This window comes from Thamnophis sirtalis, unplaced genomic scaffold, assembly GCF_051295495.1.
Source record: "Thamnophis sirtalis isolate CommonGarterSnake01/CBP01778 unplaced genomic scaffold, rThaSir2_p1.2 scaffold_6, whole genome shotgun sequence".
In the NCBI taxonomy this organism is placed as follows: domain Eukaryota; kingdom Metazoa; phylum Chordata; class Lepidosauria; order Squamata; family Natricidae; genus Thamnophis; species Thamnophis sirtalis.
In genome coordinates, this window is record NW_028261386.1 from 52,846,232 (window position 1) to 52,918,320 (window position 72,089).

Below are 72,089 nucleotides of genomic sequence, written 5' to 3' on the forward strand. Positions count from 1 at the left end.
GTGTTCTGCTTTAAGTATAATATTCTTAAGCTTAAAGCTTTAACTTGAAGAGACAACATTGGGCTCAGTCCATGCTCCATCTATGGATCAAACAAAGAGTCCATTCAAAAGGGGAAATTCTGAGGCCTCCTGTGCAAAGCAGTGAGACTCCACTTCATGATATCTTCCTGACTTGGGGCCTTGAGATGATACTCAGTAAGAAAGATGGCTTTCCTCCAGCTAAGGAAATTTCCTTTGGCAGAAATGTCTTTTGAGTGTACATGCAGAAAAATTGACAAGGGCCAACTTGGTGATAATTGGTGATGCCTTACTACTTAAATCCATCTCTCAAGGATGGCAAGGAGTGAAGGAATATTTTAGAAAAAGCTTCCCCTAACCCTACTTGTGAATGTTTTGATTTGCTTGCTTTAGATTAAAACTATTGCTGAAATGCCTTTTTTTTTTTTTTTTTTTTGCTATATACGTATTTGGATTTACATTTATGCAACAACCCAATAGATCTTACGATGTTAATTTGCAGCTTTGGTTGCGTTCCTACCCTCTCCTGGGAAACTAGCTAAGGAAATGGTGCAAGTATTGCTCCAGCAGGAGCCCACAATCATTCTGCTATCACACATTTCCCACATGTCACAAGAGTTGGATAGCATAACTGCTCTGCCTGAAGTGCAGGAAGGTAGCAGAGATATACTCTGTTGGGATGAGATTCAAATACCCATTTCCCAGTGACACATCTGCAGAAATGGCTTTACTTATCAACACAGGGTTGGCGCAGTGTCACTAACCCGTTTCCCTAAAAATAAACCCAATTGGGCTTTTGAGTGCATACGCTAAAATAATCCCTCCCCTGAAAATAAGCCCTTCCTGAAACTATTGCAACACAGCAGCAGCCATGAGGTGACCAAGCTCGCAGCTTCCTGACCCTCAAAAATAAGATGATCTCCCTGAAAATAATGCCAAGTGCTTATTTCAGGGGTCAAAAGACACAGAACCTCTATCATAGAGAATAGTCAAAAATCAGATCCTCCTGGCTTTGGTAAGAGGACAGTGAATGTGCTGCCACTATACCTGTGATGGCAAACTTATGGCACGCATACCACAGGTGGCACACGGAGCAGTTTGTTGGCACACGAGGCATCGCCCAGCTCAGGTCCACTGTGCATGCGGGTGCACCTCCCGCTAGCCAACTGATTTTTGGGTCTCTGTTGCTCATGTGGGAGATGTGTGCATGTGTGGGGGGTAGAAGGGTCATGTGCATATATGTGGGGGAGTGCTGGGGGAGGTTTGGCGCCCCCCCGGCCCGTTTTTGGTCACAGGAGGCTTCAGGGAGGCCTGCTAGGCCCAAAATGGGGCATTGGGGGTGTGTGTGATTTCGGCACGCAAGGACAAAAAGGTTAGCCATCACTGCACGATACCAATGCATCTTCTTCTCTCCATCTTTGCCGTAAAATGAAGCCATGATTGCTCTGTTCAGTGAGATGATTCCACCTTCATCTGAATTTCTGAGAAATGTTTATTTAAAAAGCTGTGGGAAAGCCAAAGCTTTAAAAAATGTAAATAAATAGGACACCTCTTAAGAATTTGGAAAGCATTTTCAAACTTTATTTACAACTGTCACAGTGACAAAAGTAGTTTGAAAAAAATGCTAGCTTTTTCCCTGAGGCTCAAAAAAGAATTTTACAGAAATATAGAATGTAATATATAACAGGAAAAGTTCCACTGGAGTGCTTTGTTCCTCAGACACATTCAAAAGTGACAGAAATACAAGCAACAATTGTATCTTTTAAAAAAGCAGAAAAATGATATGCAAATATTCAAAGACAAACAACAACCCCACTCTGTCCTTAAAGCATTAAGGATTTTTGTTTTTCTGAGTTTGAGTGGTTAACATTTGACAACTTCAAACTGGGACAAAAATGGAGAACCAAAAAGTGACTTTTGAAGGGGAAAAAAATAGGGCAATTCAGGTTGGGTGCAAGTGTGAAAGCTCATTGTACTGAACACCAAGACAAGAACAGATTCAGGGATACAAAAAACATCTGGATCCATCCATTTTAAAGCAACCTTGACAAGGCAAGGGTGCAAGACAAATTTCAGTGATGCTCAAACACCCACCAATACAGGTAGTATATGTGTTACAGGTTCTTGGCTGAAAAACACACACACAAGAACACCCAACTACATCCCTACAATCTCACATCCACATGTAACAATGATTCACAGCTGTTAAGTTATTGCCATTATGTGGAAAACACATGCGAGACGAGACTGAAAAAAGTAACCCTGCTGATTTCAACAAGCAACTCTAATCCATTACCAGCAATTTTACTACTCATGAGGTATCAAAAATAAGTGTACGTGTGTGTGTATGCGTGTGTCTTTTATATATAGCACATACATAGAGTTCCAACGAAGTAGGAAAGGAATGGAAAAGATCATGGGAAACGAAGGATTATTTTGACTATCTTGTTAAGGCTATAATGTTTATACATTACGAAGTTTTAGTTTCTGCAAAATTAATATGGAATCATTGGCTTTTAGTATCTGAAAGTCGTACTTGAAATTTCAACTTTGCAGAACTTCCTGCCAAGAAGCAAGATACTCTTTTTCTTTTTAATGAGGCTGCCAATTTAACTTATCCAACTATTTGTTTGCCTTCTCGGAGGAGAGATATGGGGCATGAGGAAAGAGATTATAATGGGGAATTTAGAACCTGTGAACAAGATAAGTCAATAAAAAAAAATCCTTGGTTCAAAAAAAGTGTTATCTTCTTCACAATACTGAGATACTGTAATACCTTTTGTTTTTGAAGATAAGCCCTGCTTTCACCCTCCTGCTTTTAAAGGGGATACCAATTATCTTAAGGTCTTCCTAGTTAACAGCCTTGGTTGGCCCTGTACTATTATCATGAGCTCTTGATCCAGCATTAACACATGACTAAATTTATAAATCAGTCCTGATGAAAAAGCCGTATTTCACAGCAGCATTGCTGACGGAGAAAGTTAAACAGCAGCTTCAGTAGCAGGAAAGAAAATACACTTTTTGTTTTCCATGTCAAAATCTCCTGAAGCATTTTTTCATTTTTTCTTTTTTCTGAAGAAGCATTTCTTCCACAATCCCACCTCCCAAACAAAACAAAATGTGACTGTTTACAGCCTAAACAAGATAACTGCAGAACAAGTAGTAAAGGCCATTTCTACAGTCAACAGCACAATGGCCATACAAAGCTATTCACTGCGATGTTAAAATGCATGCCTAAAGAGGTGCCAAGAAAGGAAAAGACATTAAAAAAATATAGTTTATGTGCAACAGGTGAGCAAGCCAATGCTGGAGCCTGCAGCCTAACAAAGATGGTGTGACTTTAAGAGGACACTAGGCTGCAGAAGGCCAACCTAGTCATTGACCCATGGCTCCTCTCTGGAGTTCTGCAGGAAGACTGCCTAATGGGTCATAGGAGCATTTCATTGGCTTGTCTTCCAGCCTCTAAACACATGCACACATAAAACCAGAAAAAACACTATGAGAAGGCAAGGTTTTGAGAGATGAACACTATTCTCATGCATTTGTAGCCAGCGGCAGTCCCTTACAGAACTCAGCTGCATTTATACTTGCAGCTATTTCTTCTAATACCACACACTTCAGAAGAAGCATGTTTCCTGCTGGCCTATTCCTCCACCAAAGCGCCCTCTAATTTCCTGGCTGCCCCAGGCAACCACCACAGAATTCAACAATGATCTTGAGAAGGGCAATCATTTTGGCTTCCTTTGCCTGCCCAAACTTTCTTAGTTTTAGCTGGAGATTGTCACGTCAAGCGCTTCAGTTCTCAATAGAGAATATGAAAAAAACTAAGATCTTGCAGGTGCAAAATTGAATGTCTTTTGTAGAAAAGACACTTCAGAAAGCTGTTCTCTCTCCCTCAAGATGGCCTAACATCTTGAGTAGAACAGAAGATCTTCGGTGTTTTTATTGTTCCTTGCTCTCTTTCTTTGCTTCATCACAGTTCTGTTCCTCTTCTTCCTGAACCAGGAACTCCTCAGGTGGCCATCTTAATTCTCCACTCTCCACATCTCCTTCTGTTGGCTCCACCACAATGGAAGGGAGGCGGTCCTTCAGCTTACAATAACGATCAAAATCTGAAGGGTCAGGGAAAATCTGAAATGAGAGATTTATAGTAATCAATATCTCCAATCTAATGTATTTTAATTACATTTTCATTTATTCACAGCTATCCAAGTATCCTCCTATAAACTTCAAAAATGAAAAATGTTTTAATCTTATGTCCATATTACTATTATTAAACTGATATGATACCTTATTGTAAGATTTAGAGCATAATAGGTAGCTGAGATTCTAAGGCGATTTTTTGTTGCTTTCCTTAAGTGATTATTTTAAAGCCCTCCAGATGTTATTGATCTACAACTCCAAGCAGCAGGCATGAACACTGGTAAGGAATGCTAGCAACAATGTCTAGGGAGCCAGAGGTTCCCATTAGTTTATCTTTGCTTACTAGTTGGCTGGCAGGTAAAAGAACTTTGGCACTAATGACACTTACCCACTTTGGCACTCATAGCAGTCAAAAGATCACCACATCCCAAGGGAATGCAGTTTTCACAGCTTGATTTAAAGTCAACACATTTTTGACTGAAAACAAACATACCTTTCATGCAATTTGGACAAGATCTATCTTCAGTCAATGGGCAAATTACAAGCTGTCAATGACATTCTTCACATTCAGGCTTTTTAGAGGACACATTCTATATAGGCTGGCCTTGAAGAACATTTGGAAGCTGCAACTGCCATGATGCAAGAACACATCATGACAAGCATTTCATGAAATGTTCAAGTAACACCACAGTTCCACTTGCTTACAGGGTGAGTTTTAGGTGGAATCTAAGGTTCTGATGATCACTTATGAATCCCTACATGATAGTATAGGTTATTTATGAGTTGTTTGCCTTTGCTCATTTGGCTAGACCCAATAGGATGGGTAAGTTCTCTTCTATGGAGCACTGCCATCTAGCAGGATACAGGAGATACGCCTTTTCAATCATAGGCACCTGCCCCCATGGAAAAGACATTCCTCTCAAAGTCTAGACAAGCTTGACCCTGTCAGTCTTTCTTAAGGTGCCAAAGGCTTTGCTTTTCCTAAGGTCTGGTGGGTTATTAGTCTGCTATTTGATTGGCAAAATAGAAGGGATTTTTTTGGACCTCATGAACATTGCACTTGAATATTATATTTTTTTTAAAAAATGTTTACTCAACTGCTGTATTTGTGAGATATTGACCATACAAATGGTTAAACAAGGAACTCTTTGTGCATTTTGTACACAAAGGACATTCAGAAAACTGATCTTCAAGTTACTCTAATGTCTATAAATAAGTATCAAATGTGATTATACTGCACAAAGGATCCAAAATGCAACAGATGTCCTGCCCATCAACTTCCTGAAACATCACTATATATAGTTCAGTTCTGGAGCTAGGCCTAGGTCATCCATAATGTATGAATTATGGTAATGTTTGACTAACTGGACATCATCAGGCAACTCACTATGTTATGACTCAAATTATCCTCTTGGAAGGATTGTTCATCTCTATGCCTGATACTCCACTGGATTCTTGCCAACATCAGATCATACACAAGTATACTTTCAGCCATTACATTAAGTAACCTACCATTTTACTCTGGCCAGGTTAGTACTGCCAGATGTTACTGTTGCCAAACCAGCATCTTGACAATTCCACTGGCCCACTGTTGGAGCTCTTTGCAGATACTCAACAGATACCATTTCCTTAGTAAGCTTTTTGCTGACCCTGGTGTTCCCAGATGTTTTAGACACTAAGTCTCAAACCAGCACATGCATTTGACCTAGAGATATCTAAGAGCTGCATTCTAAGAAATCTGAGTATTATATAAATATCCAACTATTCTGCTACCTAGATATTTTTCAAAACTTCAGATAACACTAATATCTATTAAAGCTCATATGGAAATAATGGCAATATTATTGTCTGATCTATTCCATCCTAGGCATTTTATAAACTATGCTGGAGTTTCCATCTCACCATTAAAACACACCAGATGACCAAATAGCCCTGCATGGATTCTACAACTTGTGTATAAAGCATCAAGTTTCTATCCCCATTCAAGAGAGGGGAAAATGTTGGCATTTATTAAAAGTTGCTTTCCTCAGCAGAGCATTTCCAAATTGTTCAGCACTACAATTCCCATTATCCTCAACTAACACTATCAGGTGCATTTGGGGGAAGAGATAAACTGCAGCCAAGCCCAAAGTTCATAATTTGGATAAGACAATATGCATCCTCGTTAAGAGAACAACACACCTCCTATATCTACAACAGCAGCACAGGACAGAATAGCATTAATCTTTTGTTATGGTAAGAACATTAGGTCAAAGTGGAATAGCTGTTTGGAAAATATGCTGACCTACCCCATTTTAAAGTAAGGAATAAATGATTTCTTTAAATAAACAGCCCCCAAATATATATGTTTTGTGTGTGATTTAAATAGCCTGAAGAATCTTATCTGTAACAGCTGCAGAGATAGAGGAGGTCAGGATTTTTCCACTAAGTCATGCTTTTTAAAAATAATCAAGGAAGCATAAAAATGAGATGTTGCAATTGCACTCAAGGATTAAGGATGGCCCAATGGAAAATAAATGAAGTCACATTTCCCAGCACATGATAGAGAAACAAGGATAAGCTGTCAATAGAAGCAAAGAAACAAGAGCCTTTGCATAATGACATTTTAATCCATGAAGATATTCTACTGAATATTGCTTGCACTCGTCTCTTTATAAGAGGAGGAGAGACTTAAAAACTATCTCTGTAGTTTTCAGAGCTCAGCATTGGAGTCAACATTGTCTTCCTCTCTGAATGTTAGCTGTACAGCTAGTCCTCAAATTATCCTCAAGTTAAGCCCAAAATATATGCTAAACCTTTGTTAAGCGAGTTTGCCCCATTTTACGACTTTTCTTGGCACAGTTATGATGTGAATTGTTGCATTTGTTAAGCTAGTAATATGGTTGGTAAATGATTTCCTCATTTGCTTGTGAGAAGATTGCAAAAGCTGATTACATGACCCCAGAACCCTGCAACTGTCATAAATATGAACCAGTTCCCAAGCATCTGAATTTTGGTCATATGACCCATGGGGATGCTGCATTGGTCGTAAGTGTGAAAAAGTCACTTTTTCAATGCTGTTGTAACTTTGAACGGTTACTAAATAAACTGTTGTAAGTCGAGGATTATCTGTACTTGAACCTAGCCTCTCCTTGAATTCAATTCCTGAGGACTACTTGTAAACCCTATAGTTTTCTTGCAACTTGATTTATCGCAGCTTTCATCCAGGATATACTTTTTCAATTTCTCAGTTAAGTCTACAACTCATAAGAACTCATGTTGGTTTCCTATCCAAGTCGAACCAGATTCAATCCTGGTTAATGCTGGAGATCAGCTGTGAGGTACTAGTAATCTGCTGTAGACAATTATTCTCTGCCGTCCACAAACATATTGAGTCTACAGTATCTATCAAGATTAATTCCAAAGTGCAGATTTTATAGCTGAAATATAGACACCTATCCTTCCACTTCAACCCATCACTTTTTTTTTTGTTGTAGCTTGCTCGTTGCTAGAATCCTGCACACTCTTTAGAGCCATTCTGGTCAGCCAAAAGCAAAGCAAGTTATAGATTTTGTACCTTTTCCCCAAAAGCCGCTTGTTATTGTCTACCACATTCCTTTTGTTCATTTTTCTGGAGAAGATTTATTGCAAATTCTCTTTCTACTCTGCGTTTTATGTAATTTTTCACTAACCTTCATCTATGGCAGCAATAACATTTTTTTTAATACAACTAAACATTTAAACAAACTCTTTCTCAGGCCACAGAGACATAAGAAGCAGACTGGTAGATTGTGAATGTGCTCTGTGGCTGCCATAGGAAGAAGAACCAAAGGTCAGAAAAATCACTTAACTGTTCAAATACAGTAACCAGTAACCGTTATTTTTATTGTTATTTAATTGGAATATTCACAGGTAATAAGAATACTTATTTGCTAGGCCCCTCAAAGAGGAGAAAAAAAAGAAAATTCAAAACTTGAAGATAAACATCTTTTCCTGTGCCAAGTGACACCACACCCCCTTCCTCTAGAATTGACTGAACCTAGCCCCAGAATGGAAAAAAATGCTTAACCAAGCCTTGCTAGTAAGGTAACCAATAATACGGAGAAAAGGTTTTAAGCACCTAGCTAGACTACTGACTGTGTTTAGAGGTTTTAGAGGTTTTATTCAACTTATATGCCGCCCTATTCCCGAGGGACTCAGGGCGGCTAACAAAACCGAAAGGGAAGGGGAACAATACAAAAGGAAAGAAAACAAAACAAACAACAATACAGAAGCAATTTAAAAGGTCACAACAAGCACACCAAGTTCGAGTGTGGATGGAACTCAGCAGCCCCAGGCCTGCTGGAACAGCCAGGTCTTAACGGCTTTACGGAAAGCCTGAAGGGTGGTGAGGGTACGAATCTCCACAGGGAGATCGTTCCAGAGGGCCGGAGCAGCCACAGAGAAGGCCCTCTTCCGGGTAGTTGCCAGCCGGCATTGGCCGGCAGATGGAATTCGGAGGAGGCCTAGTCTGTGGGATCTAATGGGTCTTTGGGAGGTAATTGGCAGGAGGCAGTCTCTCAAGTACCCAGGTCCAATACCATGTAGGGCTTTATAAGTGACAACTAGCACCTTGAAGCGTATCCGGAGACCAATAGGCAGCCAGTGCAGCTCGCAGAGGATAGGTGTAACATGGGTGTAGCGAGGCGCACCCACGATCGCTCGCGCAGCTGCATTCTGGACAAGCTGAAGTCTCCGAACACTCTTCAAGGGCTGCCCCATGTAGAGTGTTCTAGTCCATACAGTCTACAAGACCTTCACTGAGATTAGCAGTAGTAGGCAGGGGCATATTTATTCAGTGCTATCTTGATTGCATTGTCTGGTTGCAACCCCAGGCATATGAATCCTGATTAAGTCAACCTACCAGAGACACATTAAGACTACCTTTTGCCACCCCATTAGGATGACAAAAGCAGCAGCCACAGGTCATCCAATTGGTCCATTTTGCGTTTGATGAACACCAGCGATATTAACAGTTCAGAGGTTTGGGTGTGGTGGATCTCAGGAAGATTTGTCTTTAACAGTGCGAAAAACAACACCCACAAAGAGAGCCCAAAACAAAACAAATGTGCTGTGCAGTCCAAGTCATGTACACCAGAATTGCTTCTCCTTCTACAACTGATAAAGAGATCTCACTACAAGGGATCACCCCGACTGCATTTGCAAAGAGAAACTTATTCTGGGGTACTACTTTGGCAGGCTTCCAATTCACTGCTGCTTCACACAACAGGCTTGAGTGGTTTTCGGATCAGCTTTGAATGCCTGCTGTCATAAGGATCAATGCACTTTGTTACCACTTCTTCATAGCAATTTAAATTTATATATAAAGAATACTTGCCTCTGAATGTTGTTTATTCAACCCAGTTACCACAATAAGAGGCAGATTCTATTCTGAGGGTTTTTTTTAAAAAAAAATTCTTTTCAACAGAATTTCAACACATTATTTTGACAGCAGAGTAGAGATATTTTAGTCCTAAATCAACTTCAATTTCAAATACTATGATTAGTGCTAGAGTCATTTGCCATTAACGATCAACTTGGAAAAAAAGAATGTAGTCATTTTCTGGTAGAAAGAAAAATAGGAGAACATAATGGATGTGATCCCAAATTCAGGCTAAAAACTAGCAAAGCCTTTGCTTCAATAACATTTAAAAAAGAATAAAATTCCCTGAACAAGAATGTTGGGATATTCACTCACCATTAAATTACCGTATTTTCACCCATATAACCCGCCCACGCAAATAACCCGCCCACGCATATAACCTGCGGGTTTTCCGGATCGTGTAAAATATCTTCCGTATACCCCGCCCACGCATATAACCCGCCCACGCATATAACCCGCGACGAGTAAGAGAGAAGGGAAACAGCTGAGATGGGGGGGGAAGAAACGGAGAAACAAGCCTGCGCAAGCTGGGGAAGAGGAAAGGAAGAGAAGGAAACAGCTGAGATCGGGGTGGGGGAAGAAACGGAGAAACAAGCCTGCGCAAGCCTCCGATCGTGTAAAATATCTTCCGTATACCCCGCCCACGCATATAACCCGCAGGGGGGCGCTGTGCATGTAAAAACCGCATATAACCCGCGGGTTATATGGGTGAAAATACGGTAGATATTTTCTTTTGCCATTTTGCCACTTTCAGCTGTATGTTTATCTTAATAAGATATAGAGGGAGAAGAGTTCCCATACATTAAAAATATTATTAAAGGTAAAGGTTCCTTGCACAGTCGTTCCCGACTCTAGGGGGTGTTGCTCATTTCCGTTTTAAAGCCGAAGAGCCAGCATTGTCTGAAGACCTCTCCATGGTCATGTGGCCAGCATGACTAAACGCCAAAGGTTCACAGAACAGTCTTACCTTCCCACCAAAAGTGGTTCCCCTTTTTTTCTACTTGCATTTTTATGTGCTTTCGAACTGGTAGGTGGGCAGAAGCTGGGACAAGTAACGGGAGATCACTCCGTTATGCGGCACTAGGGATTCGAACCGCCGATCTCTCGGTTGACAAGCTCAGCATTTTAGTCACCGTGTCCCTAACAACATTATTACACAGTCCCAAAGTCTATGTATATTCTGGATGCATTTCCTGGCTTCCATTTACTATTTATTTAGCAAAAGAGGCCTTCTCTGACCTGGCACTTTCCTGTTGTTGGACTAAGCCTCCAGCATCCAACCAGCATTGGCAATTCTATCTGAGGGCTGGCTGGAAGCAGTAATCCAGGATGTCTGCAGTTTGCCAGGCTAGGGAAATCTCAGCTAAAGGATTGCTAATTTTAACAGTTAACATTGGTCACCTTCAATAATAACTGGACTTTATTACTTAAGGCAGTGTTGAAAAGGCCTTTCAAAAGAAATAATGTCTGTTAGAAAAGAAAGCTGGCCTAGATGTTATGTGGAGTGCACTGGAGTGGGGGTAGATTGTGAATTTTAAAGATGCAAAATCACTACTGCTTGTGTACAAAATGGTACCACTCAGATAAGCTAAAGCTGGATGGGGGTTCAAATTTAACAAACAAAAATAACTAGAAAAAACCTAAAGGTTTTAAAGACAAACAACCTTATGCATTCCAGATGCTTTGGGCTACAATTTCTCATTCTATGAAATTCATGTCAATCAAAATCCCAAACCAAACTGAGTTATAGGGAGTCTTCAACTTATAACCACAATTCAGCCCAAAATTTCTGTTGTTTAGTGAGATGTTTGCTAAGTGGGTTTTGCCTGATTTTGCCACCTTTCTTGCCACAGTTTTTAAGTGAATCACTGAATAATCTGGTTGTTAAGTGAATTTGGCATCCCTGTTGACTTTCGTTGTCAGGTGGTCACACACAAGGTGATCATGTGACCCCAGGAACACTGCAGTGATTATAAATATGAACCAGCTGCCAAGCGTCTGAATTTTGATCACATAATCATGGAGACGCTGCAAAGGTTGCACCTGTGAAAAATGGTCACAAGTCCCTTTTTTCAGTGCCATTGTAATTTTGAACGGTTGCTAAACAAAACGTTTTAAATCAAGGGCTAACTGTACCCTATTGTCTATTTGTCTCTTTCTCCTTGAAAGAGAGAAAAAGAGAGCAGAGTTGCTGACGCATCCTCTCTCTCTCTCTCTCCACGTATGTCATTAAATGAATTTATGAATTTTATTTATAATTAGTTATCACTAGTTAATAAATAATAACTATTAGTTAATGGTTATCAAAAACCTTTTTCTTTGGAAAAACATTGCAAAACTTCAAATCAAAGAAGCTTGTAAAGAACTAAGCCAAAATCAAGCAATAGAAAAGTTTGGAGGGCAACCGAGGACAACTTCAAATCCACTTCAGCCGGATCACATCTTTTCTATCTTTATCCCATTCCAGGTTACCTAAATGTGACCCAGTAGATTCAAGTGCCATCTACTTGGTAGTTTCCAGAGTGGGCTTCTAAAAAAAAATACTGTTGGCAGGGGTCCCCAACTTCTGGGCCACGGTGCACTGTTGGGCTGTGGCCCGTTTAGAATTTGGCCGTATGAGTGGCAGGCCAGTGCACATGTGTGCATGCAACAGTTTGACTTGCACTAGTGACCCAGTTCCCATGTCGGGCCTCCAAGCCATAAAGGTTGGGAACCACTGGTGTATATACCATTTGGTAATTTCCATAACATGCCTCCATCCAAAAAATAAAAAAAATTGGGATGAGGGCATAAGGGGCAAAATGGCTAGATTTGCAGATTCTTAAAGCAGCCATTTCACCTTTTAAAACTTCCAAGAACTCTTGCCCAGATTGGTCCTGGCTCCACCCACTTTTAGGATACAGCCCCAGGTATGGCTTGCAAAGCCGAGCATTGTTTCTCCCTGGAGTTCCTATCCAGGTCTTGAAGACAGATGCCATTCTGCAGCTTTGCTTATTCATAAATGCATTTTACTTAGCAGCTGATTGAGAACTCAGAACAGGAGGGAAATAACTCTCAAGATCACATTTGAGTTGTTACACTTCTCAATTTGATTGGAACGGGCAGCTGTTACTTTGGGGAATGCTGACATTTGAAAGTGCACAATGCAATAGAGACATTTTTTGGTAGGAGTAATACATTAGGATGAGAAGATTTTTTTTTCTGCCCATCCCAGAAACAAAATGAGGCTGGAGAATTATTTACGTAGATTTGGAAATCACCAAAACAATACTACAGTATAGTAACCTTCTAAAAAAGTGCAGTTCTCTTCAGCTTCCTCTTTCAGATTTACAAGGAGGAAAAAATGCTCCTCTAACCTCTGAACCAGGTGGATGTATGTATGTGTGTGTGCATGCGTGCGTGCACACAGATTAGTATCTACCCCCTAGTGTATCTCTAGATGTTTTCCGAGCGATAAGGAACCTACAAGTCCCAATTTTATAGCTGCAGAAACCATGAAGATCTAAACTGGTCTGTAGATTTGTGTTCAGGTTCACCAAGAAATCCTAGAGCCACTATTTGTCATTTTCAAGGCACATAATGTATGCCTAGAGTCATAATGGTATCGCCAGCCTTACAAATTTATATTATAATTTTTTTTAAAAAAATCTGGATCTTCAGGTTTCTTTTCAGTGGTTAGCAAACTTTTCGATTTAACTTAAAAGTTTTTAAATGTAATTTCCCCCTATTATTTAATCAGATAAGAGTTAAAATGCAGGCAATATTTCAATTTAGAACAGGGGTCCCCAACCCCCAGTTTGTGGACAGGCACCAGTCTTCGGCATTCCAGCAACTGGGCTGCAGAAACAAAAAAAAAGTCCCATCCGCGGGATACAGTGCAAAACCACACCCACTCTGGCCTGCAAAAACCTCCATGGAACCGATGCTTGGTGCCCAAAAGGTTGGGCGCCTCTGATTTAGAACATAGAAAAAACAATGTGTAGACAGTATTTCTCTAAAGAATACTAGCATCCAATGATTTTGTCTTGCAAATATATAGGCAGCCAATGAATCCATACTGTAGGAGTTTAGATAATCATTTAGACATTGTAGCACCCTTCAATGATCTGAACGAAGAGTACAGGCCAGTGGTGGGATATAACCGGTACACCCCGGTACAGGGGTACCAGTGCCTGCTGGGAGCACCAGGTACTATTCTGGTACAGTGTTCCGGAGGGCCTGCCCGCCCGCCCGCTCCCTTACCACTATTTGAGCCGGCTGGGGCTTTTGCACACACACACACGGAGCATACAACGCCTGCGTGATGGTCTGCCGAGCAGCTGGCACATCACGGGCGGTAAGTATGCATGCGTGCTGTGCATGTTCACATGGTGGACACTGGGCCCCATTGCAGTGTACTGGTTACAACGGGATCCAGAACCCACCACTGGTACAGGCATAGCACATGAGGATGAGGTCAAAACCAAAGTTCTAGTTATTCTAAATGGCGATTTTTGCTAATACAACAAATGAGTTTCAGGGGTTCACTGAATTCTAGCTTCTGGTTTGATGAGTTATTGAAGTTAATGGCCACAAACCAAGTTCAAACTACATAAATTCTAGTATATTTATAAGATAAGAGCCTATGCCATCTAGCATAACCTTAGAATTGTTTTTGTTCTGTGAGATAGAGATTAAGAAAACATTCTTCAAAAACACTTTAAAATCTGAATTGCTGGCAGTTTGAATGATTTATGAGCCAAAATATAGTCATAAAATCATCCCAAGTCCAAACACTGCCAAGTCTTTGTGGGCAGAAATAAGCAAAAAGCAATGTGCTTAAGGCCATTGATTTAACAGTGCTTCTGCTTCACTCAAAAGAAGTTGTATTGGTAGTCTAAACATATTGAACTCAATCCAGCTGGCCAAAGTTATCTGAAATTCAAAGTTTACTTATTCTAATTCAGGCCAGTCTCAAAATAGTTAAGACCCTTGAGCCTTACACTGGAAATTCATGTGGCTTTTTTCAGTTCTGATGCAATGTTTTCTAACTGTATTTTTCCACTGGGATTCATTCCAAAATCAAGCTAAAAAAACATTGTTAAAATTAGTCTGAAGTAACAAAGATTCCTTGCACTACCATTCATCTAAAGGAAATTTTATTTTCTGAGATAATTGAATGTGAAAGATAAGTCGGAAGTGACCTACACACCTTCCATTCAAAAGACAGAGCAGAGTTAAGAGCCGCTGAGGGGGAAAATCCTAATGGGATTAGAAAATGCTTCAGCAAAACCTGCTATTGCTTTACAAAATCAAATTGCCACTTTATACAGTACAACCCACACATAGTCCTCAGGGTATGACCACAATTGAGCCCACTTAATATTTGTTAAATGAGTTTGCCTCATTTTATGACTTTTCTTGCCAACGTTTTAAGTGAATCTTTGCATTTGTTAATAATGTGGCTGTTAAGTGATTCTGGATTTCCTACTGATTTTGCTCGTCAGAAGGTTGCAAAAGCTGATCACATGACCCTAGGAAACTGCAGCCATCATAAATACGAACCAGTTGCCAAGCAATTGAATTTTAATCATGTGGCCATTGGGATGCTGCAATGGTCGTAAGTGTGAAAAAATATTTTCTGCGCCATTTAATTTTGAACAGTCACTAAACGAACTGTTGTAAGTCAAGGACTAACTGTATTTATTCAGAAATATGTTGAAAAAACCCCAGTAGTATTCAATCAGATCAAAGCCCTATACAGTTGGTTATTGTCTCTATAGTGATCAGACAGATCACCATTGGTTATCCACAAATTGGAGCTGAATGGAACAACATTTACTCATGCCTGTAATTTATACCATTTATATGCTTTTCACTTTCATTTCAGGCTTGCAAAGACTAATAAGGCAACATCCAAAGTAACCAATCATTACATCCAACCAAGAATTTGTTAAGAACAACTAAAAGTCATCAAAACCAGGGTAGAAAGAAATGCTGTAAGGCTATACATTAGCAATAGCAATAATACTTCATAGTGCTTTATATCCCTCTCTAAGCAGTTTACAGAGTCATCGCATTGCCCAAAATAATCTAGGTCCTCATTTTATCAACTTTGGAAGGATGAAAGGCTGGGTCAACCTTGAGCCAGTGAGAATCGAACTCCTGGCTAAGAGCTAGCCTGCAATACCACATTCTAACCACTGCTCTTAAACTAAAGTATGCTACTAAAGGAAGGGAGGCTTAATCAATGTCAAATTTATTCCAAGTTCTAGGAGGCAATATAAAAAATAGCACAATTAGATGTTCTTGCTAAACGTATCTAGATCCAACAGAACACACAACAGATCTAACAAGATATCTAGTCCATAATGGAAACTGCAATACTGCCACATACATCCAGATTAAGCCCAATACCCATAGTCTGAATGAACCTAAATAGCCAGTATTGAGACATAGCTATAACGTTTAGTACCATTTATATCTTATAAGAAGCAGATCTTGTCCTTTGTGAATTTATCTGCTAGACTCTTCAATAAAACTTTTTCTTCAAATGGTTAAGTTTACATTTACTTGTAAATAAGTCCATCCAAGATCCCTCCAAACCCAAAACACTCTGTCCTTTCTAACTGCTCTTGCCAAGGAAGCATTACAAATAGCTTTGAAAATTTTAAAATATTAAGAACTAATTCATCAGCCTTCTAAAAAGATTACTATATAATCCCAATTCAATCTATTAGCAACTTGCAGTTAGTTAGCTGCATTAAGGTTTTTTGCATGGCAGTGAATTTACCTGATAGGATAGGCCATCTTTGCGGGGGCTTAAACCAATTTCATCCATAGTTGGAGCGCTCATCACCTCAGTCATGTCAGCTGATCTCAAATAATCAGGGCTGAAAACAAAGGCAGAGAGACAACTTCAGCAATTACCCTTTTATTCAGTTGCAATTAATAGTAGATAAGCAAATAAGACCTGGGATTCCATATTGATAAGGAATTCTAGTACAGATTAAGAAACTTAACCATTTCAATGCATATAACCAGTTTTATTTCTCACTTTGAACTGCGAGGCGGACAGCAAATTATTTTATTTTATTTAAAAAATAGTTATTTTGGAAAGAAACTACTTCAACCTATTTTGGAATAGATTGAAAAACACTGTCCTACAGATTCTGTGAAGGCTTCAGAGTTAAGAATTTTAAGCCACCTAAGTCACCCAAAGGTTTCAGATTGATTCATTCTATAGCCCAGGTTTCAATTTCAGCCTTATACTCATTGTTTCCATTAGAACTTATTTTGAAAGCAAAAGTACATTTTACATGCATTCAAGCAACTTCTGTATTTTAGCATGTGCTAATTCCACCTCAATTTCCCAGCACTACATTTCTTTAAAGTTTCCTGCACTCACTTAAGTTTCAATATAAATAAAAACAATGCATGTGGTAGCATAAAGCTGTCATAAAGGAATAATATTGCAATAGTATTGCATTGGCTGTTTTATACTGAAAGGCATCTTTTAGAATAGTTACTCCAGATAATAACACACAAGAATGTCAATATAAAGAATGTGAACCCATCAATCACCAGTGGCTATACCATAATGGGTAGAAGGTTATATTGCACCAGTCAGTCACGAGACTGGTCTTTATTCCTTGCTTGCTCTTACAGCACCTGCTGCTTTTCTAAATTAATACGTGCAAATAAGTGCAAATACTGAATGTCCAGCATCAGCTTTGCTTAGCTTAAAAACAATAAGCCAGATCATCCCAAAGAATCACTTGCACAAGTAACAATGGTATCATTACAGCATATTATATATAATACTAGGATGCATATTGTACTTTTAAGTTATCACAAGAGATTTCTGCTGCTGGGAGGAGCTTACACTTTTATATTTTGATTAGACAGACTAAAAAAGTAAGAAAACATTATTGGAGACACCTAAAGTTGTCTGAAAGATGGACAGCTATATAAATATTTTAAAGAAAAACAACAATGTATGCTCCTATGCATTTTAGCTATATATTCAAGGGAAGCAACACTTAGTTTCATATTCCAGATTAAATAGACTGAAAACACTGTTGATTTTAACAACTAGAGTTGGTGAAGAGGCAACAAGTTGGTCAGAATTATTTAGGAAAATGATTTAGAGCTATCAGTAACACTTGGGGGGGGAGGGTTGTTAAACCTTTGAGTGACTTTGTTTGCAAGAAAATGGGGATATAACATTGTGATAGGGATTTGAGGTCAGCCAAATAGCTAGACTTTAAGACAATCAGAATAGAAAACAAAAAAAAAATGTTGCAACTAAATAGAACATTGGTTTCTTGAGGGTTTTTTTTTAAACAAGGTATATAATTGTTCATTAGCCAGGGAGCCATCCAAGCCGCAGTGTCCGGCAACAGAATTATATGTAAAGCAGCAAGAAAATTCATCAAATAAGATAAAATACATCAGTTGCCAAAGATCTCAGCTTTTCATCTCACAGGCTTTACTGAGGAAACTTCACTTTCCTTACACTGTTTCTGCACTAGCTCTCTCGGAAGAGATGCATATTTTGCGTCATACTTTCCACTTGTACTCAGACTACTGGATTCTGGTAAAACTGCTAAGAATTTACTGTCTGCTTGCTAAAAGGTATTTATTCTTCTAATGGCATTTGTCAAGAGAAGCAACACACAGAGACAATGGGAATACATGCACACCAGGGCTTAATATCTGAGAGGGAGAGCTATTCCCCCCTCGTGCTCTCTGCCAAAAGGCAAAAATACTTTAAGCATCCTTACTTACATCAAGCCAGCCTTTCTTGAAAACATTCCAGGGAGGAGGTTATACAACTTTGCCGCAGCTCACTCCTCATCTTAACAACAAAGAAATCGGGCTGCACTTCAGTTCTAAAGTGCAAGCCTAACCCCATTGGGTGCACCTGCTATAAAATGCACATTTGGGGGCAGATTTGGAGCCCCAGTTTTTGTGAAAGTCCAAATTTTCAAATTCGGGGGTAAATCCGAAGGAACCAGGAGTTTCTGAACTTCTATCCAGAACCCCTTGCTCTCCACTATGTTCGCCCACATTCAGGATGATGGCTTGGGGTTTCTGCGTTAATTGAAGCACCCAGAAGGCAAATAACCAAATCAATTTTTCTCTCCCCATGCCCCCCCCATCAAAGTTATTACTTCCCAACCGGAAGAATAATTCTAGTGGCTTAGGCAGCAGGCTAGTAAGAAGATTGTGCATTCAGCCGCCACCTTATCCATGAAAGCCAGCTGGTTGACTGGACTGGTCACTCTTCCTCACTCCAACCAACCTCACAGGGTTGTTGTGAGAAATATAGTAGTATTGGATAGGTTTGCTGCCTTGAGTCGTTTGTAAAAATAATAAAGGCAGAATGCAAATAAGTAAAAAGCAGCAACTGTGGGAGCACCCGTTCCAGAGTAACGTCTGCAGCCTCCTGCCTTTGTTGACCGTCTTGAAAGAAGCAGCTGTTTAGCAGCAAACTTCCTACTGCGATTACGGTACGATTCTTACCGTAATCGCGTCCCACCTCGCGGGGGGAGACGGGAGAGAAACCCCGATAAAGAAACGGGGAAAATATTTGGGACTTTTCATTGCTATTTGCAGAATTCTTCTAACAGACCAGTTCTTTTGTTCGGATTAATAACCCTGACCCCCCCCCCCTCCCCGCTGATGGGATAGTGCTCCATATATATATATAGGGAGCTAAACAGTTGCAATAAGGAACACCGGGGGGGGGGGGGAAACAGCTGCTGTGCCGGTTATTTATTTTCCTACAGAAACTAAGCCAGAAGTAGCTGTTTTGTTCTCTCCATGGAGCTCCAGCTGGAAGAAATCAACACTTGCGGACAAAAAAAGTCCCCCCTCCCCGGGACATCATCGCAAGCAGGCAGCCTCGATCCAGACACCACCACTGCCCCACCGCCTTTCGCGAGAGGAGAGCTGCCGCCTTCGCCCCGCAGCCCACTCCTCCACCACCCTTCTCGCAGGAAGCCCAGATCCGCTTGAACCGGTTCTGCCTGGCGAGGGGAAGCGGAGGACAAGCGACGGATAAAAGAAGCGCTTGGGAAGCAACCTCTCCCCTCTCCCTCCCCCACCCGAAGCAATAGGACGTGCCGAGACTGCTAAGGAGGTCCCGAGAACGCCACCCGTAGTTTCCGGGTAGATTTCGGGCTCCCGAGCGCGCTCAGCGGGAGCCGCTTGCGGGTGACCCGGGACAAGGACCGCAGGCGCCGTCCTGCCCCCGTTTTGCGCCGGACTGGAGGGGCGCGCCCACGGGCTTGTGTTCGTGGCGCCCCTCCCCTCCCCCGTCCTTCCTTTGTTTCTCCCTCCCGCGCCTTCAACAACGCGCCCCCCCCCCCAACATTCCTTGAAGTTCTCGGTCCAGGCGGTCTCTCGCAAAGGTGGCGTAAAAACCTCTCCCGATTTCGCACCTCTTAAAAACACCCACCGAGCCCCGCACCTCGCCAGCCACACCGCAGCGCCACGTTACTCACCAACGAATGGAGAAAAATACAGACATGTATGTAGTCCTAACAAAGAGGTCGAGCCAACCTCCTTTTGTAGCTCAGCACAGGAGTAGTGAGGAGGAGGGGGACGGGGACGAACTAGAACTAAACCAACACAAACAGAAAGAGAGCGAGCGGGCTAAGGTTCCCCGTGAGAAACTCTGGCTAGGAGATCTCTCAGAAGATTAAAAACTGATATTGTTTTTTCGGGTTGAAGCTGCTCGGTGAAGCGTCTTTCTCCCACCCAACCGCAGCTACAGGTTTGCTCGCATTAAACTGGCCAGCACAAAGAGTTTGAGAGCTATTTTTATAGACAAGGGGGGCGTATCTAGGCTCACAAAAGCCCGCCCCCTCCCTCCGATGATGTCACAAAACTCATGAATGGTTTCGTGCCTTTGGCCTGTAAAGCAGAGCCGCGCCGCGGAAGAAAAGAGGCGGGACTGCGGGGCGTTTCTATTGGACGGTGGACCTCTGGCATCATCTTCGGCACGAGCCCGGCTTGCCGCTGGTGCGCCGTGTTACCTAACGCTGATCTCAGTCGAGCCAAGTTTGGCCATAAACCCTTCTCCGGTTTCTCCCTCTCTTCGCCCCCCCAACATATTTTTTTTTGAATGCGTGGCTACGGGCTCAAAGGGGAAAAAACGTATTTAAAGTATAATTCTTTTGGGAAGGGCGAGAGGTGCCTTTGGTGACCCCAGAGTCTCCTGCAGAAGCAGAATACGGTCCTTGAGGAAAATCGCCGGAAGACGCCTTCAGCCACGGCGTTTCATTCATAATAATGGATTTTACAAGCGCTCGCCGTAACCTGCTTTCGTACACTCGAAAAAGGCGGGCCTTTCGCCTCCGTCAGAAAAACCCGTTTATTCCTCTCACCAGCTGCGTTTAAGCATCCATTAAAAAAAAAATACGCAAATGCATGCGCGAGTGCGCACAGACCGGAAGGATTGAAGCAGTCGTTAACTCGCTGCCTCGAAGGAAGCCGATGCTCCCCCACCCCCTATTTTATTTTATTTTGGTCTGGATCTGCGGGTTATGGGTCAAGCTGGTTTCCTATTTTTAGTTCCCTAAACCGGGAAAGGAAAACGTCTAAATAATCCTTGGGAAAGTGGGCGGAGTTTGCAGCGTTGCAGGGCCATCAATTGCTAAGCCGGCTGATTCTGTGTTTGGCTTCCGTCTCTCCAAAATAGGAATTATTTTTAGCGCTTGGGAGAAAGGAACAGGGTGTGTTTTAAATGTGTGCTTCGGTGCTACCGAATTGTTTTCCCACGAGAAGGGACAAAAGGAACGAGAGAGGCTTGTTTTTTATTTCTTTCTCAGAGGTGAGGTGGGCAGCTCTGTATATATCACCAACGGGGAGCAGTTCTCAAGAGGTCTTTTCTACCCTCCAGAAATTGAATTTGTGGGACCGTCTGCATGTCTGCTAATTTCATCTGCCTTTTTTTTATCCATTCATACAGGCTTTGTATCCATGGATGTACTATTCTTAATTTCACCAGATGAGGGAGTTCACAGATCGCGTTGAGGGCGCCACCTTCTTCTGCTGCATGCACTTCAGTTCCTAGAATTCTCAGCAATGGGGGTTAGGGAATTTGGAGAGCTGAAGCACATACATCTGAAAGGTCACCTATGTTAGGGAAACTACAGTGGATGCCTTTAAACAATAATGTTAACCACAATGTGTGATTGAACTATAATTGCTGTTGCACCAATGCTAACTCAGTTTTTACAGCTGTTCCTTTACCAGAATCTGCATTTAAATAACTGACATTGAAGTGCTCAAGAGATTAGCCATTTCACCTTGTCATCCTGGAGCTAAACTGATCAGATCTTGCTGTACCCTGGGTGGAAGACATCTCAATGATATATAGTAGAATGGGCAGTGAAATGTCTTGGAAATGGGAAACACTTCTGTACGGCTGCCAAGAATACATCCATGAAGACTCTAGGAGTCAGATTTGAATAAATCTTTTAGTTTTAAAAGGGATGCAGTGGCTCAGTGGCTGAGATTCTAGCTTGTCGATTAGAAAGGTCGGCAGTTTGGCGGTTCAAATCCCTAGCCCCACATAACGTAGTGAGCTCCTGCTATTTCTCCCACCTTCTGCCAATCTAGCAGTTTGAAAACATGTAAAAATGAAGGTGGAAAAATAGGAACCACCTTTGGTGGGAAGGTAACAGTGTTCCGTGCGCCTTCGGCGTTTATTCATGTTGGCCACATGACCACAGAGACGTCTTTGGACAGCGCTGTCTGTTCGGCTTTGAAACGGAGATGAGCAACATCCTCTACAGAGGGAAAGCTATACCTTTACTTTAGCTTTAAGGTCAAAAGCCACAGTGCTTTATTTTGTAGTGCACCAGTCATGAAACAGCCACATAGCATTTTCTTGGGTCTCGACATCAGCCTTCCTTTAGCAAGAATGATCACCAGATTCATTTAGTTTTTAGAAATTGCAATTCTTACAGGAAAAGTGCACAATTCTCTCCAGCCTTAAGTGGCATGTTAGAATTGCCCCCCCCCAAAAAAAAGATAGGGTGGGTAAAGAAAGATAATAAGCTTGGGTTGATACAGCCTGATACTAAATATTAAATGTAATATAATTGTCATGCATTTAATCAAATTACAATTTCAAATGTAATCAAAAATTTTTTTTAGAAATCTTTGCTGCACTTGTGTAGTTTTTGCTTCTCTGACTATAAATACAGGTAGTCCTCAACTTACAACCAAGGTTTAGTGACCATTCAAAGTTACATCACTGAAAAAAAAGGACTTGTGACTGGTTTTCACAGCATTCCTAAGGTCATGTGGTCAAAATTTCTGTATTTATTTTTTATTTATTACCTTTGTTTGCTGCCCGTCTTGATTAGAGGCATGTTTTTATGACAGTTACAGTGTCCCAGGATCATTTATAACCTTCACAGCTGGCTTCCAACAAGCAAAGTCAATGGGGAAAACCAGTTTCCCTTAACAAGCGTATAATTCACTTATCAACTATGGCAAACGGTCATAAAACAGGGTACAACTCACTTAATTGTCTTGCTTAGCAATGGAAATTTGGAAACTGGATGCTTTCCTCACTATAGCAAAGAATACCATCTCTTTTGAGGCATGAGCTAATAAATATTGGATAAGAAGGAAGGGTGAGGGGCTGTCAGTTAATTATGGATTAAGCAATGCAAGAAATGAACATTGTTGCAAACCTTGAATAAACCACTTTTTCTGTGCCTAGTATGAAGGTAGATTCAGAATTAAATACAATGTTGGGACAGTTAATCCAATAACGTAGAATGGTGCCTCAATCCAAACTATCAAAGTGTCAAAAGAACTGTTTTACCGTGGATTTTTATCTATACTTTATAAAAAGGTGCTTTTCATTCGGCTTGTAGCTGTGTATGAAAAGGTGCATTTACATTCACAGAGTCCATAAAACACCAAAGCTGGAGCCAAAGAAAATACTGCTTCCAGAGTTTATTACTTGGCACATACAATTTTCTATCTGGTATACCTTTGTTTACAATGCATTTCTCTATTTGTTCACCTGTACAACCATGAACATTTAGCCTCTTCCCTGAAGAGTTTGCTATCAAACATTTTATGACCGTGATGGCGAACCTATGGCACGCGGAGCCACTTGTCCAGGCATGTGAGGCGTTGCCCTGCATGCTGGCCAGCTGACTTTGCCCTTCTTTTGAGGCCATTTTTTCGCTCTCCGGAGGCTTCAGGAGCTTCCCTGAAGGCTCCGGAGCATGAAAAACCAGCCCTATGGGCAAAACGGAAGTTCAGGAACGTACTTCCAGTTTGCTTGTAGGGCCGGTTTTAGTCCTCCGGAGGCTTCAGGGAAGCTCAGAAGCCTCCGGAGGGCAAAAAATGGCCTCAAAAGAAGAGCCTTCAGGCTCCAGAGGGCAAAAAATGACCCTATGAGCAAACTGGAAGTACATTCCTGAACTTCCGGTTTGCCCATAGGGCTGGTTTTTCACGCTCCAGAGGCTTCAGGGAAGCTCCCGAAGCCTCCAGAGGGGCTCTAGGGGGGATGTTTTCACCCTCCTCAGACTCTTATAAACCCTCTGAAGCCTAGGGAGGATGAAAAAAGCACACCAAAAATGGGGGGGGGGAGTGCTGGCCATGCATGCATGCGCACTGGGGTTGTGCATGCATGCAAATTGGGGTCGTACGCATGGCATGGGTGTGGCACTCCCACACACGACCCCCCTGGGCTCCACTCACTTTTGGCACACGAGCCACAAAAGGTTCGCCATCACTGTCTTATGAGCTGATCAGAGTTGCTTCTTTATTGTTGCTTGCCTATTTACAAGAATCTCACCAGACTGAAGGTACTCTTTGACCTACAACAGTTTTCTCAGTGACCATTCAATGTTACAACAGCACTAAAAAAAGTGTCTTATGACCATTTTTCACACTTATGATTCTTGCACCAGCCCCTTGGTCATGTGATTTACATTTGCTTGGCAACTGGTTCATATTTATGACAGTTGCAGTGTCCTGGGGTCACATGACCCCCTTTTGCGACCTTCTGACAAGCAAAGTCAATGGGGAAGCCAGATTCACTTAACAACCATGTTACTAATTTAACAACTTGCAGTGATTCACTTAACAACTGTGTTAAGAAAAGTTGTAAAATGGGGCAAAACTCATTTAACAAATTTCTTACTTAGCGACATAAATTTTGGGCTCAATTGTGGTTGTAAGTTGAGGACTACCTGTATATTCTCTTGGAAACAGTCTGATAAAGGCACTAGGAATTTGGGGGTGGGGGTTGCCTCCATTGCTTCTTTTTCTGCAAGATATTGCTAGTCTTTTGATTCCTCCACCTTCAGTTATAGATTCCACTGGAAATTATGTTGTTTCCTCATTTTAAAAATGAATATTGTAGAATTAAGCAGTTATTTTCCATACCTTGCTTCAAACAAAACAAGCAAGCAGCAAATGTTGATTGGCTATCATTTCTGGGTTCTTTTTGAAAATCTAGCAGTTTACTCATTATGCAGATTATGAATGTAAATATATGCCTGAAAATCACAATCTTACATTTTAAATAATAAAAAGTGAAGAATTGTAGCAGACATTGTCCAGTTGTATCATCTATACAGCATATCTCTGTTTTATTTTTAAAAGGACATCATGACAAAGTTGAATGCTTTCATCCATATCTTCTTTTTATGCAGAACTTCCATTTCTGGCCGAGCATCCTGAATGCAGGTTGTTTGTTAGGAAGGCCTGTGTGTAGAAAAGGAGGCAGATGCTCCAATAAATCTTCTCATACCTGGCCTTCCAACTCTAAATACTCAGTTAAACTAATGAAAAATCCTGGATCACCCATATCACTAAGCTGGAATATGGTGTAATATTATGGCTTCTTTATTGCCATTGATTTCTGCATCACACTAGATCAATCTTTTCAAGCAATAAAGGGATGACTAGAGCCTACTTCTCAGATGCATTTTTTCCCCAATTGGGTAACTGAAATTTCCTTGCTATGTAGAGTGGAAAAAAACCTACTACGATTTATGTTTAATTAAAAATCATGAGTTATCATTTTTGGCATATACGTATCTTCACAGAGGGTTTCCAGAATGGTGATTTATTTCCTCCTTTAACAGTCTCTGGGACAAACAGATGCAAACCAATCTATCATGAGCAGAGATCACTTTGTGCTTAAGGAATAATGAGAAAAGGGAAGATTGGCGAGATACCACATTTACTTAGGTTTATTTTTAGAATTTGCTAACACTTCCTTAAGCCCAAATAATTTTATTTCAAAGTGAGGGAGAATATGCTTGTCTAGTTCAAGAGAGGTAAATAGGAAATGTGGACTATATTTCCATGATAAAATACACTGGACTGTTCCCACCTACGTATTTCGATTCTGACAATTATGTGAGTAGGATTTCATGTGCACAGCTATTCTCTCTTACTTTCTGTGCGTGTTCTGAAGGGACATGAATGTTTAAATTTAATTACCCATGAAAGAACTAAAATGTATGTCAGAATGCATAAATTGGTGTCATTTAGGATTTGTGGGTACATATGAAAGAAGAAATCCATTTGCCGGTGACAGCTGCATGCTACGCTCCAGTGAATGGTGATAATGGGGGGGGGGAGGGAGAGATGGGTTTTGCAATCGTGCAACATTATGAAGAAATGCAAACCTGAGGAAAAATTATTCTGTTAGATGACGTGAATGATGGGTGGGAAAAACATGTCAGTACAGAAAAAAGTCATTAGGCCATTTGGAAACCCTTGAGTGAGCAAGAATGGTGCTGTTTGGTATTTTAGGTAAAGTACATGTTTGTTTCAAATATATGTTTTAAGCATATACCCAGCAAACAAATTAATTTAAATCTAAAAATATGATTCAGTTGTTCATAATGAAAAATTTAGAGAATTAATGAAGAATGCAAGGGTAATGAGAAATTCCGAGACCATTGTTGCTAACATCATACCATAGATATTGGGGGAAAGTAGATTTGGGGGGAAAAAAGCACAGAAAAAATTGAAATAATAATTGCAGAAAGAGGCAAATTGAGCCCTACGTGAAAAAGTAGATAATGTAAGAAGAGAGCAATATTTGGTAGTACAAAATCACAGGTGTGTTAGCACCTTTTCTGACTAATAAATAAAAAATATATTTTATTTTATATATAAATGTTGGTTGAAAAAGTTACTGGCAGATTCCTGTTGAAGCCTCTGCCTCAACAGATTGAATAGAAAGAGGATGCAAAGAATGCTGTATGCAGGTGGGTAGATACAAAAGACCGAATAGTATGAAAGGGACGGGTTGGGTCATACAATGAGGATTAAATCACAAAATAAACAATAAAAAGATTGAATGGATTGAGGGAAAAGGAAAAATTGAAAAAGTTATGGTTGGATAGAATATCAGAAATAAGAAGTTTAAAGAACAAAAGGCCAAGAAGGAAGAGGTGTACGAAATATAATACAAGCAAGGATTGTTTGCAAGGTTAGAAAGTATAAAAGAGGAATGATGAACGATGTTGATTTTAGTTAGATGTAGTTTGTTTCTTGTGTCATGCTTTCAATTTTGGGTCTTACAATTCCATACATCCGTTTTGTGTTTCACATGACACTCTTTAGCGTGAAAGGAAATAGTATTGCAGATATGTTGGTATGCAGGAATGCTTGCATTTAGCCTGCCATTTAAAGTGCTAACAAACAATGTTTAAAACAAAATAATAGGAAAGGGGTGGATGAAAAGAAAAGATCCAGATCTGCTTTACATTTCTCTTATTTTTAAGCTCATCCAGGCATGTTCCAATAAATGAACTTAACTATTTGAATGGTTTCATTTTGGGGATATTTGTTTAGCTCCAGACTCCTGCAAGTCCCTTGGACTGCAAGGCAATGAAACTGGTCAGTCCTAGAGGAGATCAACCCTTATTATTGCTCTTTAGAAGGCCAGATCCTGAACATGAAAAACTCAAATACTTTGGCCACCTAATGAGAAGGAAGAACTCACTGGAGAAGAGCTTAATGCTGGGAAGATTGAGGGCAAAAGAAGAATGGAACAACAGAGAATGAGCTGGATGGAGTCACTGAAGCAGTAGGTGTGAGCTTAAATTGACTCCAGAGGATGGTAGAGGACAGGAAGGCCTGGAGGAACTTTGTCTATGGGGTCACGATGGGTGAGGCACAACTTTGCAACTAACAACAACTGGCCTTTGTTAAAATTATTTTTTGCTTTTTCTCTCTTTATAGCCATTGTTGTTTTAAGTCTTTTAGATTGTAAAGATATTTGCTCATTGTTTGTTATTGACCTTATTCATATTTTAAACAAGAAAAAAGAACAAGTCAAGAGCAGATATGTGTGTTAGCAAGATCAGAAAATGTCCTTCATGCAGTCAATATTTAGGACTGCAAGCTATTGTAACCCAACTGGGCACTTCTTCAGAAAAAGCAAGCGACTAGCAATTAAGAATATTATTTAATACAAGACTTTTATGAGCTTCATGCTGTACAATAACTTTTCTAAGTCATAGAACTGATACTATCATGATTTGCACATTTCTCTTTCTTTCTCTCTTTTTCTTTCTTTCTCTTTCTTTCTTATCACACACTCTCTCTCTTTTTCTATTCACATGTGCGTATGCGCACCAGCAAAATATCCTCCTGGGCTGGGATCATGGCATTGAGGACAGGGACTACTCCTCCTGTTGCCACCACTGTGCAGTCAGGTGAGTAGCTGGTGGCATAGCACGGGAGATCCCCGCTGCACAGGAGACTCAGTGCCATATCCCCTTCGTGTTGGCTCAGGAAGGAGGGGAACGGGGAGCTGCAGTCATCACCAGATGCAAGGAGGAGAGCTCCAGCTCTTCTGTGCAGTGCAGGAGAGCCCTGCACAAGGAGAGCCCTGGGCAGCACAGGAGAGCTGAAGCTCTCCTTCCTGCATCTGGTTACAGTGGTTGCTGCTTCTCCCCATTTCCCTCCTTTCTGAGCCAACATAAAGTGGACCGTGGCTGGCCTGTGAAGGACGTAGAATCGCAAAAAGCAGCCGGTCCCAGGCAATGTGGAGAAAATGTTAGGGGCACTTCAGCCATGTGGCTCTGCAGAGAGGCTCATGGCTTCTCAGGGCAGATAGCAGATTTTGTGAATGGGTCAGCAGGGAGCTGCATAAGAGGGGTCCAAGAGCCACAAGGACCCAGCACATTGGTAAGACTATTGGCAGGTGGCCCTTGGTGCAGCTGCTGCTGCTGCTCTGGGTCTGAGAGGGGTGGCGGCTACACTCCGGTAGGGCAGGTATGTGCATGTGCAGCAGCCCTGGGACATCCACTTTGTGCTGCCTCCTGGAGCACCACCATCACTGCTGGCCCTCTCAGCCCCAGAGCAGAAGCTCTACATCAAGGGCTGGCCACCCACCCACTGGCCAGGCTGGGCTGGACACTGACCTTGGAAGGCAAGCAGGTGTGGGGGACTGCCAGGAAGGCCTTGTGGAAGACAGGCAAGCATGGCAGGGCTGTGGGGAAGGGAGTAGGCTGTTAGCTGGCCCAAACATGCTTGCCTGCCTTCCACACAGCCTTCCACTTGCCTGCCTTTGCAAGCTGGCCATGGGGACACCGGGAAGGCCGCGTGGAAGGCAGGCAAGCATGGCAGGGCTACAGGCTGTGGGGAAGGGAGTAGTGGAGGCAGGCTGGGACAGCGGAAAGCAGATACTGGGTGGGGGCGGGATGAGTGAGCGGCAACCAGGGGACCAGTTCAGGGGCGTGGCCAGCCAGTGGTCCCTATCGGTTCAGTGCTCCAGGCCCAATGTCTGTTACTGGTTCTCCTGAACTGGTCTGAACTGGTAGGATTTTACCCCTGCTTCTGCACATGTGCAGAAACGTCCGGGCGGGTGGGCAGAGCCTCCTGCTGCCAGCACTACCAGTTTGCCCGATCCAGGCCGAACGGGAGCAACTCACCTCTGGTGTGCATGCAATTTTAATACATGCTCATTTCCATTAAGTTATGCAGAAATATAACTTCTGAATCTAGCAACATCTAGGCAATTAACTCCCACCTTTGGAGAGCAGGTAGGCTTTTAAAGAAATTAAAAAGGAGTAGACCTCATGCTTGTTGCATTCTTTTATTTTCCTAACAAAGGATAATTTCATCCATGAAAGGCCTTGAAGGACATCAGTGAAGTTTATAGTAATGGAGATTTAAAAAGATTTCTTGAACAAATATTAGGAGAACAAGGCTTATTTATTTTAATGAAAGAAGGACTGGAGCCATTAGATTGATCAAATACAAAATAATCTGGGTCTCCTTGGAACAAAAAAAATCAAACAAGTAAAAAGTTCAGTTTTGCAAGGGCAAATGAGAGCAAAGATTAAGTACTTCAGCTAATCGAGGTTAGTTAAAAGTTCATATCGGTGGCAATTGCTCAGTTGCTCAGAGAGTGCCTAATCCTGTAAGATAAAAAGAAAGACCTATAACAAAATGCTACTCTTTGTAGAAAGCTTCTTAGATTGGACATTGGACACTCCATTTTATCTCTGTTCTCACCATTTTCCAAAAGGGCCACCACTAGGCTTTTTTTGGAGCTTGCATATTTCCTTCAAAGGCTTTATATTTATTCAACCTTTGTGGTTTTTCTATTTCCCTTCCCTGTAAACGTGCATTTTGGGATTGTATGTGCAATTCTGGCAAAATAGACTACACAATAGAAATAAAGGAAGCACTGGACTCTTGGGGAAAGCTGGGAATGGAAACCAGAACGATGCAGAGAATCCTCATAATGCCATACAACTGTGTTTCCCACTGAGCAGATTATTTGTTCTTGTCATGTTCAATTTTTACTAAAGCTGGAAAAGCTTCTCAATGCAGGCAACATAAAGATTTTTGTTTTGTTTCTTTAAAATCTCAACTAAACTCAGACATAAGTCTTTCTGAAAATAGATATAAATAAATTAATAGATCTAAGTCAGTGACTGATTTCATACATTGGGCTAAGGCCATAGTTTGGATAAACTATTTTTTTAATACATTGCAATTGATTTAATACATTGCAATCAAGGAGTATTAATTACACAAAAGATGACAAAACAACAAATTAATAACAATAACAAAACAAATGCTTCCAGTTATTATTATTTTTAAATATACTGGATTGGTGTAATAGAAAGAAGAAATAATCTTGAGGAACAGGAGAAAGAGCTCTCAACCAAGACAATGCTCTGATAAAAGAAATCTGAATCTGGGTCAGAACTATAACCTGAGAAATATCTTAGGCAAGATCCTCCCTAGTTTTCCTGAAAATAAAGGAATAAATGGGGAAGCAGACTCATATTTGCAAAATTCTGTTACTATAGCTTTATAATAAAAGTAGTATTAGCATGAATGAGTTTGGTTTCCTAATCTGGTCTACTCTGAAGCGCTGCCAGTTAACTCTGGGTATTTGTTGCCTGTGCTAAATTTATTGTATGTCTGAATTTCCGCATAAATGTTGTTTTAAATTCAATTACGTGCCTCCACTTGAGAGGAATAGTTATCCTGGTGTTAAGGAGCAGCAAGCTGTGGTCACAAGCTACACTAAGACTGAGGAATAGTCAAGACTGTAGAGATTCACCACTTGGCTGCCTTCTATCTGTTTTTTAAAATGAAAAGAGGAAAGGAAAAACAAGAGACATGGTGTTAGCCATGTTGACAATAACACTGATTTTATACAACAGAGAAGAGGAGATTTATCTTACGTACAAAAGTGACCATAACAGAATAACAGAATTGGGAAGGACCTTGTAGGTCATCTAGGCCAACCCACCTCATCCAAACAGGAGACCCATGTACACCATTTCTGACAAATGACAATCCAGTCTCTTCTTAAAAGCTTCCAGTGGTGACGCTCTCACAATTTGCACCCTTCCTTGTCTTGTTATCTAAATAAATAAATGAGGAAAATATCTGGCTACAAATGTTAATCAGATCTCCTTTTGAAAAAAAGGATGTAATAAGACTGAAAAACATGCAAAGGAGAACAACCAGAATAATTAGGGGGACTGACTGAGCACTAGAGAAAGCTAGAACATCTTCAATTCTTTTGCTTAGAATAAAAGGTGTCAGGAAGGCATGATCAAGGTGTATGAAAGCGTTCGTGGTATGTAGAAAGTGGCTAGGAGGTTTTTCTTCTTATCTTTAGTCACTAGGACTAGGGATCCTCCAATTAATGCTGACTGGAAAGAGCCTTAAAACAATGAGGGGAGCATTCACATAGCACATGTGAAATGCATTAGCCCAAGATACAATGATGGCCACTAATGGATGACTTTAGAAGGGAACTGAATGCATTCATGGAGAACAAATCTATCAAGGGGATATTAGTCCTAAAGATTCAGTGTGTCCATTGGGTTGGGCAGGAGGCCCTCAACTAATAATGGCCCATCAGCAATGGTGAGAGAGGGATATGTTTCCATTTTTGGCTTAAAATGGAAAAATAGTTGGCTACTATGGCTATTATGTGTGATAAGCCAAAGATGGGTCTTGAAGTAATTGAACTAATTCAGCTAAGGGTTCTTCTTATATTCTTAAGAAGGGCAGAAAGAAAAGTATGTGTGCCTGTTCCACAGTAAAAGCACCCAGAAAATGGCCCTTCTCCACGATGGCTCCCTCACTCTCTTATCCCCTCAGGGATTAGACTGGCCCCCACTCTAACACTCTTTCGAAACCCCCTGAAGACGTGGTTCTGTCAGCAGGTCCGGGGAACCCAGAGCAGGATGGAGCTCATTAAATGGTTAGTATGAATGTATATTGTCGCTGAGGTAGGAGATTGAGGGTTATTTTATTATTTTTCTTTTACATGGTGTTTTTATATTTTTGTAAGCCACCTTGAGTCACTATGTGCACTCATGGCAATATAAATTTTGCAAATAAATAACTAAATGTAGGAAAGAATATGCTACTGTTTCTCAAATTATGTTTCTCAAATTGTGATCAGAGTACTGGGTTACCAGGTAATGTTGTCCACTTCCCTTTCTACAGGTAGGGCATATCGAGTCGTGTTTTCAACACTTCCTATCAGCTTCAAACATTAATTTACATAAGATTACCCACTAGTCAAGTACAAGGTAGTATTTGTAAACAATGAACAGCTTTGTATTTTTTCTCTTTATCATCTAATTCAACTCTCTTTTATATAGAGCTCTAAACATGCAAATATATTCTGTGATTTATTAACATACATAATTAAATACTATTTTGCTAAACATATATACAAAGAAATACAATTAATGGCAAATGTCCTAGTTAAACCTGATACAGTACATCGTGAACAAAAATGCCCCTTTATTTAGAAGCACTTGTATTCAGTGACTTTCTTTTGATCAGTCTGAGCCTTTCTTCTGAGATGATATCTGATTGGTAGCTGATGGGATCCTTTCTTCTTGATTTTCAAGTACTGCACTGAAAGAAGGCTGCTGAGAGATTAATCTGACTACTAGGGCCAGTCTGAGTACAGGGAGACGGAACAGACATTTCAAATCAAGGCCTGTTTTAAAAGTTGAAGTCTGCAAGACAGGAAATGCATGCACTTCTTAGATTACAGTTTTAGATATTTTATCTCAAAGTCAGGAACTTTTGGGTGTGTACGGATTTGCTTATTGGAAAAGAGTTAAAAATCCCTTGGATTCAAGGCAGATAATCTCTTTTTGATTGTCACCAAGGTTCTAGTAACTGTTGAGTTGCAAAAGATGATTAAGCATTATTGTATAGAATTATACATTTGTTTTTGCAATTCAGTGTGTACCGGGCATTTGAAGAACTGATAATTTGTTTCCATAGCTATGTGCTATTGGCATTTGCTAACTTTCAGTATTATTAAGAAAGTTTTCAAAAGTCACCACACCAGTTGTGCTCATTCTGAACTATACAGATGAACTATTTAGATCAGTGTTTCTCAACCTTGGCGACTTTAAGTCCTGTGGACTTCAACTCCCAGAATCCCCCAGCCAGCAGAGCTGTGGGAAACAGTGAGAAACACTGATTTAGATGAATGAGAAAATCCAAGCACATCAGCCATGTATAAAAGACACTGGCAAATGCAGTAACGTCAAACAAATCTGTCACCAAATGAAATCAAACAGGGCAGCATTTTACCCATTCAGGAGACATAACGAATTTAAAAAGCTTTGTGTCCTTATGCCAAATGTATGTTCAGTTTAGTTACAATGCCACAAATAAGTGTGCTATGATTTAATGGCAGTACCATGCTTGGCATTATATGTGATATTTGAAAGGCTTGTATATCACAGAGATTTTCTGGGCTCCATGCAATCATCTGCTCAAAGTGCCCCCTGAGATGCCTCTCAAGGTTGTAACACAGAAATCCAGCAGCCCAGAAACCTACTAATTTACCTCATGTAAAATGCAGGTTTGGCCTACATTTGTGCCTCAGCAAACTCAGAGCCTGCATTTTTTCTAGCGTCTATTTAGGTTATGTCATCTTATCATCTTTTATACACAAACTTGCCAGCCTCCTTCCTTAATCATTCATCTACATGGCTCTCTTGACTGCTGCATTCCCCAGCCATTTCCCCAAGTTACTTCAGCCTTATTTGGCACTCTCTAGATGTGTCAGCTATAGAGCTTGTTCGTATTCCAGCCAAAGCATCTGAAAAATCCCAGATTGTGAAACATGATCTGAATTTCTTTCCTGGAACCACTGATGCTTTGCATTGGCCTCTTGCATTACCTTGATGTAGAAGAGCTGTTTTGGATTACTGGCATTTTAATGTTTCAGCTTCACATTCTGGATGCTATATTAGTGCTATATAGTTAGATGAAATCACTGACATGAGAGTTTCTATCATTAAGAACTCTTAACCTGGATTATTTAACTTCCTTAGTAGTGCTCCATCCTTTAGTTACACTCTGTTTTAAAGGCAACCATGCTAGGTGGCCATTTTGCCAGCTCCAATGGATGGAAAATGCATGCTGGTTGCCTAGCAACCACAGCCAGTATAGGCCAGTATCAGAAAGAGAGTGCAACCTACCATTATTCATAAGTATGCAACTAAACCGATTAAGCGGTAGGCCATTTACAAGGGTGCTTATGTGACCGCTGCAAAAAAATACTCTATGTCTTTCTCACAAAATGGCAATTAAAGGGCAAAAAGGCTAATGGGAAATGGAAATACTTGAAGTGAGGTTGTCCAATTTAAATCCTGCCAGCAGATATCTCAGGAAATTTCTTCAGCTTGACATCATGTCTGAGATTAATGAGATTGGAACAGGAAGTAAAGCCAACTTTATGGATGTGAGCAGAACCCAAAAGCAATTTCCAGGTGATTTTTCAAAACAATGTATTCCAAATGTGTTGAAACTAAAAAAAAGTTCTAGAAAGCACTGCATTTAGATTAGGAATGATGACATCTGAAGTCCAACATACTGGATGGCATCTAGATTGAAATAAGGTTGATCCTGATGGAGTGAAAATGATTTCAGTATAGTTAATTCATTGCCACTCTTCTAATTGTTATGAATTTGCAACACAATTCTATATTCCAATTTCTTGCAATGTAAAACCTTTGTGGAAAAGAGCAGTAAAATGCTTCTACACGAGGCAATTATTATGCAGTTGCTCTCACTCATACAGAATTTTTAGAGTAGGTACCCTCGCTTCTCTTCTTTTTTAATTCTTCCATCTTTTTTCTGATCAGAAACATTACATTGGGAGAGGAAAGACAGAACAACACAAGAAAAATATGCATGGAACTCTTGTTCCCTGAAAAATAAAATCACACCTGGATGTATTAACATACTCTCAGTTGCCTAAGAGAAAAGATCTTTTTAGTTTTTCTTCCAGGTAAATGCAGAATATTCTTATTTCACCACTACCATTGGAAATATGCCACTTATGTCACACACATCTGTCTGTCTGTCTGTCTGTCTTGAAAGGCACCAGCATATTCTTCCCACAAAGAGCCCTTATGAATGCAACCATTTGAAGTTACTTTTCTCTGCTGTTTGCCTTTCATCATCACATTCCTTCTGCATATGATAACTTTGATATGAAACCTGTGATTTGCTGCAGACTTCTGCCCCACCATCTCCAGGGGATGGGAGGAGTCTCCAAATATTTCTTCTTTGCTGCTGTTGCTTGCTACCTTTTGAGTTGCTGTATCTGAGCATTAGGTAAAGGTAAAGGTTCCCCTTGTGCATATGTACTAGTCATTCCCAACTAGGGGCGGTGCTCATCTCTGTTTCAAAGCCAAAGAGCTAGCACTGTCTGAAGACATCTCCGTGCTCATGTGGCTGGAATGACTACATGTCAAAGGTGCACCAAATTCTGTTACCTTCCCACCAAAGGTGATTCCTATTTTTTTATTTGCATTTTTTTATGGGCTTTCAAAATGCTACATTGGCAGAAGCTGGGACAAGTAACGGGAGCTCACTCCACTACGCGGCGCTAGGCTGCCAAACTGCCGACCTTTCTGATCAAAAAGGTCAGCGTCTTCGCCACTGAGCCACCATGTGAATGTCCATCAATGAATTTTACTGAAAAAAAGGGTGGGCACTGCTCACTTTGTCACTCTTTCCACATGGAGTGTCTTTAGACTTATTTCACAGAAATCTCCAGTTAGAGTGTGAATTTAGTTGCTACTGATGGAAAGGAAATGGCAACCAAGGTTTTATTCCCTTGCGCAGCAGAGTCTCAGGAGCTAAGAGAGTCACTCACAATCTTAACTGAGGGTGGATTGGAGGTCAAAAAATGTACCAAGAATGGTTGCTTCTTCTCCTGAGAAGCTTTTAACATGTACCATTTATATGAATATACAGTGATGTGTCCATTATACTTCTTAAAAGTCTGACTTGCAGTTCTTAAAGGCAAGGAGACGGAAGGGGAAGACAAATGCTATGAAACAGAAGAGTACAGAAAGATCAATATTATTACTGATGGAAGCAGTACAACCCCTTCAAGGTGCTTCACTAGGACCAGGAACAAATAAGGTCAGCAACTAATGCTCTTTTTGGTAGAGGAAAGGCACAATGGGAGGGAATGTTTCTATCCATTATGTAGCTGTTATAGATTGGAAAAAGGTGGAAAGCGTTTAAATTTTGGTTGTGTGCACATTCCTACTCTTTTATCAGCAACTGACTGGTGATTCCCTCCCCCCCCCCCGCCCCCTTACAATAACAGTGAACACATTAAACAGGCAGGGGATGTCAGCAAATTACTGATCACATAGACATAGCCACATACAGTACATACGATGATGAATAGTCCACATTTAACTAAGCTTTCTCTGAATGCAGAGTGATCAAGGGCAGAGTCATGATGTCATCATATAAATGACATCTTTTTCAATTTTTCAATACCCTTGACTTTCTGCAGAGAGAGAGAGAGGGAGGGAGGGAGGGAGGGAGGGAGGGAGGGAAAGAGACATTTAAAAAAAGACAAGTTCTTTTTTAGAGGCTTAACTCTATCTTACAAAAGCATTTTGAAAGAGGTCTTGTGCTGTTTCACAAAATCAGTGAGCAGACACTGGGAAGCCATCTAAGACTCGTGCTTTGGAAAACAATGGCTGGGCATTGTGTGAGCAGCTGCTTGTAGAGGTCAGGTACTGTATCTGTTATAGCAACAACCAAAATGGCCAGTGAGGCAGCACCCAGTGTTGAACAGGGAGGGAGATGTATGTTATATCTAGACCAGTGTTTCTCAACCTTGGCAAACTTGAAGATGTCCGGACTTCAATTCCCAGAATTCCCCAGCCAGCATTTGCTGGCTGGGGAATTCTGGGAGTTGAAGTCCGGACATCTTCAAGTTGCCAAGGTTGAGAAACACTGATCTAGACAGATACCATTCCCAGCCTTTGCCCATGTCCTCATTGCTGCCATTGCCAATATGCCAGGAAACCATGGAAAACTTCCCAACATGCCACCATCTCTTTCCCTCCCTCTTTCATCTTCTACAGCATTTTATTTTCACAGATGGGTTCCCATTTCTTCATGTAACAATAATGAACTCAGATTTGTATTTCCGGCAGATGCCTCCTTAGATGGTGCATTGTTGTCAAATGTTTAAGGGAAGATTTAGATGTATGTTTTATGAAAAAAAAGTTAATAGATTTGTCAACTGGATAAAACAAGTCACATGAAGTGGAAAATCTGAGGCAAATCAGGCAAATGATGAGGTCCCTAACTGCCATTGTCTGGGTAGAGCTATCCCAGGTAACTGACTTATCACAATTACTTATTCCAAATTAAATCTCTGCTAGTAATGAGATATTCTCTGAAGTCTGAGGAATGCTGGCTTCTTTCTTAAACATAACTTCTCATTGCAGGTTGCAGGAGTATTTGTTACAGTTTTCTATATCTCTTGAGCAATAACTCTTATCAAATGGATCCTAGTTCACTGTATTTAATGAGTGAATGCATCAAAATGAGCTACTTTAGGATGATGATGATGATGATGATGATGATGATGATGATGATGATGATGATGATGATGATGATGGAGGAGGAGGAGGAGGAAGAGGAGGAGGAAGAAATAACACCAACATATCTGGCAGTACTTTTAAGATAGGTTGTGACATCAATGACATGAATGTGGGCCCTAGTTATTAAAATTTGTATCAGAAAATCTTCAAGATTATGCAAAGCTTTTCCTTCAAGATGATGCCTTTTTGTCACTTTGTCAAGTTGAGATTCATCTAGTTCAGTATTTTCAAATTTGGGAACTTTTGAGATGTTGAGACTTCAACTCTCAGAATTCCCCAGCCATCATGGAGAATGATGGTTGGGGGAATTCTGGGAGTTGAAATCCACAGACTTTCACATTGTACTAGGCTGCAAGAACCTGGATTACCACAACATGGCATTAAGGAGATGAACTAATCCATACTGTGCACGGGTTCTGGGAAGTCGGGGGGGGGGAGGGGGGTGGGGGGAGGGGGGGGAGGGAGGGGTATACATTAGGCTAGACAAGAATTTGGTGGTAAACTAGAATTATTTTGACATACAAAAAATTGTACTCCGATGTCTTACTGATTGAGGAATGATGAAATGTTTGTTTTAAAAGAAATAAAACTTTTGAACCCCCCCCCCCCCCAAAAGGAGATGAACTATAACTCAAGTGCTGGGGTGGGCAGGTGTTTGCAGCCTAGATTAGCTGCTCGGGAAAGCCTTTGGATATCTTCACAAGTTGTCATTTAATATTGTCAGCCAGTGATTAATATTCACACACACATTAATTGTGTTAGTATGTCCGTGCATATAAACCAGCTGCACAAAGCTCTGAAATTTACAAATGGAAAAGTTTAGTGGTTGGGGCTGAAGCTTTGCAATATTACAACTTTTTAAAAATCAGACCTGGACAGCTCTGCCAGAAATATTTTTTTTCTTCCCAGCAGTCACTTGACAGGATTTTTACATCTGAAATCACCTGCATAGATCTTCTGCCAGTGCTCTGAGTTCAGTTAATATACAAATCAATTTTTTGATTTGTTTTTATTGCTGATCCCTAGGTGCGGCAAAGAGACCTTCAGGATCTGCACTGTTTATTTCACAGGCATGATAGCCAACACTGCATATTTTGAATGAAGTCAGCCTAAGATGGATTCCCCCCCCCTCCCGCCCCCAAGCACCTGACTAGAAGGTCACATTCAAGATTACTATGATAAGCATATAACTCTCTTATCTCTTGCAGTGGGTATTTATGCATGATGTGGGGAATTTGATTTGTGCTGAGTATTGAATTAAGGAACTGCTATCATTTCAGATTCAAATGGAGTAATATGAGAATAGGGAAGAGGATTAAGTTTACTGGGAAAGAAATAGGATCTGGTTATTCTATTGTAATCTTTAAAGAGTTTCAACCAATTTTTATCCTTTTGAGAAATACATGATCAGTGGATTTCTGTTGCTTTCTCATCACTGGAATATAAAATAGATCAGCTTCAGCAGCCTTCATTGTATATCTTTGGAGATATTCTGGATAAGGGTTAATTAGGGTGTGCCACCAGTTAAATTTACACAACCACTGAATCATAATCTGCTTAATCCTGTTTTAATCTAGCATGCTGTGTGAAACAGCTCATGTGGTTTGTTTATCAGATGATTCATGCCAATTCAAAAAAGTTGAGCTGATTCAGCAATCCATGACTAAATGAATTGTGAAGTGGGGTCAAAGAAACACAGCTGCTTTCTGTGTTGGCCTGATATAACAATGATGATAACATTCAAGAAATTCTGTCATTGTCTTCAAACAAAATCCACTGAAGAAGTATATTTTTCAGGCCAACTCATTCAAGTGCTTAGCTGGGCTTAAGCAGACTGTTCTGACATTCTGAATACCAATAAATGACAAGGACTACCTTTATCACTGATTGACAGGTCTGCAGTACTTGCAGACAACTGAAAATCAATTACAATTTGCTTCCCGGTTGAAAGATGAGCACAAAGATGTCTCAGCTCACCCCATGCTCATCTGCTGGCCAATAAAGACTGCCTCAGCCTGTCATTCAGTTTCACACTTAAAAACAAATTGTGCCATTCCCCCACTGAAGGATTAGGATGATAGCATTCTGTCATTCCTGTCATTTGGCAATAAGAAAACTTGGAAAGTGGAGAAAGCCAGGCATACCCTCCCATGGAAGATTGTATTAATATGATCCTTCATTTTATGCAAAAGCATTGATTGTTTGAAAAGCTTCCCATGTGTACAAAACCTGGTGATTATAGCAAATAGAAGCAGAATCAAGAACAAGTGTAAATATCTAGCATCCTTATTAAGTGATCACCAGAGCGCTGGATTAGCTTTGTGACTAGATCTGAACCTATGCCTGATAATACATCAAGACCACAAAGGAGTGTACAGATTTTTCAATTTTCAGGCTGTTTTATAAGGCAAGATGTAGATGAAAGAAGGAAAAAGTGGCTGAAATAATGAAAACTGCATTTAATCAGAATTCATGGAGGCTGAGGACATTCAAATTGCTTTTGTATTGACTTCAGGTTGCAACCAGGATGTTTGTGTGTGTGTGTGTGTGTGTGTGTGTGTGTGTGTAAGAGAGAGAGAGAGAGAGAGAGAGAGAGAGAGAGAGAGAGAGAGAGAGAGAGAGAGAGAGAGAGAGAGAGAGAAAGATGCAGGAAAAAAAACTTTAGGTGATTTCCCCCTGTACTTAATCTGAAGTAAAACACATGAGTTCCTAGAAAGGTGCAAAACAAAAGAACAGAGAAACAAAACTGTTTTTGTATAAAGGAAACAAATAATCATTTTCTGTGATACAATCCTCCCTGGTTTCTCATAGTCATTGGGCTACAATTTGCTTGCCTTGCTGCCAGCAAGAGAAGAAGCCATGTTGACTGGAAATTCAAGTAGGTTCCTTGACTGGAAAAGATAGTTATTGCTAGGAATTAAGAATTGGAGGATGAATGTTCATGTAAACTCTCTTCCACGTCTTAAGGTGAACTTCTTATCCAGCATAGATCATCACCTTGTCATCATGGTGATGTAGTATTAGGACTTTAATTTAAAAAATGGGGGGGGGGGTTGTAGTTGTCTCATAAGCCTTATCTAATGTAGTATCATTTTGTGTATAGGCATTTCTCCTGTGACTCTAATTATTTTATGAGATGCCTAACATAAATCAGAGTTTGCAAACCAAAACTGTTGCTTGAGCTAAGGAAGAACCAAACAAATTGCATTCTGGTTTAGCCTAATATGTGAGCTCCACTATAATGGAGAGTTACGTGACTTTGATATTATTAGTACCTCACAGTTCTGAATTTTTTTTCTGTCTCCTCAACACATTTCTTTATAGACTAGTGAAAGTCTATGAGGGAAGACGAATATGATACATACATTGAAAACTACAAATAAAACGATGGTGATGATTCACTTGCATCAGGCTGTCAAAGCCAGCACCCCTATGATTTAATCCTTCTTTTGCCACTCCATTAATGTTTGAAATGTTGACAGATGCATTGTCAAGCTGGTTCAGTCTAGCTTGTTCCACAACTGATGGTTATTGTTTTTGCTCATTTTGAGCAGAGGTGGGTAAGACTCCTGATATTTCGCTACCTGCAGATGAGATTTGGCTACACCCTGACTCTCAGGCTCCCTGCAAAAAATGGAGGTACCCATCGGGGACATGGCAAGCAGCAAGGTTAAAAAATGAACTAGCAGTGCCCACTAAAAGCTCTTGGCAATGGCACCCAGAGGCACTGGAATTAAAAACTAAATAAGGTACTTCCTCCTCCCGCTGCATTCTTCAAAAAGCCAATCAGGAAGGATGACAGCCCACTCCCTACCCATGCTTCATTCTAAATATTGTTAGGTGACACATAGCAATTATGTTCCTTGCCTCTAAGATAATAAACAGATTGAATCTCACCGTTTCTAAGAATCCAACACCCACATCAGGGTATCAGCAAAGCTCTTTCTTTATGATTGTCTTTAGTGGTTTGATCACAGAGAAAATATATCTAAACCTAATACACATGCCTGCCATTATTCTTTAACCAGAATTTTTAATTTGTACACACAATGTGACAAATGAAGGGAAGGGATCAGGCAGAGGAGGAAGAAGTTCATGAGCTTTCCCCCATCTTTCCTTTGTGGAATTTCCCAAATGTTTTCTGTTCTTGTTACATTCAAAATGCTCACAACATGAATACCAGTTAGAGCAAATCAAATGCTTCTTCATAACTCTTCTCCTACAGCACCAAACCATTCAATGGAAGACACACTCCCCCTCCTGGTGAAAAGATTAATTTGCAAAAGGGAAAAAAGGCATCAAATAAACAACTGTTACATCATTTAGGCCAAGCAAAATATCCTAAGAAAAGCACACTCCTCTTAGTTGATATAAATAAATATTATCTTACTGTTTGTTTTGAATAAAGTTATTTTAGAATCTGCAGATGAATCTTTGCAAATATCCTTGTCCCAAATTTTGCACATCTTTTTTTTTATGACATCCTCTTTGCTATTCTTTTCTATCTATTCAATCTGTCTGTCCTGCTCTGATTTTAAAACATGGAGTTATTTGTCCCAAAGTTGTTTTTTCCTTGAAGATGTTTTGCTTTTTAGCCAAGAAGCTTCTTCAGTCAGAACTTCAGTCAAAACTGAAGAGGTTTCTTGGATGAAAAGTAAAACGTCTTCAAGGAAAAAATGAAGTCCATTTGCCTTTTTAAAAAGCATCTTTGGGACCATCAAGACATGGATGACTAAGGATCTCCATAGACATGGAGTTATTTGCTATACAAAATATTGTCATTTTAGACATTCCCAATTATCACCCATTTGGTCTACTCTAGCCTATTCCTCAACATTCTTTAGGCATGCAACACAGTGGACATAAACCTTATGAAAAGGACAGACAATATGTATCCCTTCTGAAATTAGTGAAGTCTAATTCTTATCAGCTTTAGTTAGCATAGCAAGAGGTAAGAGATTATAAGGATCGTGGTTCTGGAACATCAAAAAATCTATACTTACTTACCACTGCTAGCCCCATTCAGAAACTATTTCTCTAGATATGAACTTCTGCACTGGGACTGTAAGTTTTCTATCTTGCAGAACTCCTGTGTATTTTACTGCATAAATTCATCATTACCCTCTCCAGCTTTGGACTATCTGTTGGGAGCAAGATAAACTGTAACAAGTGCAGCTATTAAAATGTCATCTACTGCTATCAATGATTAGCTTCACATAATGATTTGAACAACATTGCCACTGTATTTAGTTAATTCAAATTCTATTTAGCAGCTTTTTATTCCATATTTTTCTGGCCTCCTGTTGGTGGCAAGTAGAAGCAAAATGGAGATTCCTGTTCTTCCTGAACTGAAAATCTTAATTACCCACCAATGCATTTAATATCAAACATAACAATAACTTTCACAAACAGAATAAGCTCCCCCCTTCCAAAGATTAATTTGGCACTAATGCCAAAGAGCAAAAATAGTTTTTTCCCCCCATTGAACTAATCATCTTGGTTAGTCTTGGAAAACTGTTATGGAATATCTGGTATTTTGATGCTGACCACTGTGTTGGGTTATTTGAAAAGTTTTGAAAGAACAATCACAGTACAGCTTTACAGAAGTCCCATCAAGAAAGAATTTGATTTCATCAACAATTTTTGCTCCAACTTTAGGAAATAATCTTTTATCTGAGACTCTTAGTTTGATGAAAGTAGAAAATTGCATCCTTAAAGCAGTTCCCCCCATACCTATAATTACTTAACATTAAGATAATTTCAATTAAGGAAGACGCTTTACAATTCAGTTATAATTAGAAATATGCACATCAGTCCCAAAGTCTTAAAAGATTAAGAATGTCCCTAAACCATTTCTTGATGCTATATCCTGTGTCATTGGCAGAGTTTCAGCTATCTGCTATTTGGTGTTTAAGAACCTTAGCAACTCATCTGGATTGATCCCAGCTTTCAAAGATGTGCCCTGGTTGGATTAATGCTTATACATGCCTCCTTGTATGGAATATATGAGAAAAAAATCAAATGAGAATTAAAGAAAAAGTCAATTGTAATGTTATGATTACACTTTATGGGTGAGAAACATTTAGGTGTCTTCATACTAGCTTTTATTTATTCCTTGTCAGATTCCCCCCCCACCCCCCCCAATAACAGATAAAATTTTCACTTTATCTCTATCCCACTTGTTTCACAGCATCCCAACACATTCTGCAGAGGTATTTCTTCATGATCACATTCAACTTAACATTTAGAAACGTGTTTCCTTTCTTTTAATTTGTGTAATGGATACGCACCACCCAGAGAGTGGCTTCAAAATTCAGGCACATTATTTAGGGAACCCATCTTAAGCCTCATAAAAGAATGTTCTGTCTCTCTCTGAAAAAATAACTTCAATGCTAATTAAATAATTTGTGTATTGCTTTTTAATAGAGCAAAAAAGATTGGGATTTTAAAAATTGCCATGTTGTTTCCAAAACAGTCTTGTTTGGAAAATAACCATATCTGCTTCACCCTAACCCCCTCTTTTATCTCTGCTTTTCCAACTTGTGCCTTTTGTATAAAAGGCATGATTTTTAACCTTTTCTAAAAATTAAACTAGTTGGGTTAAGAACAGAATAATGTATGGCTGCATTTATATATTTTTCGAAACCACACATTTTTCACATTACCCCAATATGTGAATTGAATATGTGAATTGAACTGGTGGGAGTGGCTTGACAATCATGTGACTGGGTGGGTGTGGCCAACTTGTAAAATGTGGTAAAAGTCACTTAACAATGCTCTTGCTTAGCAACCAAAATGTTGGCTCAGAAACTCTGGCATTTGAAGCACGCAAGTCTTAAAGCTGTCAAGTCACAAGACCCTTGCACCCCTAACTCTTTAGAAAAAAAAACCCCAGGGGTGTTCAAACTTGACAGCTTTAAGACTTGTGGACTTCAACTCCCAGAATTCCTCCTCCAATCATGTTGGCTCAGGAACTCTGGCACTGAAGTGTTCAAGTCTTAAAGCTGTCAAGTTAGAAGACTCTTGCACCCCTAACCCTTTAGAAAAAAAAACCCCAGGGATGTTCAAACTTGACAGCTTTAAGACTTTAAGGTTTAGATAGGACTCTTAGAGGCGTGCGGGGTGATTGGTGAGCCAGCCAATCAGTGAGCGGCAGGCGGGGCAAGCATGGTGCAGACGGGCGGGAGGAGGGAGCTGTGACTGGTTCTAAACAGCAGGGTATATTTGTGGAACCACTTCTATAAAAGAGGTTAGAACTGGCAGGAACCCACCACCCCTGGGCATGATGTACAAAAGTGGGCAGTGTGTTGGCCTAGTGGTGAAGATGCTTGCCTCCCACTCTGAAGGTTGAAATTAACAGCAGATATTTTTCTCCTAGGGCACAAAGAAAACTATCTACTGTGAACTGTGTGTAGCATCAGGAAGGGCATCAGACCAGTAAATCTGACTCAGTTTCATCCAGTCATCCTGACTCTATCCTGAATTAATGGATTACAAGGTCACAAAAGGGTATTTTTTATGTTGTACAAAAGGAAATGGGACCTGGACATATTACTTGGGAAGAGGGAAATCTCCAGAAGTGATTTTAGCTGAAATGGGATCTTCATTTTACCACACTAGGGGGCCTGGCACTCCCAGGATTTTCCGAATAGTATTTATAATTTTCCTTTCTAGTCTTTGCAAAGATTTCCTCACCATTCGTTGTTTTTATTTTGAACAGCAGAGGGAGGTATTGAGCTATCAGTCCTAAAGCTAGAATTAGGCACATACATACACAAAGCCTTATCAAATGACTAAATGAGCATTAGGACTAAACTAAATTGCTTCTTGGGAGACAATTGTATTGTTTTTTTTTCCCTGTACCACGCCATCAGGATTAATTTATTTTTGACACTGTGTCCATTTATCAGATCCTACAATTAAAATCAATTACACACAGAGATGCAGGGGTGTAAATAGCATCTGAAGCAATCTTTTTGTCTCTTTAGTTCAGCATGAAAAGCTAGTAGGAAGGGACCTGATTAATATATAGAGTGAGTTCATCTGGAAAATTCTGGGGTAATAGACTAAAAAAAGTTGAAAAAACCTGAGAGGTTGAAAAAAAAAAAGACAAATTACATTCATATTGTTAGAAGACTACTTGCAAATTTCCAAACTTTAATGGTGAAAGGGATGACATATACATTTAATAAACAATAAAAAAAACTGTTGATATTTACTCCACAGAAGTGTTTCTTCACTATTTTCCTGTCAGGACCCTTTCCCACTTTTAAAAATTATGAAAGAGCCAAAGAGGTTTTGTTTTCATGGGTTTATACACACACACACACACACACACACACACACACACACACACTTACTATATTAAAAATTAAATATAGAAATTAAAATTCATGCATTTGTAAAATATCAAATTGTAAAGTATCAGGCAAAAGTAACAATAACATATTAACATAAGTATATTTTTCATGAAAAAAGTTTTTTTAAACAAACAAACAATAAACACAAGAAGAATGGCGGCTTCCGGGGGGAGGTGCTTGCCGCCAACGGTAGCTTAACGAAGCTGCCCTCAGAGTTTTGGTTCGTATATCTATTTAAGATCTTAGATATCTCTTTTTCCAGGCAAGGAAAAAGTAGGGAGGGACCCCCAGCTAGTTAGAGTCCTCTTTGAAGTTCACAGCCTTTTTATCTTTTGGCTGTGAACGAAAGAGAGTGATTCAACGAAAGCTGAGTCATTTACTCCGGCCAAAGCTTCTCAGCTGTCTTTTTTCAGCTCAAGGCGAGTTACCCCCCTCCTCAGTACAAGATTTTGCAATTAACTTGTTAAAGATCAATCTGAGCAGCGACCATACCGGTGAACTTTTTTTTCCTCTATTTAAAATACCAGCTTCAATTTTACCAAAGACTCCTTTGTTTAACTGTTTTTCAAAATGGCGATTTTATAACCTTCGCAGTTGATATATTTAATCAGCCCTGTTTTTCTGAAGACTTTTCTTTACTAATTGCCAAAGTTTACTCAAAGTATTTTATTGCAAATCAGGGTGGGCAGAGACTTTGTTTGTTCGCTTTTGTTTTTTTTATTATGGCTCCCAAGTCAAAAAATTCCAAGCGTTTTCTTAACAATACACCCCAAGTAATCGCGATAAAGCCACAGTCTTTGCCTTCTACGCCCCCTACTGGAGATTTGTTAATGAAAGAATTTCTTTTTGAAACTCTCAGAGAATTTAGAGAAGAAATAATGCAATTTATTTCGGAACTATGTGATAAATAAACACAAGAAGAATGGCATTATTCTACATTTTTCCAAATACCTTCAAACATTTGTCAAATAATTTTGAGTTTGCAGGTTCCTTAGAGGATCCTGGGGCTACTCAGACCACATTTTAAGAAATACATTTGAGTACAAAATCTCTGGTAGCAAAAAGGCTGTTAAACTTGCGGCCCGTGGGCTGGATGTGTCATGTGCTGGCCACACTCATGTCCAGTTTAGTGAAGGAGGAAAAACTCACCATACGTAAGGTGACCAGACGTCCCGCTTTTGGCGGGACAGTCACGATTTTTCACAATTTGTTCCGCGTCCTGCGACATTTTAAAAAACTCCCGATTTTCATGGGTGAGTGGACGAAAGGGTAATGGCAGTGCTGCCAGGACCCGCTGTGCGAGGGCGAGGGAAGAACAGGGCGGGGCCTGAGGGAAGCCGGAGGGAGGGGGCTCAGAGGGAGGGGGAGCCAAGATGGCGGTGGCTGAGGAGGAGGAAGTCTCACGGCCGCTGCTGCCACCGACACCAAGGAATTGCTGTCACACCAAGGAATGGCTGTGCACCGGGAGGGTGGCCTGCAGGGCTGAAGGCTGCGCGGCAGCTGCGCACTGCCAAGCACTAACAGGAGTCGCGGGGTGGGCTGGACAAGTGGCCTCGTGTACGCAGCTCGCCTCACCGCCCGATGGAGGCTGCCCTGCTGCTGGCGCTGCTGCGCCTCTGCTCTGCCGCGAAGATGCCACTGCCACCCCTGCTGGCTCTTCCTGCCCGGACACCCGCCGCCCAGGAGCCGCCCGAAGCCTTCCTGCCCACCACCGGCTACACCGCAGCTGACTCGCCCCGGGCGGGCTGGAAGGCTCCTGGGCGGCGAGCGTCTGGGCGGGAAGAGCCAGCGAGGGGGTGGCGATGGCATCTTCAGCAGCGGAACAGAGGTGCAGCAGTGCCAGCAGCAGGGCAGCCTCCATCGGGCGGCGAGGCGAGCTGCCCGCGCGAGGCTGCTTGGCCAGCCCGCCCCGCAACTCCTGCTAGTGCTCAGGCTGGAAGGCTTCAGGCGGCCAGAGGGTGAAGATGAGGTCTGGCAAGAAGAAGGACCTGGGCACACTGGGTACGTGTTGGGCACCCCTTCGATTTCTTCTCCCCCCCTGTCAATGGTGTCCCGATTTACCAATTTTAAAATCTGGTCACTTTAACCATACGTCATGTGACAATGCTGTGATAATTCGAGTTTGACACCCCTGATCTAGTGCCTCTAGGACAGTGTTTTTCAACCTTTTTTGTGCAAAGGCACACTTTTTTCATGAAAAAAATCACGAGGCACACCACCATTAGAAAATGTTAAAAAAATTTAACTCTGTGCCTATATTGACTATATATAAAGTAATTCTCTTGAATAGGAATCAAATAAATATGTAGTGGAAAATGGGAGCAATGTCAAAATAGCTTTGTTTGCCGGAACGGGGAACACCTTGGGTGCTGCAACGGTCGCTAAGTGTGAAAAATGGTCATCAGTCACTTTTTTCAATGCCATTGTAACTTTGGTCACTAAATGTTTTCCCCCTCCTCGAGACTCCTCACTTCTTCCTTCATTCCCCCTGCTTATCTACCTTCACCTTATCTGTCTTCTGTTCTTTCCCTCTCTTCCTTCCTTTCTCCTTCCATCATCTCTTCTTTCCTCACTCACTCCCTTCCTCCTTTTTTCTCTTCCTTCCTCCTTCCATTCTTTCATCTTCATTTCTTTTGCCTATCTACCTTCTCTGTCTTTCTGCTCTTTCCATTTCTCTCTTCCTCTTCGCTTCTGTTCCTTCCTCCTTCCCTCCTTTCCTATTTCTTCCTTCTTCCTTCCTTCTGCCTATCTACCTTCACCTTCTCTGTCTTTCTGCTCTTTCCCTGTCTTCCCCTTTCCTCCCTCCCTCCCTCCCTTCTTTTCTTTCTAGTTCCATCTTTTCTTCTTTCCTCTCTCCCTCTTTTTCTTTTTTCCTTCCTTCCCCCTTCCTCTTGCCTATCAACTTCATCCTCTTTGTCTTTCTGCTCTTTCCCTCTCTTCCCCTTTTCTTCCTACCTCCTTCCCTCTTTTCTCCCTCCCTTCTTCTTTTTCTTCCTTTCTTCTTCCATCTTCCTCCTTCTCCTTCCATTCTTTCTCCTTCCATCCATCTTTTCTCCTTCCATCTTCTTCTCCCCTCCCTTCTTCTTTTCCTCCCCCCCTCCCTCCTTCCTTCCTCTCCTTCCCTTTCTCGCACACAGGAAGGGGAGGGGGGGCTTTCTAGTCGCTTTCACAGCATAATTTCTTTATCTAACTTTTTAAAAACTGTGCAAATCAAACGAGATTTTTGTAACTTGCGAAGCACCAAGTTATATTATGTTGTTACAAATTCGCAGCTACTCCATTCTTTCCGATAGGGAACTGCATTTCCCAAGATGCCTCAAGTCCTCAAAGCGCTGAACGCGGTTTTGCAATTGACTCCAGCGAGGCCCGGTAGCCGCCGGCTGGGGTGGCTGTCAGGGCGCTGCGGAGCGGACGCGCCGTTTGTTACTGCTTCCAGCAATCGAGACGGACAAGGGAAGCGAATGAAACGGCCGCAGGAGAGCGAGGCTTCTGCCGGGCGCCACAACCGGGTGTTTTTCCCACGGCACACCTTACACTATGTCACGGCACACTAGTGTGCCGCGGCACAGTGGTTGAAAAACACTGCTCTAGGAGATAAAGCTTTTCATACACAACCACCTATACTCCTCCATCAATGCAACTGAGTTATAAAATTAGAAAGGCTTCAGTATGAACCAGTGATAGGTGGTATGCAATTCCAGGATACCAGTTAGCTCCCATGGTTCCCAAGCCCTTTCTAAGTGTACTTCTAAAAATTTACAAATATTTTTTGCCACCCCTCGCGATTGAAAATCTGTAAGAATTGTCACTTAAATCCTAAAATATAGATTTTTGAAAAGGCCAGAGCTCCCACCCCCCAAAGAAAAGGAAAAGAAATGCAGATGACAGGAATAACCAACTCTCCAGAAAATAGGCTCAAGATACTGAAGAATCTTGGCAGACTTGAACTTTGTGCTCTCTCTAGCAAAATGAAATTTAATGGCAAGAAAAGTAAGGTTCTACATTGAGGCAAGAAAAATCAATGCACAGGAATAGAATAGGTCTGTGATGGCGAATGTATGGCATGCGTGCCACAGGTGACATGCAGAGCCATATCTGCTGGCACGCGAGCCGTCAGCTCCAGTGCACATGGACACACACGAGCCAGCTAATTTTCGGCCTTCCGGAGCCTGGGGAGGGCAAAAAACAGGCCCAACAGCCCTACCAGAAGTTTATTTCCTCTTGCATTTTTGGCACCCAACAACAAAAAGGTTAGCCATTCCTGGAATAGGTGATACCTGGCTCAATAGCAGCAACTGTTAGACAGATCTAAGTGGCTGAATAACAATCACTTAAGCATGAGCCAGCAATGTGCTGCAGCTGCCAAAAAAGCCAACACAAGGCTGCATTAACAGAGGGATAGAATCATTATGTTAAGTATTAATACCACTTTATAGTGCCTTGGTAAGGCCATGCTTGAAATACTTCATCCAGTTTTTATCACCACTCTAGAAAGATCACACAGAAGCTGTTTTTGGCTTTGACAGCCTCCTGCAGCTATCTGCCAGTGATAATGAAGCTCAGGAGGGCTGCGCATGGCTCTCACAGCAGAGGTGGATTGCTCCCGGTTGGGCCCGGTTTGGCCCGGTTCGGCCAAACCGGTAGTGATGGTGGCAATAGGCTCCTCCCACTCACCTGGACGCTTCTGTGCATGCGCAGAAGTGTCACACGCGTGAGAGCACACACGCACTAGAGAACTGATAGTAAATCCGGTACAAATCTACCACTGCCTCGCAGGCTCCGTTTTTGGCTGGGACTGCCTCCTGCAACCCTCTACCAGTGAAAACGGAGCTGGTGGGGGGGAATGTGAGCTCACATGTGCTCCATTTTCAGCTGTGATGGCCTCATGCAACCCTCTGGCAGTTGCAACCATCTGCCAGTGAAAATGAAGCTCAGGAAGGCTACATGCCAGGGGTGGGCTTCAAAAATTTCAGCAATGGGTTCTCCGTCCAGTTGCTGGGTGGGCTTGTCCATGGTGGGTGTGGCCTAGTCGGCCTGCTGCACCATGGGGGGGGGTTCCCTTTCCTCAGCCTCCGGAGGCTTTTCTTGAACCTCTGGGGGGTTCTGGAGGCCCTCTGGAGGACAGAAATGGACCTTACAGGAGGCCCATTTTCCCCCCTCTCCAAACCTCCGCACGGACCCTACATTTACCTCGCATTCAAAACGGGCCGCGTGGAGACTCCTGGGAGGGGTGGGCGGGACACGGCCAGACAGAGGTGGGATTTGGAGGTTCTCCAAACCGGACATCACATTAGCTACGGAGCAGCCCATCCCTGACCTTAGCAGCCCATCCCTGACCGTATCACTTTCTATGTGTATTACATAGCCCTGTAGACTTTGTATCGTTTCTCAGTAACTGTGACATTGGGAAAATATTAAAGAATGGCTCTTGGCCAGAGAAAGATTTCCTGCTCTTGGTTTAACTGTAGATTGCTGTTAGTTTATTCTATTGGCTTTTTCCAAAGCTGCTCATCATCCTGTTTGGTTTTCCAGCTCATGCAAGCAGAGGTATGACTATGCAGATTGTCTCTGTCCATTGTTTGGCTCTCCAAGGAAGGTTTAATCATTAATCATTAGAATTGTTTGGTACAAATGTATCTTGACTGATTGTACTCAGTGCTTTGATTAAATCTTAACATTAAAACTATGTTAATATTAATTGAATCAAAGGGAGACAGGATTAGTTCAAAAAAAGAGAGAAAGTCATCTAGTTTAGCATTAAGGCGGCCCTTAATAAAGTTCTAAACATAATTAAACAAGAGATCAATTTCATTTGCTAAATCTTTGCCTACAGGGATGTGATAGAAGTTGTTTCATCTACCACACAGCAGCGTCTTGCTGAGGAGGGCTGCCTATCTGTTGGCTGCAGCCTCTGTTTAATTATTGTGAGTGCAAGTGTGATCTGGAGAGAACTGCTTGCTTGCAGGAAAAAAAAAATGTAACTTGGTTTTGATTGCTTTTCCAAGAATATAAGGAGAGGTTGGAAGCAATGAGGTAGAAACAGTCACTTCCCAAGAAGCATAAGCCAGCTAAAGATAATAAGGAATACACTGCTTAACATGCTGGAAGTGTAACTTTTAAAATGTTGTGCTGTTAATTGATACAGATGATTGTGCACAGTAGGACGTGGATTTGGGGCATAGTTTCAAACAGATGGCATCAGCATACTTAAAAAAAAGAAAGAAAGAAATATCACTCCATCTGTCCCAACGCAGTGCTTCCCATAGTTCTGTCAGGCAGGATCTCTGTAGTTACTTTAAATACTAATTATGTCATATGCTACGTCTGGCTTTTTAATGTGTGTTTGTTTTTATCAAAATATTTTAATACCTTCTCTATGATGTGACTCTTGTACAGCAAAAGGAGAGTTATACACAAGACCATTTTAGCACAGATATATTGGTATTTACTAGAGAAAACCCCTTTTAGGGTTATTATTGCAAATGTTTGGAAAACTGTGAACCCTCTGAAGGTTTTGCTTACAGTCCAAAGAAGGTAAACGGCAGAGGAGAAAGACAGAGCAATAAAAAAAATGGCTCAAAGTCTGAACTCATCTCTGGCATGTTCCCTGAAAAAGATCCAGTGTGCAGAAATGCTTAATTGCCCATAAATCTGGGGTGTGTGTGGATCTTGGATTTCAACAGAAACACAACTGAGACAAAATTAAAAGCACTCTTTGTTCCTCTTTAGGTGGCATGTGTGTCAGGATTTCAAAGGGATTTACACAATTCTGATAATATTTCCACGAAGTGTGTGACTTCAATCAGAAAGCACATGCCATCATATCTAGGTTTAGCAGTAGAGATCTGGGCTTGAGGCAAGAACCTCTGCTACTTTACCTTCCTTCCCTCCAACTCTTCAGTAATGGATGTTGCCAGAAGTCCTGGCCAAAACTGATAAATCAAATGAAGCTGCTAAATGCTTTGTCAGGAGACCGGATTTCTTAAAACAACATTATCTGCATTGGCTGGATATATCTGTCCAGCATCTCAGATGGAATCCCTTATCATTATTCATTACTAGTTGCTTTTAACTGGAGATGCCACAGATTGAAAATTGCATCTTCTGCACGTGGGTTTTAGTGCCCCCCCCCCAACCTACTGACTTTCCATCATTATCTGTGAGTAGGGTTCACTCTCCCCCTCAAAGTCTGTGCACCCTCTGGAGCAGTGGTGGGATTCAAATAATTTATCAACCAGTTCTCTGCCCTAATGACCAGCTGGGTAGAGACAGTTTCTGTAAGCAGGGCAATAAAGACTAAGCTAGAAACAACACCAGAATGTTTCCTTCCTGCCTTCCTTACAGGATTAGTCCTGTAAAGTGGGAAAAGAAAACAAAAGATTTCTTCCAACAACCGGTTCTCTGAACTGCTTAGAAAGTTACCAACCGCTTCTCCCAAATAGATGCGAACTGGCTGAATCCCACCACTGCTCTGTAGGTTCTTTTGTACTCATAGCTCCTGCTTGAGGAGCCAGTGGAAGCCATAACCAGGAGAGCTTTTTTTACAGATATATCTTGTATGCCAATTATGCCCATTCCTCACAGACATTCATGCCTCATATCTCCCAAATTGGGCTCTTGGAATGTGTTCATTAAGCCCTCAAAGAACATTTGGAAACTTTGTCTGGTCCAGAAAGTACCTTAGTGGCATGGGTAATTAAGGTACACCACAATAGGCCAATGTAACTCCACTGCTTTGTGAACTGTGTAGGATTTCACTAGGTTTCTGGGTGCAATTTAAGAGCCGATTGCCACCATTAAAGTCATATGTGGCATGGAACCAGGAATACCTCCCTCCACTGTTTTTTGACTGCCCCACCAGATGGGGCAAAGTGGGTATGATCTGGATACGGCTGATAAAACAATGTCATTTGGTAGTTTGCCAGAGGTCTGTCTTCTTTGTTAAGGTACTACTTTGTGAAACAACCCTCCTCAATCACCCTGAAATACTTCATTGGCTTTTCACAATGCCTTTCTCCAGTCATGGGAGTCAGGATATTAGTATGGAATCTCTGGCACAGATGTATTTATCTTGTGGTTTTGTGTTTTCATTAAGCCTCCATGAAGCTTCGGTTGATGTTTTTATGTCTTAATGTAAACATCTGTTTGTTCTTAGATAGATAGGCAGCCATATAAATTAGATTAATAAATATAAATAAATGAAGAAAGCCATGCATTGTATCACAATGCTACAGAAATCCATTGAAATACAAGCCCTGAGTAAAGGCAACCTATTCAGAAAGCTATCCGACTCAATGATAGCAAAAGCCAACGATCGGTCCAGAAAAATAATCATACTCCCCCATACCTCTTCTAGCCGGGAGTATATATCAGTTGATTTCTACATCAAAACAGATGAGAGATTGAATAAAAATAAAAATAAGAGTGCTTAAAATGATATACTATAGTCTTACTTTATCAAATATTTTATGCATATCTGATATCAAAACAGCTCCTTCCTAGCCATCAAAACTTCCAACTCTAAATCCCAAATGTTTAAATCATAGTGAATGCCAAGAGCTTTCTTAAATGAATCTTTAAAAATATGGCTGCAGAAGACAACAAAATCCATAGGAAGTTTCAACAAAATGACCATTGGAGGGTTGTTGTGAATAATACTTTCCTTGCCTCAGTATCTACATGGTATAAAAGAAAGAGAGAAGGTTTATACATTGTTCTACCACTTACTGCACTATGTAGTTGTAAATTGAAGAGAAGTCCCCTAAAGAAACTTGATGGCTATGTGTCTAGTCAAGTCATCCAGTCAAAGTTCTCTCAAAGGTGCTTTTTTAAAGAAGTCAACTGTTTTTTCCTTGAGAAAGAAAAAGAAGACATTTCACTTCTCATCCAAGAAGCTTCATTAATTGTGATGGTTTGGGGAAGGGGATGTAAGGATAGGTTCTGACAGTTGAGACTGTATAGTAGGAGGCTGTAAGGATAGGTTCTGGCAGGATGGTTGGGGTGGTGGTGGAAGGATTGTACTGCTTTGCAGTCATTTGTTCATTAGCGTGTTCTCTCCCCATCCCTCCTTCCCTCCATCTCTCTCTCTCTCTCTCTCTCTCTCTCTCTCTCTCTCTCTCTCTCTCTCTCTGTCTCTCTCTCTCTCTCTCTGTCTCTCTCTCTCTCTCTCTCTCTCCATCCCCAAGTGGCCTCAATGGCTCTCAGAGAGACTGTTAATGACCCAATGACTTCAAAAACATCCATCCTTCCCCATTCTATCAGTACCTATTCTTCCATCCCCACACCATCACAACTGATGAAGCTTCTTGGATGAGAAGCAATATGTCTTCTTCTTCTTCCTCAAGCAAACAAACAAACAAAAAACCAACACCAGTTCAGTTGTCTTTTTTTCAAAAAGCACCTTTGAGATTTGATGACTATGCTTATTTTCTTCATGAACAAATTTTATTGTTTTTATTAAAATGCAAATAATGCTATTATGCAAGGTTTAGTCTCCACTCATAGCATTTTTCACCTCTACCAATAAAAATAACTGAAACTGGTGGGATGGGGTGGGGTGAAAGGAGAAGACAGGAAAATTAAAGAGATTTTTCTGAGATTTCCAGCTTGCATTGCTGGTAATCTAACCTCAGCAACTCATTGCCAGAATGTATTCATAAATAAGAATCTAATAATCTATTATGTAGAATTTAATTATATATTACAGTTATAAGATTGTTCTCTGTGCTTTTTATATCCCATCAGCTGCTCCCCCTGTTTCTTAAAGTTTTCATTGGTATCTGTGAAAATCATCCCATACTAGGCAGAATCAATTTAGTTTTTATATTTACTGAGCAATGCATTACCTTAACTTTCATCTCTATCTTCCAATTTAGGCAAAAAAGTAAAGAACATATTATCTGTCAGGCGAAAGCAATCAGAACCTCTGGTCTCAATAGTAGTTTATTGCTAATCAACTATATTACAAGAATCTCTCTCTTGATCTCTCCCTCCAGTCTAGCTGGAGATTTCACTTTATCTCTCTATGTATACTAAGCACAAAAGGCACAATATAACCCAGGATCAGTCATATCAGTTAAATGCAACTTTATCTCCAGCCAATTACATTTGCTTGTAGTCACAAAGAGCACACATTTCTCATGTTTTATGACGCCACTTGGGAAGAAATAACTCTTACAAGCAAAGGAAAAATCTGGTTCATTTTCAAAATAGTAAGAAAACAACAAAATTATTTATCAATAAGTGCTAACGATGAAATAATTGATGTAAGAATAAATGAGGCATTCCTTGGTACTCTCTGAGTTTGGCTCTTTTCTTGAAGACATTTTATTACCCAAACTAAGCAACATCATCAGTGCTAACATCATCAGGGATAGCACTGATGATGCTACCTAGTTTGGGTAAGGAATATCTGCAAGAAAACCAAGCTCAAAGAGCACCAAAGACCCCACATTTCAACCCTGAGTTACAAATATTCTCCTTTAGTGATAAGAATAAACATATGGAATAATGTGAATAAGCTGTCTAAGGTTGAAACAGATAATTGAGCAAATATTGTCTGCAGAATGGACAGGCCTTAAATCTATGGGATTTTAAAGTACAATTTATTTCAACCCAATTGGAAGCTACAGGGATTGAATCTGTGGTATTACTGAGTTTTCCATTAAGCTCTCAGGTTCTGGTTTTGCTGCAATGAAGTAAAATGATTTTTTGTCTAGACTGTCAACTCTAGACTCCTGAACGAGAATAGCATACCAGTTTTCTGCCAACAATTTTCTCTCTCTAAGAAACAGTTCCAGTCAAATCTCACTTCTTTTGCTTACAAGAAGCCCAAGAAGATTCAGAGTTAGCAAAGGCCATTTCAAGTACTGAGCCCAGCCCTTCGTTCTTGTTGAAAGAAAGGTCCTTCTCGGTTCAGTTCCAAATAGGGAGAAAGACACTGGAAACATGGTGGCTGTTTGGAAAGATGGTTTTAATGCTGGACAGGATCACATACCTTGAAGATGTTGGGTGAAGAAAAAAAAAGAGGAGAGATGCCTGAGTTTTATACCCTCCCTGGGCTTTTGAATTTCAGCTTGTATTCTGATTGGTTGTCAGACTCCCATGGAGCCATGCAGGGGCAACTCTATAGGCTGTCTTGAGTCCCAGGCGTGGTTGAGCCTTGCTAGGTGATGTAATCTTCCGAGGTGCCATGTGGTGAGACGGGTAGAGGGCTAATCCTACCTTTGTTGGATCTTGGGTGAGGGCATTTGCCTATGAATAGAACTAGCTATCTTTTTAACTCTTAAGTGCAGAACATCTGCTGTGGGCTATTGAGGATGGTGGGGGCTATTAAGAGTGAGTCTGTTTCGACGGACTTCCTGGGAGGAGCCTACTGGTGAAGGCAGCAAAAAATCAGCTGCCTCCGAATTCCTGGCTACGTACCTGTTTAGAGGATCTTCCATCTGACGTCTTATCAGGTTTTCTTATCCTTCAGGCAAGAGGGAAAGAAGAAACTGTTTTGCTGGCAAATGCTCTTCGATTTTTGCAGCTTTTGTGCTTGCAAGGAAAGGGGGGCGAGCCCAAGGCAGAACGGCTGTCCGTGCTGGGAACTTCAAACTGCCTTGTGCAGGACAAAGTAGGTCTCTCCCACTCTGCTCTAAGTTTTGTTTGATTTAATCTTATCACGAGCTGAATCCGTTTACTGCGAGGACAATAATTGCTTATCAACATTTTAGTTTCTTCTCTTTTTCTCCTCCGAAAAATTATTTACTCAGAGGCTTTTAAAATGGCGCCGAGCAGGCTGGTTTCTCCGGTAATAACGAACACTTTTTGCTAATCCTCACAAGACTTCAAAAGAATTCAAAACAAAAGAGATAGCTTATCAAATGTTTTGGTTTCACAATAGAAGAATTTTACTCCTTCATTAACTTTGTTATTTGGAAGTTAAATGGTGATGAATCTGTTGAACGGTCTTGTTACAATGTTTACTCACTGAAAGTTTTGCCAAGCCTTAAACTTCAAAATAAAAGCCTCTTTACTTAAAGCTGCATATTTAGGCGATAGAGTTTTATTAACTGCAGGCAGACAAATTTTGAAATGGCCTCAAAACCAAATATTAACTTGAAGTCTTCACCCTCTACTTCCAGGGGTACACCCTCAGTGCCTGGCACAAAGCTGCAGCCTCCGCTTCCTACGCCCCCTGCTGGGGATGTATTAACGAAAGAATTTTTTCTGAGTAATCTAAGCGAGGCTCTTAATGCACAGACAATTAAAATGGAAGATAAATTTAGAGATAATAGAGAGGAGAGAAAAGAGGAAATAAAAGAAATGAAAGAAGAAATTAAAAGTGAAATTAAAAGTGAAATAAAAGGACTTAAACAGGAGTTGTATGAGAAATTTGAGGCTAAGGTTGATAAAATTAGAGACGACATGCTGAGTCTTGTAACTGTATTAACAGAACATATTTCTGGAGTGGAAGATACTCTAGAGGTTCTTAATGATGCCAATGCTAACTTGACATTGAAAACAGAGGTGGTGGAACAAAAAGTGGAAAATGCTGAAAAAGAAATTATTATGATACAGTACCGACAAATGGAGCTTGCATTAAGAGTAAGGGGGCTGCGTGAGGAGAAACAGGAGAACCTGAAACAGATCCTATCGGAAGCTTTTGACCGCCTGATGGGAAGACCAGGGACCAACCAAGGCTGGCAAATTGACAAAGCTTACCGCGTTAACTCCTGGCTGGCAAAGCAGAAGCAGCTTCCTCGAGACATCGTTATATATTTTACTACAAGAGAGTTCAGAAATATGGTACTGCAAGCGTCTTATAACACTAAGCTTCAAATTGGCGGTCAAGACCTGGCTGTTTTGAAAGAGATACCACCTCAAATGTTAAGAGCCAGAAGAGACTACGCTTTTTTGGTCGAAGAACTCAGAAACCGTCAGATACAGTATAGATGGGATGCACCATTCGGCATCATATTTACATTTGATAAGCAAAGGTACCGCCTCAACTCTGTATGGAAAGCCCGAGATTTTTATTATAATATATTGAAGGCTGGACACCCTGCACCATCTGGACCTAGAGAAAGACCACAAGAAGGACAGGATAGACAGCAAACTACACAACCACCAGACAAGATGGAGCATCTCTCTTCTCTAGAAGTGCAAGGTGCTATGGAACCAAGACCTAGCCGCATGACTACTAGACGTATGGAGAAACAAGCTAAGAAGCAACAGTATCAACAATTATCGGCCATCGATCAAGGAACTACAACAACAAATCTGGAAGCAGTGGGAGGAGCTAAACCTAAGGTTAAACAGGCCGTGCAGGAAGCTCTAAAAATGCTTCAACCAACCAAAGATGACAACTAAGATTTTAACATGGAATGTCAACGGACTGAACTCTCCACAGAAGAGGAAGAAAATATTTCATTATCTTAAACAGTTTAAGAACGATGTAATTTGTTTGCAAGAAACTCATATCAAGTCAACTGATCAAAAATATCTGATCAACTCAAAACTTGGTCAACATTTTGCAGCTTCTGCTATGGAAAAGAAGAATGGTATAGTTGTATACTTAAGAAAAGATATGAAAGCTGAATTAATAGAAGCAGATCCCTTCGGAAGATATATTGCTTTAGACTTGATCTTAGAAGGGAAAAAGACATTACTTTTGGGAATTTATGCACCCAATCAACAGCAAGATAGATTCTATAGAAATCTTCATGCTAAATTAGTACAGTGGGACTATAGTTCCTGTATACTATTGGGTGACTGGAATGGAGTGATAGACACTAAGAGAGATAAGAAGATTTCCCGCCTAAATACCAAGATGCGAGCAAAGTTACCCAAATCCTTCTTTGACATTGTGGATGATTTTGAATTGAGAGATATCTGGCGAGAAAGAAATGCAGAGGAATATGACTTCACTTTCTTCTCGGACAGGCATCAATCCCTTTCAAGGATTGATTTTATTCTAACTACTAATGATTTGCTTTCTAGGGTCAAGAAAACAAAGATTGCAGCTAGAGTCCTTTCGGACCATAACCCAGTTTGGATGGAGTTGGGAAGGGTAGTGCAGGCAAGAAGGTTTTGGAGACTGAATGAAAATTTATTTAGATATGAAAACTATATTAATGATTGTAAAAAATTACTATCTGAATATTTTGTTTTGAATATGAATAAGGGTATATCTATGGAATTTGTATGGGATGCAAGCAAAGCGTATATGAGAGGAGTTTTGATGAATATAAATAAAACACATAGAAATAAGCAAGGGTTAAAACGAACAGAACTGGAAGAGGAAATTAAGAGAAAAGAGCTGGAGTTAACAAGGAAACCAGACGATACAAAGGTTAAGGAAACTATTAACATATTAAAATCTCAATTTGACATGTTGATCTCTGACCAGGTAGCTACTAATTTATTATATGCAAAACACAATACTTTTTGTAATGCAAACAAACCTGGCAGATGGTTAGCTTATCAGATTAGGAAAAAAAGGAAAACTCGAAATATATCTAAAATGATTTACAGAGGGAAGGAGGTGTTCCAACAGGAAGAGATTCAAAAGGCTTTCTGGGAATTTTTTACAGAACTGTATAAAGGGGATAAAATTAATGGTTTAGACATAGACAAATATTTAGACAAGGAGAAAATACCTTCAGTTAGAGAAGAACACAGGCAAAAATTGAATCAACCAATAACCTCGGGGGAAATCCTGCAGGTAATTAAGCAATTAAAGCCAGGGAAAGCACCAGGTACAGATGGCTTGACAGCGGTTTACTATAAAAACTTACAGTTAGAAATGGTAGAACCTCTTAGAGAATTATTTAATATGATTCAAACGGAAGGTAAAGTCCCTCCATCTTGGAAGACAGCGTTTATATCTTTGATACCCAAAGAAGATCAAGATACTACTCAACCCAAAAATTATAGACCCATTTCATTACTGAATGTAGATTATAAAATTTTTACTAAAATATTAGCAAATAGGTTAATGTTGGTCATTCAACAATTGATACATACGGACCAAACAGGTTTTATACAAGGGAGACAGATGAAAAGTAATGTCAGATTAATTATTAATGCATTAGAATATTTGGGAAAGAACAACCAGATCCCTGCTGCGTTTATATTTTTGGATGCTGAGAAGGCCTTTGATCGAGTTAACTGGCAATTTCTGTTGAAGATATTGCAAAAAATGCAGATAGGAGATAATTTTTTACAGTCAATTAAAGCAATATACCAACAGCAAACAGCACAAATCATAGTCAATGGAAGTTTAACAGACTCTATTCAAATTGGAAAAGGTACAAGACAGGGTTGTCCTTTGTCCCCATTATTGTTTATTATAACTTTGGAAGTATTGTTGAATAAAATACGGGGCTTGGATGGTTTAAAAGGGATCAAGATTAGGCAGCAAGAATATAGAGTCCGCGCTTTTGCGGATGATTTGGTCATAATACTGGAACAACCGCAGGAATCCAGTATGGTTTTAATGAATACGATTAATCAATATGGTCAAGTGTCTGGCTTTAAAATAAACTTAGGAAAAACCAAAACATTAGCTATAAATATGAATATTAAACAAAAGGAAGAATTAGGAGTGATGCTAGGATGTGAGGTAGTTAAAAAAGTCAAATATCTTGGAGTTAACATTTTAACTTCAAATGGGAAGTTATATAAGCATAATTATGAACCACTTTGGCATAGCATACAGACAGAGATGAAAAAATGGGAGAAATTGCACTTATCTTTGCTGGGCAGGATAGCGGCAGTGAAAATGAACATTTTACCAAAATTTTTATTTCTTTTCCAAATGTTACCTATACTTAAAAAAGATGCGAACCTTTTAGAATGGCAGAAGGGTATCAACAAATTTGTGTGGGCAGGAAAGAAGCCGAGGGTAAAGATGAAAATAATGCAAGATGTACGTGAGAGAGGAGGACTGAAACTACCTAATTTAAAACTATATTATGATGCAGTGGTATTATCTGTAATTAGTGATTGGATTCATTTAACCAATGATAGAATATTGAACATTGAGGGACACGATCTGGTATTTGGTTGGCACGCTTACCTGTTATTCAACAAAAAATTGGATAAGAACTTTAAAAGTCATATTTTAAGAAATGCTTTATTGCGGGTTTGGAAGAAATACCAATATAAATTAAATGACAAGATACCCATGTGGGCAATTCCTAGACATGCAATTGAAAATATGAATACAGCACAAAAACAGGACAGATTTACTTACAGACAGCTTCTTACCTCGGAAAGGGGGGTATTACAATTAAAATCTTTAGAGGTATTAAAAGAGGAGAAGGTAATTCAAACATGGTTCCAGTATGGGCAATTACAGGCTAGGTGGAAAATAGATCAAAAAATTGGTTTTATTCAAGTTGAGGATAATCTGTTTAAACAAATAAGAGATCAAAGCTTAATGCATATAAAGAGGATATATAATGTATTAATACAGATGGATTCGGAAACAGAATTAGTTAAAGATTGTATGATAAAATGGGCTCAAAATATTGAGGAACCAATAATGTTGGATACATGGGAAAGAATCTGGGTAAGAAATGTGAAATTTACACAAGCTCAAAATCTGAGAGAAAATTTTTACAAGATGTTCTATAGATGGCATTTAGATCCTAAAAAGTTGGCTTCTATGTATCCGAATGTACAGCCTAAATGTTGGAGATGTGGTTCTCTCGATGCTACATATTATCATATATGGTGGACCTGCCAAAAGGTTAAAGCATTTTGGATAAAAATATGGTGGGTCATGCAAAATGTTTTTAAAAGAAGGATAAAGTTTAGTCCTCAGTTATTTTTACTAGGTATATGTACTGACTTTACAGTGGTAGAGACCAATTTGACTCTGCACCTGATAACTGCAGCAAGACTGTTGGTGGCGCAATATTGGAAGAAGGAAGACTTGCCTACAATTCAAGAATGGACATTGAAAGTAACAAACTTAGCTGAAATGGCTAAAATATCGGCATATCTCAAAGATCATTCAAATGAGAGATATAAACGAGACTGGAAAAAATGGATTGACTATATACAAAATAAATACGGGACTAAGAAATTCCAGTTAGCCTATGCTTAAGATCAGAAATGATTTAAATTGTTTAAAGTTAGTTCAGTAAGAAGAAGCTAAGGTCAATCTAGAATGTTATTAATTTCTTTATTTCTTTTTTCTCAATAGATTTTAGACTGTGTTAGTTAAAATTCTATACCGTGTACGGGTTCTGGGAAGTCGGGGGGGGGGGGAAGGAGGAGGGGGGGTGGGGGGGTGGAGGGAGGGAGGGGTATACACACAAAAAAAAATTGTACTTCAATGTTTTAATGATTGACAAATGATGACATATTTGTGTTTTTTTTTAAAGAAAAATAAAAAAAAAAAGTTCTGTTAAAAAAAAAAAAAAAAAAAAAAAGAGTGAGTCTGTTTCCTGCCTAAAAACATGTTTCTCCATTTCTCATTCAGGGAAATCGGAGGCTTTCCTGAAGCCTGGGGAGGGCGAAAAATGTGCCCAATGGGCCAACCAGAAACCATTTGTTTCCGCCTTCTGGAGGGCCTTTGGGGGGGGGAGGGCAATTTTCACATTCCCCAGATTTCAGGAAAGCCTCCAGAGCCTGGGGAGGGCAAAAACTCTCCCCTCATGCAGGGGAGGGGGGAGTGTCACGTGCACATCAGTGGTGGGATTCAAATAATTGAACAACCGGTTGTCTGTCCTAATGACCAGCTGGGTAGGTGGGGCTCGGTGGTCATGTGACCGTGTGGGCATGGCCAACTCAACATCGCTCACATCGATGGGTGCTTCGCCTTAGCTGTTTCAATGTAAGGGTTATCCGGAGAGGCAGTTTCTGTAAGCAGGGCAATAAAGATTAGGCTAGAAACAACACCAGAATAGTTTCCTTCCTTCTTTCCTTACAGGATTAGCCCTGCAAAGTGGAAAAAAAACAAAATAAGATTTCTTCCAACAACCGGTTCTCCGAACTGCTTAGGAAGTTAACAACCGGTTCTCCTGAATAGGTGTGAACTGGCTGAATCCCACCACTGGTGCACATGCACGGGGGGGGGGGGGGATGTCGCATGCACATGCCAGGTGGGTTGGGCACATATGCACGCACGATAGCACATGTACACACAATTTTGGCACATCTCTAGAAAAAGCCATTACTGTTATAGATACTTGCTGTTCAGACTTTCAACTATAAGGTGTTTGTAAGATCTTGCCTCTCCAATCTTCCCAAGAAAGCAGGAATCTTGAACGCCAGTTGTTCCAAAAGGAGCTTTTATTGAAAGGTTTGTGATAACGAGAGATCTAGGCAAGAACGGAAGCTTCTCACTTAAAACCAGCTATTTAAATCAGCTAACCAAATCCCTCCTACACTATATCATTGCAGGGAAACAAACAGAAACTTCATATAGAGATTAGCCCAGTAATGCAGGAAACAGAAACAGAAACTTCATATACAGATCACTCCATTCCTCCCCACTTCCTCCCGCCAAAATGCCAGCATCCTGTAGAAATATCTGGGACTTGACAGTGTTATTGCTTTTGATTTTGCTTTGTGTGCTTCATGTGGTTTTAAAACTATGGGAGACCTTTTTGTATTGAAAGATTTTTCAGAAATAGTTTTATCTGACCAACGTAACTAGTAATTCAGTAATAATCTATGACTAGTTGTAATTTATGTATATATTTTTCAATTTTAAAATTCCATAAATTTAATAATCTGAATAAATACTAGTACTGAAACTGAACTGAAATTATATTTTATTCGGATGCAAGTTTTATAACAGTCTGCAATTGAGAATATAACATTCTAAGATGTTGTGTGTGAGAGGCATTGTGTTATAATGAATGGAATATAACTGGTTTTACTTCCCATATTTCTAATGGTCATATTTTCAAATGGGGTCTGGATTTCAGATGACCACTGCATCTGACTGACGGAAAGCCCATCAATCATATTGTAAGGTTCCAGCAGTTTCCCCGAGCCACTGAAATGCCAAAGAGGGTGAGACTTGAGATGAAGTTTGCAAAAAATATCAGCTTTTATTTATGGCCACAGCAAAAGCTGGGTGACAATACTATATCCATAACATACAAATAAATGTATGTAAGGAATAGCCACCCCTTGCAAGAGTGGCTCAGGGTATTATATACATTTTAGGAAGATAAAAACAAAAGTGTATCCAATCAGAAACAAAGATTCATTACCAACGTGATCTTTAAAGTGTTCTTTTGTTCAAGCTCCTGTCTCTGTCTACCTTATCTATGGAATATTCCTATAGCCTTGCGTAGGGGGTGGCAGCCCCCCCTTTTGCCAAGTTGTTTTTTGGCAGAATGCTTTAAGAATTTATGAGCCAGGAAAACTCCCTAATTTGGTTCCTTATCTATGTCCCCTGATATTCCCATGTAACAAATTCTTCTATGTTTTTAAGAATGTGCCTAGCTTTGAAGCCAGGAACAGAATCTATACACAGCAGTGAGATAACATTTGCAGTAATGTCATCCAGTATTAAGGCTACAATTTGCTAGGCTAGAAAATAACTAATTTTTGGCAGTATACAATAATATACACAGAAACTAATAACAAAGCTTAATTCTTAATAAAAGATTTCTAGCAGTATATCATATCAGAAGCAAACAGCAAATTTTGGTTTAATCAGTAACAATTATATAGTAATATAAGCAATTCATAATAAAAACAAATAAGCCAATATTGATTCATATACTCCTTCAATATTATTTGAAAAATAAAAGTAAATAAAATTCAAGATACTTGTAAAGCTGAACATTATAGCTACACAGAGGTGGGAAAAGCTGCTATAGAAGTTCACAGGCCTTTATGTCAGAAGAACGTAAAAGTATCTGTTCAGAAATAAGCCATTCATTTATGATTACATTTCTAATTTGGTAGTCAGGTTGGATTCATGATGACTTAGCATTCTTGGCAACAATGCAGAAGTTGTTTGGCATTGATGTCTGGAATTTTTTTCTTCCAATTCCCAAATTTATTTTACACCCTATTTTTTTTACTGCTGTGCCAGGATCTGTTAAAAATTAAAGGCCTGAGAAAAAGTTATACACGAACATATTTATTTTCATTTAAGACCCATATATGTATTCATCTGTTAATGTATTCAGGCCATGAAAAAAGCTTGGGTGGGAGATTTGGCTATTCCAAAGCATCCTCAATTCCATTTTTATAAAACGGTGGCAGAATTCTAGGCCTCACATCCAACCCACCTAACAATGAGCTTTGTCTTGTTGCTACTTTGGACACAAATTCTATCAATGTAGGTGTACTTGCAATATGTTCACATTTTGATTTTCAGATTGTGTTTATTTAGATGACAAAGATGGATAGAGAGGAGTTGTATCTACTCCAGAAAATGCAATAACTGGCAATCTTTTCCCAGGCAGGCTGTTGTGTGCAGAAAAGCCTCTGAACACTAATACCAATGTAGTCGTTCCAGAAATTCAACTACATCACTTGCTTGTGTTGGAAGAAATGTCCTTCTGGGTTCAGTTCCAAGTGGGGAAAAAGACACTGGAAACATGGAGGCTTTTGGAAAGATGGTTAAAGGGTGGACAGGATCACACAGATTGAGCTCCTGAACAGAAAAGGGGGATCACATGCTTCAAGATGTTGGGTGAAGAAGAAAAGAAGGCAGAGATGTTGAAAGTCCCTGGTTTTATGCCCTATCTGGGCTTTGAACTTGAGCTTGTATTCTGATTGGTTGTCAGACTTCCATAGGGCCATGCAGGGGCAACTCTGCAGGCTGTGTTTTGAGTCCAAGTTTGGTTGAGCATTGTTTCTTCCTAGATGCAATGTGGTGAGATCATAGAGGGTTAATCCCACCTTTCTTATGTAGAATAGACTGGCTCAGGCCTTTAATGGCTCATTCACAAAGGTGGGGGCAATTGAGTTTCTGCCTCTCTTGAGTTTCTACTTCTCTTTTTAGGGAAATATTCTGCCTTTTTAATATTTCCTAAAATATTTCATTTCTCTAGGAGAGAGGTGGGATTTAACTTCCAACAATTGCTAGCAAGTAGTTGTGTCCACTAATCTGTTCGTTTCATGAGATACACTGTACCCATCCATTTACATTACCTATACATTTACAATTTATATGGATATTATATACTTGAACTCTGGTGCTGGAGAAGACTCCTGCAAGTCCCTTGGACTGCAAGGCGATCAAACCGGTCAGTCCTAGAGGAGATCAAGCCTGACTGCTCTTCAGAAGGCCAGATCTTGAAGATGAAACTCAAATACTTTGGCCACCTAATGAGAAGGAAAGACTCACTGGAGAAGAGCCTAATGCTGGGAAAGATTGAGGGCAAAAGAAGAACGGGAGGACAGAGAATGAGGTGGCTGGATGGAATCACCGAAGCAGTAGGCCTGAGCTTAAATGGACTGAGGAGGACAGGAAGGCCTGGAGGAATGTTGTCTATGGGTCGGAAACGACTTCACAACAACAAAAAATTATCTATAGCCATACAAAGCTTCTGAGACAATGACATAATATGTTTTTTTTTTCAGAGCAGCAAGTCTCCAGTCTATTGCAATTAAGCCTACAATATTCAAGATTGTTTTTGTAAGCAGACAATGGAACGATCCATGTACATATATCTATTGCCCTACATTGTTGAGGCCTTTTCTGCTGAAGGAATGAACACACTTAATTAAGACCTCATGTCTTCATTTTCCTTTCCCACAATAACACTGTACTGAATCATGGATCTTTTTCTTCCCTCCTTTCCTGGGGCGACAGAATTCAGTCATATTGCTCTATAAGGAAAAGAAAACAGAGAATTTCTCAGACTTCCGGCCCTTTAAGGAACCTCCCTCCCCCACGTGGCCTCAATGTTTGTGCGAGGCTCGAGCCGCGTCAGCGGGGGGGGGGGGGAGGCGTGGCTCGCGCTCAGAGGAGACGGCGCTCCTCCGCTTAGCATGGCCACGTCTGACACAGTTGAAGGGAGGGGCCTTCTCCCGGGAGGGCGGAGCCAAGCCAGGGCCGGAGAGTGGGACCTTCCTGGCTGAGTTGAAAGAGCTTCCTCGGGAGGCGAAGCAGGTAGCCGGCACCAAGGCGGCTCTTTGGCTGCCTCTTGTTTCCTTTCGGTCTAGGCTGCCGCGGAGTCGAGGGTCACTTCTTAGTAGGTAATGGCTGCTTCTGCTGCTGCTGTTGCTACTACTCCGGCGGGGCTCTGGAGACGCGCTGGAGGAAGAGAGGGTGGCGGGGGAGGCCAGTGGCCGAAGGAGCCGCGCCCGGGGCCTTGCAGAGCCTCTCGGGGGCCCTCGCATCCCCTTCTCTCTCCGGACTCGCTGTTTTTGCTCGACGACGGGCACTCCGGTGCGCCTCTTCCTTGTTTTCTTTCTCCCAAACTCCCCTCCCCCCATACACACAAACACACAGCGCCAACCTCCCTCCCGTTTACTCCCCCTCCCTTCCTCCCTCGCGCTGCCCTTCCCAGCAGCCAAACACCCACCCCCCCCAGCTAGCCCCGCCCTCGCATTATCACAATAACACTCACTTAGGGCACAATAACACCCAATATGGCATGGAGCCGCGCGCCCGCCCTCCTTCCTCCCCTCTGGCTCGGCCCGCTGCCTCCCCCAGCAGCCCGCCGCCCTTCCATCCTCTCCTCCTCCGGCCGCAACAGCGAAAGGGCTGCTTCCTCTCCTCCCCCCCTCCGTCTCAGCCTGGATCCGCCGCGCGGTTGGGCTGCTTGCCCTGAGCCTCAGCAACTCCCCCCGCTGCCTTTTGTCCCGGCGCCGCAGAGAAGAGGATTGCTTTCCTGCGGCAAAACGGACTAAAAGTGCGAGCCCCCCGGATTGTCCCGCGACGGTGGGGCTAAAGAGAGCTTGTGGGGGTTGCTTTTGTCCTTTCATTCCTGTTTTTCCACTCCATTGCTTCCTCCTCCTCCTCCAGCTAAGGACAACTGTTGAGGGTGTTCCCAGTGTTTTATTTATGTTTGCACGCCTACGCCTTATTCTGAGCAAGGCTTTGAAAGCTCTGCGTTGGTGCTGCTTGTTTTTGTCCTTCCGTCCATCGATGTACTGATTCCGAAAAGTGGTACAAATTCTTAGGCTTGTTGCAGTTCGCTTACTGAGGTATGCTGCTAGTTTAAATGTTTGTTTTGAGTATTCTCTTGTCCCCCCCCTCCCTTTCTCTCTCTCTCTCTCTCTCCCAGTACAGCCACTTCACTGACAGAATATAGATTTTGTATAAATTCTTCGTCTTCCATAGCTATAAAGAGGTTCCTGAATGTAAAAGTTTTCTAAATCTATCACTGCTGATGTGTCAAAAGAAGCTTGGCTTTTCCTTCCTATCTGGCTGTGTGGGGATAACAACAGGAGGCCTACTCTGGTCTCTTTGTCAGCTGTTTCTTTTTTGTGTTGTCAAATCATCTGGGTTCACCTCATTCTCACATGTGAAGGAAGTAGGCAGAATCCCTGCCGATTGGAGGCTGCGAGGCACGTGACCAAATTTCAGGCTGCCTGGATGGGTCTTGGGTTTCTGGCTCTTCTGGCGGAAGTGGCAGAAGTAACTCCTGCAGTGTTTTCTCGTGATTGGTGTGAAGATTCGTGGCACAGCTGCTCATGTGATGGAAATGCTGTCGGGAAACAATTTCTTTCTTTCTTTCTTTCTTTCTTTCTTTCTTTCTTTCTTTCTTTCTTTCTTTCTTTCTTTTCTTCTTTCTTTTCTTCTTTCTTTCTCTAGTAACTAGAGAAATAAGTCTAGCAATAATTCTTTGGTTCAAAATGTCTGATCGTTTTATTTCCAGGAGTTGGCATTAGCTGGGTGGGACAGACAGATTTTAACCATGCTCGATTTATTCAGTAGTCCACTTTTGTAAAAAACTGAACCTGTACTATTTTATCCAGTAAAGTAGATTTTTCATATAGCGTCTTAATGTATTCGAATTGTGTTAAAATTACTCAGGTACTTATTTCACATTCGTTTAAGGAATAACAAAATGTATACCAATCCCCAAACAACTTCCTTCTAAAAGAGTAACTGGCCCAAACTCACCAATTTGACTCTTATGCCTTAAGGAGGACTAGAATTTATTATTTTCTAGTCTGGAATGTGAATTACTATGTTGATACCACTGCATTTAATTCTTTGTACTAATTATAAAGAAGTTGTATTTATTTTATAATTAAAATGTTGCATGAATCAAACAAACATAGATTTCTTCAGTCCATTTTCTACGTAGATTAAAATGTTTTTAAAAGGGTGCCTCTCCAAAATAACCCTAAGATTTATTTTTCTTTGCTAATAAATATATCAGTGGGGAAACTATATGGTAATAAATTAACCTAACAAATCCAGAGAAAGAATGATGGTGAGGAGAGGGTTATATCCTGAAATACTCTGAAGATGGTCAGTGGATTAAATAAACCTTAAGCATCTGAATTAACTTTTGGCTTTCCTATAGTATCAGGTCTTCATGCCTGATAGGATGTTAAATCGTTATTTTAAATTGTCTGTATAGACTTCTGGAGTGGGTGGGATTAATAAAGTAGGTAAAATCCAGTTGTAGTAATGGTTGTGCTCATACTTTGGGCATGAGTAACTTTGAACTGTTAATATCAATCCAGTGAATTTTCCCAATTGACTGCAGATGACTGTATTATCTGTTCTGGCAAAAACATAGTTACTTAAGCTTCAATTCTTTAACCAAATTTATACAGATCATGGAACAATAAACTGGCTCCTTTTGTTATCTTTAAATTCATTTTCTAATTAATATAACCCGTCAAAAATAAAATAGATATTTAGTATTTTTTCAATCTGTAACCACTGTAATTTTAAAATATGAGACATTTTATGTTTAATTTGTAAGATAATAGAACCATAAAGTTGGAAGGAGTCAGTTATACATTGAACCTCAATTTATAATAAGATAATCATATGGATGAAACATAAATTGAAAAATGCTAATGGGCAAGTGATTTTCCTTTAAAACATCAGATCAATAATAATTTTATACATTATTCTACAAGAAAGAGTATGCTAGGTTTTTCCATATTCCTTGTTTTGTTGAAAATGGGTAAAAAAGAACAATTATAACAACATAGTATGATTTTCATGTCTTTTCATATTTTGACATCTCAAAACCAAAGTTCCTTCCCTAGTGTAGTTTGTTAAATGAATATTCTTATTTTCTGAGCAAGGGGGTTAACTTTCCCATCTGGTCTCTGTAAAAACTATTTATGAAATATAGTCAGCTTTGAATCTAGATGGAAGTATTCACAAGACAATGGAAAGTAGGCCACAAGTCTACAGTGTAAAACATTTTAGAATAGTATACTAGATAATATTTATAAATTTGAGTTTTACATTCTCATCTGAAATACAATTATATAGCTAGATTACAACAGTATATGTTGTAATGAATGCCTTTGAAATGCTGTATTTTTTTGGTTTTGTGCTCCCATATGATGGCCTTCAGTGATAATTTTTAGATTACAGCTTGATTTATTCATTCAAGAATGATGTTTGCAATCTGAAACCAAGTGTTATATACTGCACTGTTTTCTAACATTTATTTTTGTACACATATCTCTCTAAATAAACCTCTTATATGCTTTGTACTCAGTGAGATATTTCATCTGACAGTTGCAGGTGGCTGGTTTTATCTAGTTCTTAGGAATTTAGTAGTAGCCTATGTAACAAATGGTTATCGCTGTCAATGAAGCAGTATG

General features: G+C 40.5%; 2 protein-coding genes across 5 annotated transcripts in view; one reads left to right on the forward strand and one right to left on the reverse strand.

Annotated features, from left to right (window-relative positions):
- Window positions 1-3,093: 3,093 nt before the first annotated feature.
- Window positions 3,094-20,340, reverse strand: LBH (LBH regulator of Wnt signaling pathway). The gene is made up of 3 exons (XM_014062513.2): window positions 20,053-20,340; window positions 16,335-16,434; window positions 3,094-4,149 (listed from the first exon to the last, which is right to left on the reverse strand). The coding sequence occupies exons 1-3, from the start codon at window positions 20,076-20,078 to the stop codon at window positions 3,961-3,963; spliced, it is 315 nt and encodes a 104-aa protein (XP_013917988.1). The 5' UTR covers window positions 20,079-20,340; the 3' UTR covers window positions 3,094-3,960.
- Window positions 20,341-68,366: 48,026 nt separating this feature from the next.
- The window catches only part of YPEL5 (yippee like 5), a 9,397-nt gene continuing 5,674 nt past the window's right edge, over window positions 68,367-72,089 (forward strand). Inside the window, exon 1 of one of the 4 annotated variants that reach the window (XM_087717885.1) lies at window positions 68,367-68,448. The gene's annotated coding sequence lies outside the window, so the exon portion shown is untranslated. Of the gene's footprint in view, window positions 68,535-69,012; window positions 69,489-72,089 lie in introns of those variants that run through there. The other 3 variants (XM_014062512.2, XM_087717884.1, XM_014062511.2) reach the window with 3 other exon arrangements.

Excerpts from the sequence above, each read along its gene's own strand:
- LBH (XM_014062513.2), bottom strand. The coding sequence starts at position 20,078 with ATGTCTGTATTTTTCTCCATTCGTTG. Across the intron at positions 16,435-20,052 it reads GTATTTTTCTCCATTCGTTG|CCCTGATTATTTGAGATCAG; the intron begins GTGAGTAACGTG and ends CTTTGTTTTCAG. Across the intron at positions 4,150-16,334 it reads AAGATGGCCTATCCTATCAG|ATTTTCCCTGACCCTTCAGA; the intron begins GTAAATTCACTG and ends CTCTCATTTCAG.